Source organism: Amblyraja radiata, chromosome 2 (genome assembly GCF_010909765.2).
Source record: "Amblyraja radiata isolate CabotCenter1 chromosome 2, sAmbRad1.1.pri, whole genome shotgun sequence".
NCBI lineage: Eukaryota > Metazoa > Chordata > Chondrichthyes > Rajiformes > Rajidae > Amblyraja > Amblyraja radiata.
The window spans coordinates 94,962,892-95,026,451 of NC_045957.1; the positions used below are offsets into that span (position 1 = coordinate 94,962,892).

Sequence of the window (63,560 nt, forward strand, 5' to 3'; positions counted from 1 at the left end):
TTTCAGAAGGTAGTGGATATGCAGTATGTGCTGCTCAAGGAAGTAGCAGTGGCAGGTACAAAGACAACATTTAAAAGATACTTGAACAGGTACAAGGATAGGAAAGGTTTGGTGGGATATTGGTTAGGTGCAGGCAAGTGGGACTAAATCAGTTAGGCAACTTGGTTGGCATGGAAGAGTTGGGCCTATTTCTATGCTTTAGTCCTATGATTCTAAAAATCAAGACTTTCTGGATATTGTATTCAGAGGTTATTTTCACATTCAACCTTAATTTTAGAGATCAGATACCTGGGCCCCTATAAACTTTAATTCCACTCAAATATATAAAGTTCACATCATCCCTTATAACTAAGTTTTTTTTAAGAAAGGAGATTTTATTGTTGTGCACAAGCAAACAATCCTGTAGTTTTAAATCCCAATGCTCATCCAGTATCTAATCAGTATTTTCTTTGGCTATGGTCAAACAAACATGCTCAAGAACGATTTCACACCTTCTGAATAGCCCATTTAGTATGGAGGAAATGAGAAATGGTAATGTGCTTTTTTTTTAAAAATTGCATTTGAAAACATAAATCACAATAGTTTCTAATTAGCATATTGCAGAACTAAATTTTATTTTACATTGATCGTTCGCATCAATAGTACTACTCCATTAATTGAAAGATAACATAAATAGGTGCCCAGAATATAGAAACTGCTTCTTTAATACAATGGAAGTGAATACCGTACAGGTAGTTCCGCTATTATGTGTTCCCAAGAAATCTTGTTTTAGAGAAGGTTGCATGATAACAATTGGGCCAATGGAGAAAAGCAGGTTAAGGGCTAGAAAGTTTCAGATGCACAGTGTCCCCCAACCACACACGCAGGATGGTCAAAAATAAAGGGCCTATATTTATTTTTGTACCTGCACACTAAAAATACTAGAGGCTGCATGTTACATTGCTTAATAGAGTAACATTGCACAAGTTAATAGATGAGATTTTTGTTAATTTCAGTGTCTACCTGCAGTGAAACTGACAAACTGGATTCTTAAGAGACAATGGAGTTTGATTACTGCAGGGAGGTTTATTTTTTAAACAAGTCTGCCTTTTCCACTGTCAATTTCCAAAGTTACATTTAAGTGGTACTTTAGTTCCCGATCTAATGTGACCCATTAATAAAAAGGTGTTACCCAATTCAATCATATTAACTCGAGTTCACGTCGTGGGAACACGTGTCAGAGCAGAACTACCAGCAAATGGAAAGCAACTCATTTTCACCAAATATTTTAAGAACTGTATAATGAAAAATGATTCAATGGTTTATATTTTTTAAATAAGCAAATGCAGTCATGTATCTTTCTGAACACCATTTTGCTATGTTGAGAAATTATTTAAAGATTTTTCTAATTGACAAAACAGATTTAACCTCATTGATAAACAGAAAACACGAGCATTGAAAAATCGCTGAAGTCTGCTCAATCATACCATTTAAATTTCCTATTTGTTCTAAATAAATTTACAAAGCACTAAATTCTCCATTCACCATTAAATATGATCCATTTTATGGAATATTCTAAGAAAACATCTAGCTACTGTAAACTTGTATTCGACACGACATCCAAACTTCTATACAAAACTTTATTTCAAAACCTCCAAGGTGCCAATGAAAATAAGACTAAAATGAAACTGTTAAAATTATTTTCAATTACTTTATAGGACATTATTTGGTTATCACCATTTATCATAAAAATTAAATGTCTTCATATTAGCTAACTGTAATATCAACACGTCCAATTAACTGAGAAGGATTTTTCCATTTTAATCTGACCAAAATTGTCAAAGGTTTAAGACAAAAACAATTTATTTGTAACCATGATCGAATAGCTTTTTATGCAATCTCTTCAGAATTTGATGTGTAATTGCCTTACACAGATCTTCCAACTTAAATTTTCAGATATTAAATAAAACATATAATTTCCTACAAAGCCTGATCATACATGCTTAAGTTCATTAAACTATCAAAAGCATCAGAGCTAAATACGATTCCTAGGATATACACAGGTCAAGCGAAATATCACTGAAGATTTGCAGCTCTCCAGTCTGTCTCTAAAAAGAAAAGTCGGCCCGTCTACTTCTGCCGATATCCAACATTTATCTTTCTGCTTCCTTATTTGTGGTTTTTACAACTTGCTCATAGGGTGGGGGTGGCTGATTGCAGTATGCTGGCGGGGGTGGGTAGGCTGGGTTGAGAAGAGGAAAGTTTGGCTGGATTTGAAAAGTTGATGCAATGGGATTAACAACAGGTGCTCCAGGTTCTGTATAATATTGCATTCCACCCTGAGTATCTGTAAACAAATAGGAAAAGATAGTAACAATAAAGGCAACACTCACTAAAAAATATTCAATACAGCTTACACTTTAATATTGCCACCTGCAAGTGGTTATTGTACCATTAATCCAATATGAATGTAACAAATTTAAAAATCCTGTTTTACAAATCAAGATTGTTGTACAAATTAGTTTAGGCTGTAAACAAAAGGGTTGACGAGGGCAAAGCTAATAGACATTATATATATATATATATATATATGGACTTCAAGGCATTCAATAAGGTTCCTCATGGTAGGCTGCTCTGGGATGGTTAGATCACATGGGATCCAGGGAAATCTAGTCGACTGCATGGAGAATTGGCTTCTTAGAAGGATGAAGAGGTTGATAGTGGCAGTTTTTCGGACGGGGCCTGTGACGTGGTGTGCCTCAGGAATTGGTGCCGGGTTCACAGCGGTTTCTGGTTTATATCCACAATTTGGATGAGAATGTACAAGGCATGATTGGCAAGTTTGTCGATGACAATAAAGTGGGTGACAATAAAGATAGTGAAGACAGATATCAAAATTTACAGAAGATAAGACACAAAAAGCTGGATTAACTCAGCAGGACAGGCAGCATCTCTGGAGAGAAGGAATGGTGACGTTTTGGGTCAAGACCCTTCTTCAGACAAAATTTAAAACTGGATCTTGATCACGATCACCTGGACCAGTGGCTGAAGAATGACTAATGGAGTTCAATGGAGATAATTGCCAGGTGTTGCATTTGGGAAAGACAAATCAGGGCAGCAACTTTTTCCACACAGGTGGTGGGTATGTGGAATGGGCTGCCAGAGGTAGTTGAGACAGATACATATAATGGCAGGGAGGTTTGCCACTGCTACACAGGTGGTTTTAAACTGAATAAGGGGGGTGGGGTGTCGAATGGGATAGTGGAGGATGGAGTTAAAGGGAAAGGGTTTCTTAAATGTGTGAGCGTAGGGACAGAGGGGTGTAAAATGAGGGTAGAAGCAATAGGTAGCAAGGTGAAAAGTAAAAGTGGCAGGCAGACAAAACCAGGGCAAAAATCAAAAAGGGCCACTTTTCAACATAATTGTATAAGGGGCAAGAGTGTTGTAAAAACAAGCCTGAAGGCTTTGTGTCTCAATGCAAGGAGCATTCGTAATAAGGTGGATGAGTTGAATGTGCAGATAGCTATTAATGACTATGATATAGTTGGGATCACGGAGACATGGCTCCAGGGTGACCAAGGCTGGGAGCTGAACATCCAGGGATATTCAATATTCAGGGATAGAGAGAAAGGAAAAGGAGGTGGGGTAGCGTTGTTGATTAGAGAGGAGATTAACGCAATGGAAAGGAAGGACATTAGTTTGGAGGATGTGGAATCGGTATGGGTAGAGCTGCGAAACACTAAGGGGCAGAAAACGCTGGTGGGTGTTGTGTACAGGCCACCTAACAGTAGCAGTGAAGTTGGAGATGGTATCAAACAGGAAATTAGAAATGCGTGCGACAAAGGCAAAACAGTTATAATGGGTGACTTCAATCTACATATAGATTGGGTGAATCAAATTGGCAGGGGTTCTGAGGAAGAGGATTTCTTGGAATGTATGCGGGATAGTTATCTAAATCAACATGTAGAGGAACCAACGAGAGAGCAGGCTATTTTAGACTGGGTATTGAGTAATGAGGAAGGGTTAGTTAGCAGTCTTGTTGTAAGTGCCCCCTTGGGCAAGAGTGACCATAATATGGTTGAGTTCTTCATTAGGATGGAGAGTGACATTGTTAATTCAGAAACAATGGTTCTGAACTTAAAGAAAGGTAACTTTGAGGGTATGAGACGTGAATTGGCCAAGATTGACTGGCAATTAATTCTAAAAGGGTTGACGGTGGATATGCAATGGAAGACATTTAAAGACTGCATGGATGAACTACAAAAATTGTTCATCCCAGTTTGGCAAAAGAATAAATCAGGGAAGGTAGTGCATCCGTGGATAACAAGGGAAATCAGGGACAGTATCAAAGCGAAGGATGATGCGTACAAATTAGCCAGAAAAAGCAGCATACCGGAGGACTGGGAGAAATTCAGAGACCAGCAGAGGAGGACAAAGGGCTTAATTAGGAAAGGAAAAATAGATTATGAAAGAAAACTAGCAGGGAACATAAAAACTGACTGCAAAAGTTTTTATAGATATGTGAAAAGAAAGAGATTAGTTAAAACAAATGTAGGTCCCTTGCAGTCAGAAACAGGTGAGTTGATCATGGGGAACAAGGATATGGCGGACCAATTGAATAACTACTTTGGTTCCGTCTTCACTAAGGAAGACATAAATAATCTGCCGGAAATAGCAGGGGACCGCGGGTCATAGGAATTGGAGGAATTGAGTGAAATCCAGGTTAGCCGGGAAGTGGTGTTGGGTAAATTGAATGGATTAAAGGCCGATAAATCCCCAGGGCCAGATAGGCTGCATCCCAGAGTACTTAAGGAAGTAGCTCCAGAAATAGTGGATGCATTAGTAATAATCTTTCAAAACTCTTTAGATTCTGGAGTAGTTCCTGAGGATTGGCGGGTAGCAAACGTAACCCCACTTTTTAAGAAGGGAGGGAGAGAGAAAACGGGGAATTACAGACCAGTTAGTCTAACGTCGGTAGTGGGGAAACTGCTAGAGTCAGTTATTAAAGATGGGATAGCAGCACATTTGGAAAGTGGTGAAATCATTGGACAAAGTCAGCATGGATTTACAAAAGGTAAATCATGTCTGACGAATCTTATAGAATTTTTCGAGGATGTAACTAGTAGCGTGGATAGGGGAGAACCAGTGGATGTGGTGTATCTGGACTTCCAGAAGGCTTTCGACAAGGTCCCACATACGAGATTAGTATACAAACTTAAAGCACACGGCATTGGGGGTTCAGTATTGATGTGGATAGAGAACTGGCTGGCAAACAGGAAGCAAAGAGTAGGAGTAAACGGGTCCTTTTCACAATGGCAGGCAGTGACTAGTGGGGTACCGCAAGGCTCAGTGCTGGGACCCCATCTATTTACAATATATATTAATGATCTGGATGAGGGAATTGAAGGCAATATCTCCAAGTTTGCGGATGACACTAAGCTGGGGGGCAGTGTTAGCTGTGAGGAGGATGCTAGGAGACTGCAAGGTGACTTGGATAGGCTGGGTGAGTGGGCAAATGTTTGGCAGATGCAGTATAATGTGGATAAATGTGAGGTTATCCATTTTGGTGGCAAAAACAGGAAAGCAGACTATTATCTAAATGGTGGCCGACTAGGAAAAGGGGAGATGCAGCGAGACCTGGGTGCCATGGTACACCAGTCATTGAAAGTAGGCATGTAGGTGCAGCAGGCAGTGAAGAAAGCGAATGGTATGTTAGCTTTCATAGCAAAAGGATTTGAGTATAGGAGCAGGGAGGTTCTACTGCAGTTGTACAGGGTCTTGGTGAGACCACACCTGGAGTATTGCGTACAGTTTTGGTCTCCAAATCTGAGGAAGGACATTATTGCCATAGAGGGAGTGCAGAGAAGGTTCACCAGACTGATTCCTGGGATGTCAGGACTGTCTTATGAAGAAAGACTGGATAGACTTGGTTTATACTCTCTAGAATTTAGGAGATTGAGAGGGGATCTTATAGAAACTTATAAAATTCTTAAGGGGTTGGACAGGCTAGATGCAGGAAGTTGCTCCCGATGTTGAGGAAGTCCAGGACCAGGGGTCACAGCTTAAGGATAAGGGGGAAATCCTTTAAAACCGAGATGAGAAGAACTTTTTTCACACAGAGAGTGGTGAATCTCTGGAACTCTCTGCCACAGAGGGTAGTCGAGGCCAGTTCATTGGCTATATTTAAGAGGGAGTTAGATGTGGCCCTTGTGGCTAAGGGGATCAGAGGGTATGGAGAGAAGGCAGGTACGGGATACTGAGTTGGATGATCAGCCATGATCATATTGAATGGCGGTGCAGGCTCGAAGGGCCGAATGGCCTACTCCTGCACCTAATTTCTATGTTTCTATGTCTATAACAACATTTAAAATACATTTGGATATGTATATGGATCGGAAAGGTTAAAAGGGATATGGACCAAACGCAGGTAGGTGGGACTAGCATAGATGGGTCATCTTGGTCAACATGGACAAGTTGAGCAGAAGGGCCTGTTTCCATGCTCTATGACTAATTATTTAATGGGAAATATTTGGTGAACTCCAGAATGAAACAAACTATTATATTAATTCTCCAGAAAAGAAATGTCCTATTAGGTATCTGAGAAACTGCCCCTGAAGGCAATGCTTTCAAGGTTTAAATTTTTGGGAGGAAAATCCAGCTTTGCCTGCAAAAAAGTTTCAGGATTATATTTTTCATTGCATTTCACCAAAAAAAAATGTTTTTTTAAATAAAATAGTCAAAGCCTTTAAGCCTTGACAGCAAGAAATATTGGCAATTGTTTTGTATGAGTTATCTTGCCAAAGGTAGATTTGCATAAGGCAGGCAATCTTCAATTAATTTATAATCTAGGCTTCGAGTCAATTTATAATCTGATCCTTTGATATAGAACGCTTCCAGCAGGATACCCATCATTTCTCTGATTTAGTTTTGCTTTCGCGTGGCAGTTCAGCGCTGACCACCGTTGTGTCGAGAGAACCTGTAAACTGAGAAGTGATTTTCTGAAATAAAATTTGTTGGAAAACTCAGTTGTCGTTCTTGCGACCACCAAATTGGTGACCCCGACCTGTCTAGCCGTCGTTAGACAAGCAGATCATGCAGGAGGACTACGTTCTCGCAGAATCGGCCGGCATGCGGCAGGGCTCACCGGGCTTCAAATTGCCATCGTTTTGGCCCGATCAACCTCAGGTGTGGTTCGCCCACATTGAGACACAGTTTCACCTCCATCGTATCATAGCAGATGATACCATGTACTTCCATGTGATGGGAGCTCCGCCACAAGACTGTGCCTCGAGGCTGTTGCCTTACATCAGGGACCCGCCGACCATCGCCAAATACAAAGGGCTGAAGGTCCTGCTGCTCCACACTTTCGGTCTCAGTCGCAGAGACAGAGCGGCGAAGATATTACACATGGACAGTGTCGGCGATCGGCGACCACCCACCATCATGGTGAAGATGTTAGCCCTGATGGACGGGCACCGCCCATGTCTGCTCTTCGAACAGGCGTTCCTGAAGCAGATGCCTGACGAAATCCAACTGATGCTCGCCGGAGCTGATTTCAGCGACTCCAACAACTCCCGGAGAGAGCTGACGAATTGTGGGCCCACAGACGGAGGGATGTTTGTGCCTTCACCCGCTCCCGTCACGGCGCGGGTGCAACCGAGATGACATCGGGAGGAAGAAGCCCAGCCCAGCGCCGAAGAAGCATCGCCGCTTCCTATGGTCTACAGCCGACTTCGCTGGTGTTACTACCATCAATGCTACGGACCCGAAGCCCACAGATGCCGGAGCCCCTGCTCGTACCAGAGAAATGCCTCGGCCGATCGTCCATAGAGGCGAACGCGATCGGCCGAAACGAACGCCTATACGTCCGTGATCGCCATTCCGGCCACCGTTTCCTGGTGGACTCCGGTGCCATTGCCAGCATCCTGCCTCCGAGCGCCCGAGATACTCGCGTTGGTAAGGTAGGACCCGTCCACTCGGCTGTTAACGGAAGCTACATTCGCACTTACGGTACGCGGACCCTGGACTTAAATTTAGACTCCCGCCCATATAGGTGGAAGTTCACCGTTGCTGACATCGCCCAACCGTTCCGGGGGGCCGATTTCTTGCGCGCGTTGTCCTTGTTTGTCGATGTGCGAGGCGGAAGCATGGTCCCTGTGTTGGACCAGTGCCCTGCCAAGACGTGTAATCCGTCCACGCCCCTACAGCAACTCGACGAGGTAGCTGAGATCCAGCAACCTTTTGCAGCCCTGCTCGCCGACTTCCCAGGGTTGTTCATGCCCCGGTTCTACGGGGCCACGCTCCGTCATGGCGTGGTCCACCACATTCCCACCGAGGGCCCACCACTTTATGCCCGCGCGCGCCGCCTCCCGCCCGATAAACTGCGCATCGCATGAGACGAGTTCCAACTTATGGAGGACATGGGGAATGTCCGGCGGTCGGATATTCCTTGGGCTTCCCCGCTGCACATGGTGCCCAAAGCGTCCGGGGTTTGGAGACCTTGCGGTGATTACAGGCGTTTAAGCGTGGTAACCACAGCAGTCCCGAACATCCAGGATTTCTCGGCTCATCTGGAAGGCGCAACCTTTTTCTCGAAAGTCGACCTTTTTTGCGGGTACAATCAAATCCCGGTCCATCCCGACGATGTTCCGAAGACGGCCACCATCACCCCTTTTGGCCTTTTCGAATGGCTAAGAATGCCTTTTGGCCTAAAGAACGCGGCTCAGGCGTTCCAAAGGTTAATGGATCAGGTCGGTCGGGGTTTGCCGTTCATATTCATTTACCTCGATGATATTCTGGTGGCCAGCAGCTCGCAGCCAGAGCACGTCAGGCAGTTCCGCCTGCTTTTCGAATGGCTGCGCGAGCACAGGTTGGTGATCAACCCCGCGAAGAGCCAGTTCGGATTGCGTTCCATCTCCTTTTTGGATCACAGCATTACCTGCCACGGCGCGCAGCCGCTGCCCGAGAAGGTCGACGCTATCCGTCGTTTTCCGAGGCCTCTATATGTCAAGGGCCTACAGGAGTTTATCGGGATGGTTAATTTCTACCACCGATTTGTCCCGTCAGCAGCCGCCATCATGCGACCGCCAAAATGTTGTCTTTTGTGCTCTATTTGGCCATCAACACTGGTGGCCAGAAGTTAAACAGACCACAAAGCAGATGCATTTTCAGTTTAATAGAAAAATAACATTTTGGGAAAATTATGTTACCTTCAACATAAAACTACATTTCAGACAAGTAAAGGTATCTAAACAGCAAACAAGCTAGATCCTCCATTACAGTTTTTTTTTTAAACAAATGATATTTAAAATAAAAATGTCACGCTGTTGCATCACTGATCACAACAGATTCTTATACCATTCACCTTCGCATTTAAATAATGTGAACCTACTTTTTCTTGCAGCAAGTTCATAATAATTGTATGATGAAAGTGACTTCAAATGGGGAAGATGAGTAATCAACAGAACACTAGTGCACCAAACTCTGTGGGAATTAATCTGCATATCTTTTGATTTGACCTTAAATGTCAAATTGATATCACTCAGCCAGTTGCCCAAGATTTGAATAGAACACATAAAATAATGAAAGTGCATCAAATGAAAATGCACCCTCAGAAAAACAATTGACTGCAAATAACCAAACTTAAATATGAATCTTCAAGTTATCCACTTATAAAGTTAGCAAAGAGATACAGCAATCAAGGTGGTAAAAACTTTTTTTTTTTTAAATCAGGCTTTTCTGTATGGAAAATAGAGAACAAAATTAAGTAAGTCTTGCCACATCCATGCAGTGCTCCGGTGGGACCACAACTCTAACTGCAAAGCTCGGATCTCCTTACCGATAGATACACTTGATTTAAGCAAAATTTCAACAGACCCGATTCCTGGAATTTGGCAGTAATCTCCTGCAGCTCCGGGCCTCACTCACCCAGACCTGCAATGGACCACAACTGTACTTAATTCTATGCCTTATCCACACCCTCAACAAACGCTTCCTCGCCTACCTGGACTCTAGTAAGGATTACAAGCTTGCCCACCTCCAGGTCGGTGCCTCCACCAACACTCTTCGACTCGACCGTCTGCAGGCCCATGGCTCCACCGCTGGGCCGCGTCTGCCCGACCACCACATGGCCGAGACCCGTGACACCATCACCACCACGAGGAGCAGCACCAACATCCACTGCCTCTCTGACTCTCACCACCTTCCTGGCCGATTACAGGCCCGGACCACCGAAACTGCCGACTCAGTCTCCCTGGGGCCACCGCCACCAACCTTCACTGTTGCCCCAGGATCACCGATGCTGCTACCACCAACACGTATCTTTATCCCAGCCCCCTGCGGGCCTCCACCAGCGACTTCGCAGACCCACCGCCCACCAGCGGGCAGGAGCCGTCGCCTCATCATAGTTCCAGGCTCAGCAACAGGCCCATAGCTTCCATGCTGCAGACTCCAATACCACGTTGTCTGACCCTCCTAGGTCCTAATGCTCCCTCCCTCCTACAGTGAACCTCAGTAATGATGGGTCTTCCTTCCCATTTTCTTCTGTCGCCTCCGCGCCTTTTTCTATGGGGAAAGAGTCCTAACCACCCAGCGTTGACCCCTTCTCCACCGGTCCCACTCCTCTTGGACTCCCCCAAATGGCTTTCTACCCTCTCTAGGCCTTTTTATTTCTAACAGCCGGCATGACATCAACTGTCAACTTTTCCACTTCCCTTAACCTCTAAACATACAGCCCTCCGCTCACTCTGCAGCAACCCCAACATTATAATCAAACCTGCCGACAAGGGAGGTGCCGTGGTAGTCTGGCCGCTGGCCTCTACCGACCAGGCTGAGACCAGGCGACAACTTTCAGACACCTCCTCCTATTTATCCTTGGACCATGATCCCACAGATGAGCACCAGGCCTTATTCTCACACACCATTTCTGATTTCATCACTTCAGGCTGTCTGCCTTCCACAGCCTCTGACCGTATTCTTTCCCAGCCCCGCACAGCCCGGTTTTACCTTCTCCCCAAAATTCACAAACACAACTGCCCTGGCAGACCCATTGTTTCTGCCTGCTCCTGTCCCACAGAAATTATGTCCACGTACCTCAACTCCATCCTATCCCCCCTGGTTCAATCTCTCCCAACCCATGTCCAAGATACCTCACATGCCATTTGCTCTTTAGTGAATTCCACTTTTCGAGCCCCCACTCCCTCATGTTCACTATGGACTTTCAGTCACTCTACGCCTCCATCCCCCACCAGGAAGGCCTTAAAGCCCTGTTTTTTCCTCGACCGCACAACCATCCAATTTCCCTCTACCAACACTACACTCAGAAATGGAGTGTGAGAATAAGGCAGGTCCTCACCCTCAACAACTTCTCTTCGACTCCTCCCACTTCCTCCAAGGCGTAGCTATGGGCACCCACATGGGCTCCAGCTATGCCTGCCTCTTTGTAGGGTATGTTGAACAATCCCTGTTCCAGGACTACACTGGACCATAATGCGACCACGAGGTCACGTAATTTGCAAGCCAAGGACGCGTAAGTGGGACAGTCCCTTTAAAGTACAGATGTACTAACTCTGGAATGCTTAGCAGGCCAATAATGCCAAAATAAATCAGTACTCTGTAGGGCTGCGCTACGTGGAATACCTGTGAATTTCTTAGTGACTTCTTAGAAATCAGAAGGTTTAGGATAACACAAAATTCTATGCTTGATCATCACAACAGCAACAATACACCAAACTACTACTTAGGCTATAAATGCTTTGGGTCAATGAGATTATGAGATGCACAATAAACATACAAGAATGGAGATATAAGTTAGGAGCAATTGAGAAAGGGCAAGAAGGTACCAATGCATGGGGGAAGAGGGTAGAACATCTTGAGGAAACGTCCTGACCTGAAACATAGTCTATCCATTTCCCTCCATAGATGTCACCTGACCCACTGAGTGCCTCCGTCAGTTTTTGCTCCTGCGTACGTTTTCTCCACTCTCACATGCTCTGCTCGAGGCCAAAACAAGGATACAGATTCCTTGGTCTTGCCTTGCATCCAGATGCTTCTGCGCTTTAACCCTGCAAGCTCATCATTTAATTCCTTTCCCCCCCCCTACCAAAATGGAAAATTTCACATTGTTTCATTTACCAGGTCTATATCCAGTCACTCAAGTTATCTTTGTCCCTTCAAAGCCTTATATCCTCTTCACAGCTTATTTTCCTGCCCACAGTAAAATTACCATCCATTAACTTCTGTGTCTTCATGCATGTAATTTACATAACAGGCAAAAAAGTTAAGGATAATAAATAAATGTCTTCAAAGATGTTCAATAAACTCAAAAATGATTTATTTTAGAACAATCGTTTAGAACTATGTTAACTATAATATCTTTAATAATAGTTTCATTTTGCCTATAACATATATCAAACTAACTGGCCTGTAGCTTCCTGCTTGTCATCTTCTTTTCATGTCAACTTTGAACAAGCCAAATATAGTTGTAGTTTTGTATCACATCTGATGCCAATTTAGAGAACTGCTTGGCCCAAAAAGATTAACCAGATTTTAGATAATTACTTCATTGCTTTACACAAATCACTTCATTTTGGAAATTTGACAGCATTCAACAGAAATGTGCTCAATCATTCAGGGCACAATCTACTCCTAGAATTTACTTACTTGCTGTGGTCTGACATCCAGTTGTGTTAACAGGCTGCCTGGTGAAACCCACTGTAAAGGGAGGTTCATCAGTCATTTGCGGAGGATGCAATCGCCTTCGGATAAAGAAACCAGCTCCACAACAAAATAGGACCCCCATCATTAAAAGAAACCTGTGAAAGAGATAAACACCATAAGGAATCATATGCACATGCTTTTTCAATTTTTATTTGTTTTGTGTGATGTCAAGGCAGGGCCACCATGTGTTATTGCCCACCCCTCGAAAATCCAATAACGGAGGAACAGTAATACATATCCACGACGGTTTATGATAACAAAAAACACGAGGCCATTGTTCTCTTATGCCTACTTCTCTCACCCTCCACACTGAAGATTTCATAAAAATATATACCGTTGCAGGCCACTAGCTGGCTTATGTCAATGCCAACCTACAGTGAACTTTAGGTTAATCCCTTTCTCTGGCTCTTCCCAATGTTCGAGTACTTTGCAATATTTTGGCAAGGGCTTTTGTTCAGTTACAGACCACAACCCAAGTGATATTTTTCTCCAATTTTTCCTACTGCTTAGATTAAGGGATCAATTTGTTAAAGAAACATTTCTACCCTCACTCTCCCTGTTCACAGCACAATCAAAAAAAAGTCAAGTTACATCTCTCCTACATCTCCTTTCTTGCAAGGACGACTTCAATTTAATCTCCTTGCAACAAATTTTGCAGCCTGGATTGACGGGGGCTCAGATAGGATGGGGTGTGTGGGGTGATGTAGGCATAGTTAACAAAGGGGCAAACGGCAGCAGGACCCAATGCGGGCGGCGCCGACTTTAACATCGCAGAGTCCTGGGACCCTTTGCCGGGGGGTCGCCAGCGCGAATCTCCGCCCAGTGTGGCCTATGGACATCGGGAGCCACGGACTCCGGTGGAAGGTGGCCGACGAGTGGTTCCCGGCGAGAGGGCCTGAACATCGGGCCGCCCGTAGCGGCGACTACGGGGTGCTCGGGAGGCCCCGACCACGGGTGAACATTGGGGAACATCAGCGAGGAGGCTAACTGGACTTTGGTTTGTTCCCTCACAGTGAGGAACTTTGGTGCTGCTGTGGGGATGTTTGTGTTGTGGACTCTGTGTTTTGTGGGGGTTTAAAAATGTATGGCTGAAAGGGAAAAAGAATGTTGTTGTCTCTTCATTGAAGAGAATGACAATAAATTAAATCAAATCACACACGTACAAATACACATATATACACACACATATATATGCACACACATACACACACACACACATATATATGCACACACATACACACACACACATATACACATATATGCACACATACATACACATACGTACACACATACATATACACATATATACACATATATGCACACACATACATATACACACTGTATACACACACAAATACATACACACACACATACACACACATGCATATACACACACATATAAACATACATCTACACACATATATATATATATACACACATTCACACATACAGTGGCTTGCAAAAGTATTCATACCCCTTGAACTTTTCCACATTTTGTCACGTTACAACCACAAACGTAAATGTATTTTATTGGGATTTTATGTGATAGACCAACACAAAGTGGTGTATAATTGTGAAGTGGAAGGAAAATGATACATGGTTTTCAAATTTTTTTACAAATAAAAAACTGAAAAGTGTGGCGTGCAAAAGTATTCAGCCCCCTTTACTCTGATACCCCTAAATAAAATCCAGTGCAACCAATTGCCTTCAGAAGTCACCTAATTAGTAAATAGAGTCCACTTGTGTGTAATCTAATCTCAGTATAAATACAGCTGTTCTGTGAAGGCCTCAGAGGTTTGTTAGAGAACATTAGTGAACAAACAGCATCATGAAGCCCAAGGAACAGGTCAGGGATAAAGTTGTGAAGAAGTTTAAAGCAGGGTTAAGTTATAAAAAAATATCCCAAGCTTTGAACATCTCACGGAGCACTGTTCAATCCATCATCCGAAAATGGAAAGAGTATGGCACAACTGCAAACCTACCAAGACATGGCCGTCCACCTAAACTGACAGGCCGGGCAAGGAGAGCATTGATCAGAGAGCAGCCAAGAGGCCCATGGTAACTCTGGAGGAGCTGCAGAGATCCACAGCTCAGGTGGGAGAATCTGTCCACAGGACAACTATTAGTCGTGCACTTCACAAATCGGGCCTTTATGGAAGAGTGGCAAGAAGAAAGCCATTGTTGAAAAAAAAGCCATAAGAAGTCCCGTTTGCAGTTTGCCACAAGCCATGTGGGGGACACAGCAAACATGTGGAGGAAGGTGCTCTGGTCAGATGAGACCAAAATTTAAGTTTTTGGCCTAAATGCAAAATGCTATGTGTGGCGGAAAACTAACACTGCACATCACCCTGAACACACCATCCCCACTGTGAAACATGGTGGTGGCAGCATCATGCTGTGGGGATGCTTTTCTTCAGCAGGGACAGGGAAGCTGGTCAGAGTTGATGGGAAGATGGATGGAGCCAAATACAGGGCAATCTTGGAAGAAAACCTGTTAAGAGTCTGCAAAAGACATGAGACTGGGGCGGAGGTTCACCTTCCAGCAGGACAACGACCCTAAACATACAGCCAGAGCTACAGTGGAATGGTTTAGATCAAAGCATATTCATGTGTTAGAATGGCCCAGTCAAAGTCCAGACCTAAATCCAATTGAGAATCTCTGGCAAGACTTGAAAATTGCTGTTCACAGACGCTCTCCATCCAATCTGACTGAGCTTGAGCTATTTTGCAAAGAAGAATGGGCAAAAATTTCAGTCTCTAGATGTGCAAAGCTGGTAGAGACATACCCCAAAAGACTTGCAGCTGTAATTGCAGCGAAAGGTGGTTCTACAAAGTATTGACTCAGGGGGCCTGAATACTTTTGCACGCCACACTTTTCATTTTTTTTATTTGTAAAAAAATTTGAAAACCATGTATAAAATCCCAATAAAATACATTTACCTTTGTGGTTGTAACGTGACAAAATGTGGAAAAGTTCAGGGGTATGAAAACTTTTGCAAGCCACTGTATATACATATACATACCTATATATACACCCCCCTGAAACTTAAGGATATATATGCCAATATAGCTTGTTGAATATAACACATCTTATGCAGAAGCACCTGCTTTTATTGCATCCTAATACAAATCAGCAGCCACTCAGTAATTTGAATGTTGTAAATATAATTACTGCAGCAAAATGATAAGCAGGGATTTTTTGCAGTGTGGCCGTTTAATGCAGTAAAAATTCAGGTCATATGAAAAAATTAGAACTCCCACCACTTTCACACTTTAAATTGATTGCAGGATGCATTTATTTCCAAACAGTCATAAACCTTGTGTACTTGATGATGTGAGCAAGAGTTGTATGACATCTAGCGTTGGATTTGTGCACAGCTAGTCGGAAATATGTTTTTCATACAGCTTGATAATAATTCCTCAATGCAAAATGCAAATAATTTGCGAATACACAGAATTTATGGAACAATGCTTTGACTTTTCAATGACTAAGAATTAAAGTGAATACAAAATAGTGCGCAGTTTACCCTCATTTGGTCATTTCTCATTTTTTCACATGAACCATATTTTTGCTACAATAAACGATCACACTGCAAAAATGACCAGCTTATTAATTCACCAACAACTTGTCCTGGATTAAGAAAAGGCAGAGCAGTTGAATAAATAAAGAAATGGCAGAGGAGTTGAATAACTTTTTTACATCAGTCTTCACAGTGGAAGACATCAGCAACGTGCCTGAAATTCAAGAGAGTCAGGGGGTGGAAGTTAGTGGAGTGGCTATTACTAGGGAGAAGGGCTAAAGGTGGACTGCACTCTAGGTTTCTGAAAGAGGCGACTTGTGAGATTGTGGAGGCATTGACAGTGATATTTCATGAATCACTAGAGACAGGAGTGGTCCCGGATGATTGGACAATTGTCAATATTACCCCACTGCACAAGAAGGGACCAAGGGAGAGTAGTGGGAACTATAGGTCGGTTAGTCTGATTTTGGTGGTTGGTAAGATTTTTGAGTCCATTAAAAAGGATGAGGTTACGGAGTACTGAGAAGTTCACGATAAAATAGGACGAAGTCAGCATGGCTTTGTGAAGGAGACGTCTGGTTTGACAAATTTGTTGGAATTCTTTGGAGAAATAGCAGGACAGACAAAGGAGAGTCAATAGATGGTTTACAGATTTTCAGAAAGCCTTTGATAAGGTGTCCATGCAAGGCTCCAAGGAAGATGAGAGCCCACGGTTTCAAAGGGCAGATACTAGCAGGTTAGATGGATAGCAGAAGACAAAGAGTGGCTAAAGGGGCTTTTTCTGGTTGGCTGCCAGTGACTAGCAGTGTTACGCAGGTGTTCGGTGCTGGGGCCACTAATCTTCACGTTGTATATTAATGATTTGGACAAGGAGCTTGAAGGCTTTGTGGCCAAGTTTACAGATGATACGAAAATAGGTGGAAGGGCAGGTAGTGTAGAGAAAGCAAGGCCTCTGCAGAAGGACTTGGGACAGGTTGGGAGAGTGGGCCGAGAAGTGACAGATGGAATATAGTGTAGCAAAGTGTGGAATCATGCATTTTGGTAGTAGGAATAAAGGCGTAGACTATTTTCTAAATGGGGAGAGAATCCAGAAATTGGAGGTGTAAAAGGACTTGGGAGAGCTGGTGCTGGATTCTCAAAAAGTTAATCTGCAAGTCGAATCGGTAGTAAAGAAAGCAAACCCAATGCTTGCATTTATTTCAAGAGGGTTTGTATTTAAAAAAAAGGGATGTAATGCTGAGGCTCATTAAGGCACTGGTAAGGCCACATTTAGAATATTGTGAGCCATTTTGGGTATCATGTTGGAGGAAGGATGTGCTGGCTCTGGAGAGGGTCCAGAGGAGATTTACAAGAGTGATCCCAGGAATTAGTAGGTTAAACTGATGAGCGTTTGTCAGCACTGGGCCTGTACTCGCTGGAGTTTAGAACAATGAGGGAGACCTCATTGAAACATACAGAATAGTGAAAGGCTTGGATAGACTGGATGTGGAGAGGATGTTTCCACTGGTGGGAGAGTCTAGGACTAGAGGTCATTGCCTCATAATTAAAGGACGTTCTTTTAGGAAGGAGATGAGGTGGAATTTATTTAGTTCGAGGGTGGTGAATCTGTGGAATTACATAGATACATAGAAAATAGGTGGAGTAGGCCATTCGGCCCTTCGAGCCTGCACCGCCATTCAATATGATCATGGCTGATCATCCAACTCAGTATCCCGTACCTGCCTTCTCTCCATACCCCCTAATCCCTTTAGCCACAAGGGCCACATCTACCTCCCTCTTAAATATAGCCAATGAACTGGCCTCAACTACTTTCTGTGGCAGAGAGTTCCAGAGATTCACCACTCTCTGTGTGAAAAATGTTTTTCTCATCTCAGTCTTAAAGGATTTCCCCTCTATCCTTAAGCTGTGACCCCTTGTCCTGGACTTCCCCAACATCGGGAACAATCTTCCTGCATCTAGCCTGTCCAACCCCTTAAGAATTTTGTAAGTTTCTATAAGATCCCCCCTCAATCTCCTAAATTCTAGCGAGTACAAGCCGAGTCTATCCAGTCTTTCTTCATATGAAAGTCCTGACATCCCCGGAATTAGTCTGGTGAACCTTCTCTGCACTCCCTCTATGGCAATAATGTCCTTCCTCAGATTTGGAGACCAAAACTGTACGCAATACTCCAGGTGTGGTCTCACCAAGACCCTGTACAACTGCAGTAGAACCTCCCTGCTCCTATACTCAAATCCTTTTGCTATGAATGCTAACATACCATTCGCTTTCTTCACTGCCTGCTGCACCTGCATGCCTACTTTCAATGACTGGTGTACCATGACACCCAGGTCTCGTTGCATCTCCCCTTTTCCTAATCGGCCACCATTTAGATAATAGTCTGCTTTCCTGTTTTTGCTACCAAAGTGGATAACCTCACATTTATCCACATTATACTGCATCTGCCATACATTTGCCCACTCACCCAGCCTATCCAAGTCACCTTGCAGCCTACTAGCATCCTCCTCACAGCTAACACTGCCCCCCAGCTTAGTGTCATCCGCAAACTTGGAGATGTTGCATTCAAATCCCTCGTAAAATCATTAATATATATTGTAAATAGCTGGGGTCCCAGCACTGAGCCTTGCGGTACCCCACTGGTCACTGCCTGCCATTGTGAAAAGGACCCGTTTACTCCTACTCTTTGCTTCCTGTTTCTCTAGTTCTCTATCCACATCAGTCCTGAACCCCCAATACCGTGTATTTAGGTTTCTTTGCCACAGAAGCCAGAGGAAGCCAAGTCAGTGGATATTAAGGCAGAGATAGATAGATTCTTGATAGGTACGGGTGTCAGAGGTTATGGGGAGAAGGCAGGAGAATGGGGTGAGCAGGGATAGATCAGCCAGGATTGAATAGCAGAATGGACTTGATGAGCCGAATGGTCTAATTCTACACCTAACACAAGAACATATTAGCCATATCGAAGCAATGGCTAAGAAAGTACAATGACTACTTCCATAGAAGATTTAGGAAGTGAGGCATATCCCCAACAGGTCTCACCAATTCCGATAGATGCATCGTAGAAACATTTCATCGGCATGGTTTGGCAATAGTTCCAGCCAAGACCTCCAGAAATTGCAGAGAATTATGGAAACAGCCCAGACCATCACACAAACCAACCTCCCTTCCATTGATTCTATCTGCAGTTCATGCTGCCTCAGCAAGGCCACCAGCATAATCAAGAATGAGTCTCATCTAAGTCACTCCCTCTTCTCCCCTCTCCCATCAGACATGAGATACAGAAGTGTGAAAACATATACCTCCTGATTCTGAGAGTTTCTTCCCAGCTGTTATCAGGCTACTGAACCATTCTCCCAACAACTAGATAGCAATCCTGAGTTACCATCTACCTCATTGAAGACCCTCGGATCATCTTTAACCAGGCTTCACCTTGCACTAAACGTTATTCCCAGTATCATGTACCTGTACACCGTAGATGGCCTGATTGTAATCATGCATATTCTTTCTGCAGACTGGTTACTACGCAACACAAAACCTTTTCACTGTACCTTAGTACACGTGACAATAAACTAAACTCCTGAATTTTTAATTATCCCAAAACTTTATGTCCTCACATCTACGTTCTCACGAATCTAGATTTTATTTGCTCAAAACCTATGCACGACTTCACACTTATCCTAAGCCAGTAGTTCTTAACCTTTTTGGCGTACACGAACAAAATACTGTATGTGGTATGTACCTTTGTTAGATTCCTAAAAATGGGCTTAACAAATGGATATGTTATTTATGACCCCTTCATGTCCCGCCCCCCCCCCCCCCCCCCCCCCCGGTAAAGCCCCAAATGACCCCCCCCCCCATGGGGGTCTGAACCCCCATGTTAAGAACTACCTGTCCTAAGCTAACAGGTAGTCAGCCAGGGAGTACAATTCTAGGAGTACAGTTTTAATAATTCAGCAAAACATTAAATACCATGCATTATAGCCAACCCAAAAGTCTACTTGTAATGGAGTATCTTCCATCTACAAAGCTGAATTCCCAAGATTAAACAAAATTTAGATATGTTTATATTGTGCCAGAAAACTGATGACAAACAAGATTTGAAGATCTATAGTTTCCTCCCCTTACCCCCTCATCCCCACACCAAATCTACATCCATGTATAAAATGTCACATCGAAAACTTACCAAAAATACCATAATCGTTGAATAGAGAATGCTCGCATGCAGCATCTTGTACCACAACAATCTTCATATGCACGGCATCTATGAAAATGTTAGATAAACTAGTCAACACAATAGCACACGTTTTATGCAGATCAATTTTATTATTCTTTGGTCCCAACATAAAGTCCTTCAAGGATAAACAGAGCTAAACTCAATCTTGATTATTGTATTATTTGCTGCAAGTATCAATCCTTTTCCAATTGTTAGTGGACCTACATTAGAAAGCAGTGAGCTCAATCTTTTAGAGTATAGAAAGTTATTGCAAGTAAATAGTAACGAGTGCAGCACTGAAATGCTCAAAGTGCATACAGGTTCAATCTTTCAGTGAAAGACATTAAACAGAAACCCTGACAGTTACAATACAATTGCTTCACGATACTCTCCTTACCCAACATTTCACAAAAAGAGTTGCAAGTTACACTTCGAGCAAAACTTGGAAAAGGAAAGTCGTTTATTGTATCCCAACTGCCAAGTTTTTGCATTTTAATAGGGCACTCTCTCATTTTCATTCTTTTCATTTGCACTCTTTTTACCAAAAATGGGCAATATTGATAGCAGTGGTTTATCAGTTGCATGGTAGTGGTTTTCTAAATTATCAAAAAGCTATGGAGCCCAGATCAATCATCTAGTTGAATCGATGGATAAATGAGGTCATGTGTTCAACAAATCTCCGAAGTGTACCGATTAGAGATTATCAACATCAAAGAAGACAAGGGAGGATGGTTCCACATGTATGGGGGAATGCAAAGCTAAAGCCATAAATACAAGACAATCTCAGTAGATCCAATTTTTTTTTTTTTAAATACTCATCCCGAGAGCAACTTGAATGCAGAATTTTCTGCCTTGTTACATTGTTGAAGTGGCTAACATTTGTATTTAAGGGGCAATTATGCAAGAGCAAATATGGAGCATAAACAATAACAGGTCTAGAAAGAAGATGATTCCTACATTGATCCATGCAAACAGAGATGTGACAATTTAAAAACCACAGCGTATATATTGCCAATTACATTTTTCATATAGTAAGTCCTCAAATGTTTGCTCGATTTCTCCACCGACCGAGATTTATGACCACTGTATCCAAAGAGCATTATCAGCATAAAACAAAATTAAAAGCGTACATTAAGCTATTAAAAAAAAAATACTCACATAAAATAAGTGGGATATCCTGCATCCACATACCAGCAGTACTTCTTGGCTGCTGTACTCTGGAAAAAATGAAAACACTTAATTTGTACCAACAGATTACATTTTGCACAATCAGTAGACACAAAGTATTCACTTAAGCACAAGTCTAATATTAAGCACAAACCAAGTCTAATATTATGGCTTGCTCAGTACACAGGTTTCGAAGTGCACTAACATCAGTATATTTAAGCAAGATTTTCTTCAACTGTATAATGTTCTATAATGCAATCCAATATTTCCAGACTATTTTCTGAATCCATTTGTTTTCTTTGTACTTCAAATACATAGACAAAAATAAGCAATGTCTGAAAAGGGAATGAGTGGAAAAAAGATGGAGTGAGAGACTTACAAATGCATTTTCATCGATAAATATTCGCAACTGCTTCATCAGCATTAGGGTGGGAAATATCAGTATTGTTTTGCTTGAAATTAGCCCAAGCAGAATCAGAATAATTACAGAACAATTTATCATCTTTCTTGTTTTAAAACACCTACTAATCTGATGCAGATTTCAAACATGTCTAGAATTTATATTTCCACATTTTCAGATTTATCTTAATCTTTTTATTTTTACTTGATGTTGAACACAAAGAGCTAAAGATAAAGGCACAATATACTACAATACTGGGCTAAAAATTAATAGGCAAGGATCAAAAAGGAGTGTTCAAACTCCATCATGGGAAGTATGGGATTTAAATTCAAGTTATACCTAGAATTTTAAAAGATTAATTGTTAGTAATGACGACTACAAAAATAGAACTGATTTGGCCCATGGCTGAAGATCAGGTAAGTGGTGTAGGGGCAAATATTAAAACTCCTACAGTTGCAGAGGCAAATGCCGGAGGGTAAGGGATTAGCAAACTGTGGAATCGTGGAGAGAATGACTAGATGGCGCCTACCTGCAGCTACATTTTGCGAACGGCACAAAGATAAACAGTAAGATACAGCATTTATGAACTCACCTGCATCAGGAAATCCACTGAAATCAACGGCATAAGTAGCGAGCTGCTAACGCATTTAAATGCATTAGTGCTATTGAGAACTCCCAATGTTAGCGCCGGTAAAGGAATCCACGGTCAGAAGGGATTCCCCAGTCTCGCGGAGGAGCGCAGGCACAGCAAGAACCTTACCTGTGAACACCCAGGAGGGCTCCATGGAGTCCGGAATCGAAGCCATCAGGCAGGACTACAGGTCAGACAGAAGCGGAGGGGACTTTGGCCCCCTCTCCCTCCTATCCTACTGGCCAATGTACAGTCACTAGAAAATAATGGAGGACTTAAGGGCAACGCTGCTTTATCAAAGGGAGTTGAGGGAATGCTCTGTATTCTATTTCACAGAGACATGGCTCACCCCCTGCTCCCCAGACTCAGCGGTCCAGCCTGAAGGGTTCTCCATCCACCATATGGACCGTACGCAGGCATCTGGGAAAGGGAGAGGAGAGGGAGTCTGCCTCATGGTCAACTCTGCGTGGTGCTCAGACGTGGCAGTCCTGTCCAAATCCTGCTCTCCACACCTCGAACATCTGGCGGTGAAGTGCCGCCCCTTCTACCTTCCAAGGGAATTCACTTCCAGTATCCTGACCGCGGTCTACATCCCACCCCAGGCAGACGTCCGTCTGGCACTGGAGGAGCTGCACGCCGTGGTCAACAAACACCAGACGTCTTACCCCGAGGCATTTACCACCGTAGCCGGGGACTTCAATAAGGCAAATCTAAAGAAATCACTCCCTAACTTCCACAAACATGCCTCCTGCTGTACCAGAGGACCAAACACCCTTGACCACTGCTACACCACCATCAAGGATGCCTATCCCTCTATCCCTCGCCCTCACTTCGGAAAATCCGACCATACCGCGGTGCTGCTTCTTCCTGCTTACAGGCAGCAATTGAAGAGCGCACCCCCAGAGGTGAGGTCGGTTCAGAGCTGGTCGGGGAGGGGGGGGGGCAGAGGAACAACTCCAGGACTGTTTGGAGTCTGTAGACTGGGCAATGTTCAGGGACTCGGCGACGGACTTGAACGAATACGCAACAGTCATTACAGACTTCATAAAGAAATGTGTGGAGGACTGCATCCCTACAAAAACCTTTCCGAGTGTTTCCCAATCAGAAACCTTGGATGAACTTTGAGATCCGCACTCTTCTGAAGACCAGACACCGGGCATTCATGTCTGATGGTACAGTGGTTTACAAGAAGTCCAGATACGACCTTGGTAAGGCCATCAAAAAGGCCAAAAGGGACTTCTGCTCCAAACTGGATGAGACAGATGTTCGGCAGCTGTGGCGGGGCCTGAATGCAATCACCTCCTACAAGGCGAAATCAGGAGGTAGCTCGAATGTCGGCGAAACATCACTCCCTGACGAGCTCAATGCGTTTTACGCACGCTTTGATAGGGAGAATACTGATGTGCCTTCTCGAGCCCCCATTCGCTGTGATTGTATTTCAGTCTCAGTCACAGAGGCCGACGCCAGAAAATCCTTCAGTGGTGAACCCTAAAAAAGCACCTGGACCTGATGGTATACCCGGTCGTGTTCTAAAAACCTGTGCGGACCAACTGGCTGGAGTTTTTACGGATATTTTCAACCTCTCTCTTCTGAGGTCTGAGGTTTCCACCTGCTTTAAAAGGGCATCAATTATACTGGTGCCCAAGAAGAGCAAGGTGACGTGCCTCAACGACTATCGACCTGTGGCACTAACGTGATGAAGTGCTTTGAGAGGTTGATCATGGCGCAAATCAACACCTACAAAAACCTCGACCCACTGCAGTTTGCTTACCGCCACAACAGATCAACGATCTCGCTGGCACTCCACTCCGCTCTGGACCACTTGGACAACAAAAACTCAATTGTCAGGCTGTTATTCATTGACTACAGCTCGGCATTTAATACAATCATCCCATCCAAGCTGGTTACCAAGCTCTCAGATCTGGTCTCTGCGCATCCCTCTGCAATTGGATCCTCGACTTCCTCATTCACAGACCACAGACTGTTCGTATTGGTGGAATTGTGTCAGCCTCAATAACAATCAGCACGGGAGCACCTCAAGGCTGCGTGCTCAGCCCCCTGCTGTACTCACTCTATACTCATGACTCCGTAGCCGGTCATAGTGCGAACTACATCATCAAGTTCGCAGACGACACCACTGTTGTGGGACATATCACTGATGGGGACGAGTCAGAGTATAGAAGATAGATCAACCGACTGACCAAATGGTGCCAGCACAATAACCTGGCCCTCAACACCAGCAAAACCAAGGAACTGATTGTGGACTTTGGAAGGGGTAGGATGGGGACCCACAGTCCTGTTTATATCAACGGGTCGATGGTGGAGAGGGTCAAGAGCTTCAAATTCCTGGGCGTACATATTTCTGAAGATCTCTCCTGGTCCGAGAACACTGATGCAATCATAAAGAAAGCACATCAACGCCTTTACTTCCTGAGAAGATTACGGAGAGTCGGTATGTCAAAGAGGACTCTCTCTAACTTCTATAGGTGCACAGTAGAGAGCACGCTGACCGGTTGCATCGTGGCTTGGTTCGGCAACTTGAGCGCCCAGGAACAGAAAGGACTACAAAAAGTAGTAAACACTGCCCAGTCCATCATCGGCTCTGAGCTCCCTACCATCGAGGCGATCTATCGCAGTCGCTGCCTCAAAAAGGTTGGCAGCATCATCAACGACCCACACCATCCTGGCCACACACTCATCTCCCTGCTACCTTCAGGTAGAAGATACAGGAGCTTGAAGACTGCAACGCCCAGGTTCAGAAAAAAGCTACTTCCCCACAGCCATCAGGCTATTAAACTCAACTGAAACAAATCTCTGAACATCAATTGTTTATTTGCACTTTATCTGTTTATTTATTCATGTGTGTATAAATTTATATAATGGTATATGGACACACTGATCTGTTCTCTATTCATGCCTACTATATTCTTTTGTGCTGAAGCAAAGCAAGAATTTCATTGTCCTATCTGGGACACATGACAATAAACTCTCTTGACTCTTGACTTGAGAATGGTCCCTGCGGAAAACACAAAAGAGTGGGGAGTAGTAGTGGAGATTCACCAGGTATTCCATGGATGAGAGAGTAGTCCTTTCAAAAAAAGCTAGACCGTTTGAGTTAGTATTCCTTGGAGTTTGGAAGAGGGGTGATATATTCAAACATACAGGATCCAAAGGGAGTTTGACAGGGAAGACATTGAGATGTTTCCACAAGGGGAAAGTCCTGCACAAGAGGACATAACTACAAAATAACGGGCAAGTCAATTAAAACACAATATGTAGAAATTAGAAGCTCTCTTGGGTAGGCTAAGTTGGTCACATGTTCAAAGTCAAAGTCAATTTTATTCGTCACATGCACCTGAAGGATGCATGTGAAATGAATTTGCCAGCAGCGATACACTTAAAAACACACACTACACAATAAGATTTAACACAAACATCCACCACTGCATTCTTCACTGTGGTGCCTCGGGCCTCCTTTGTTCCCCCGTGATCAGGGCCATGAACCATTCGTACTCGCTGCTACAGACGGCCTGATGTACAGGCCTTCTCATCGGGATGATCCAAACTCCGACATCGGGATGGTCGAACACACTCCGTGGCTTGTAGTGCCCGAATCGGCACTTTCCTACCGGAGACCGTGGCTTCAGGATGTTTAAGGCCGCAGGCCGGCGGTCGGAGCTCTTCTCCAGCGATCCTCGGCAGGGGATCCCAGACTCCAGATGGTAAGTCAAAGTCACCAGGCTAGCGATCGAAGCACTCCTCTCTGGCGACCCCCGGCAAGGGTTCCCCCACTCCGCAATAGAAAAACTACACACTGCGCCCGCTGCTGTAACTCTGGTCCTGACTCCTGGAAAGGCCGCTCCAATCCAAGCTGTTAAGCCGTGAGGGAGGCGACATGGAAATAGTCACCTCTCCGTCGAGGAGGCGACCAAAAGCGGTCGTTCCCCCCCCAACACAAGACATACTGAGAGACACTAAAACAAACATTTGGACACATTAAAAAAATATTTTAAAAAATGCAAAATAACGAACACGCTGCTGGCAAGGCAGCCGACTCGCAGCGCCCCCGCCGGCCTCTCATGTTCATTACCAGTCTCTCAAAACAAGTTATTCACGGGAAGGTAGGTACAAGAAACTGCAGATGCTAGTTTACAAAAAGAGAAATTTCTGGAGTAACTCAGTGGGTCAAGCAGCATCTCTAGGGAACATATTTTTCTCCTCCCCTCCCACCCCCACCTCATACCACCACCAAGAATAAAAAATACATACAAAACAAAAAATGTAAAAACTTTGTATATTCTTATCGTCTATACATTGAATGGATAGCAACAGAGATCCAGCAGTCATTGGAGGACCAAGTGCATGTGTTCAACAAAACAATCGCCTGGATTACATTTTCTCCCCTTTCTTGATCTCTCTCTATCACAGGGGCAGACTATCCACTGATAACTATAAACCCACCGACTCTCACAACTATCTAGACTACACATCCTCCCACCCTGCCTCTTGCAAAGACATCCTCTCCTTCCAATTTCTTTGTCTCCACTATGTGTGCTGCTGAGATGAGGCTTTCTATTCTTGGACATCAGAGATGTCTTCTTTCTTCAGTAAATGTGATTTCCCTCCACTATAGTGTATTGGTCCTGTGCCCACTGCACCCCGATATGGCCTTCTTTGCATTGGCGAGACCAAGTCTGGACTAGGCAACTGGTCCACTAAGGCCTACTGGATCTCTAGTTGCTAACCATTTTGACTTCCCTTCCTATTCCCACACTAACCTTACTGCTCCGGACCACCCCCATTGCCAGAGTGAGGCTACGCTGAAAATGGACGTAAAGCACCTCATATCCTGCCTATAGGTAGGCGTATTCACCTATCATTCGCCAGGTTTCTCTTCCAGCTTTCCCCCCTCTATTACAATGAGCCTGAAGGTTCTCACAATCAGAAATGTCATCCATCCACATTTTCCAGAGTTGCTGCCTGATCCACCAAGTTATTCCAGCACTGTCTATTTTTGTTCATAGGAAGTAATTACTTAAGACTGGGATCAGCAAACTACGGCCCACGGGCCGAATGCGTCCAATAACTCAAAATCAACCAGCCCTCAGGCGTTTTTTTTTCCCTTTCCTTCAAGTATCTGCCCGCAGTCGTTTTTTGTGGGTTTTTTTGCTCAACGCGCCCCAGAACCATTCCGGCCAGCAGGCGTATTTTTTTTCCATTCCTAGCAATCCTGTTTGCTGATACAAAGATATCGGAACCAATGTAACACCACGAACAGGGCAAAAGGTGGACCTAGAACAGTGAGTGCGGCAAAACAGCAGTGAGCGCGGCAAAACAGCAGTGAGCGCGGCAAAACTTCGATTGGCAGTGGAGGAAAGCGACTCTCTCTCTCCAATGGCTGCAAAACGCAGGAAGGTGCATGCTGAGTGCTGTCTTCCAAGACACTTGGACAGAAAAGTACTTCTTTATACAACAGTTCGGCATGCCCATATGCCTTATCTGCCACGCACGTGTTAGTGTCAACAAGGAGTTCAACATCAGGCGGCATTATGAAAACAAAACTCCCGAAATTCAGTTAAATCAGTGGGCAAGCAAGGAAGCATGAAGTTCATAACCTTCAATGGAGCCTGGCAAATCAAAGTTCAAGAAACAAAATGTAGAATCAGAAAGGAACACGCATGCTAGCTATGTAGTTTCTAAGTTTATAGCAGTCCTTCACTGACAGAGATTTTGTGAAAGAATGTTTATTGGCAGTTGTGGACATTGTGGCCCGAGAAAAATATTTCATTTTCAAATGTCAGTCTCTCTGCAAGAACAGTTGCATGACGAATAGAAGAAATGTCAGCGGATGTGAAAAACTGTTTAAAGGACTATTGCAAAGATTTCCAGTTCTTTTCAATAGCGCTCGATGAGAGTACAGATACTAAAGTCACCGTTCAGCTTGCAGTGTCTGTACGTGGAGTAAATTCAGCTGCCTAATCCACCAGGAAGCATTGTGCTAAGTCTTCAAATTTGAAGTATGTGATTAATGTCGTGGTAAGAGCAGTAAACCTGATATTGTCTCGGGGACTGAACCATCGTCAGTTTCAACAACTTTTGTCAGAAGCAGAGGCCCAGTATGGAGAGCTGTTCTACCTTCTGCGACGATCGGTGGCTCAGTCGAGGTGCAATGTTAGAAAGAATATATGCTTTGAGGGACAGAGAGGGGTGAGTCCGTAATGGCCGTCTCGCAAGCAACTTGTCGTGGCCCTTCTCTGTTTTTGTTTTGGTGTTTCTTCGTATGTTTTATGTGGGGGAGGGGGCGGGGAATAGGGGGAAACTTTTCTTGTCGTGTTGCAATCAGTCCCAACGCCGGAGTTGCGATCATCCGGACGAGAGGGTCTGAACATTGAGCCATCGTCACAGTGAGGAATGTTCATTCCACTGTAGTGGCTATTAATGTTAATTTGCAATCTTGATTCCACTGTTGTCGATGCTTATGTTAAATTGTGTTAAATGGTCGTGTTAAATTAAATCGTTGTTTTTGCACAATAAACGCAAAGTTGATCTTAAGATTCTTGAGGGTTGTTTCAATACCAGTGTCTCAAGCTAACTCCAATGTTCAGTAGACATAATATTTCTTAAATACATAAATATGTCAAGCTTTATTAACTATGGCAATAGATGTGGCCCTCCATCTGCTCACAGACCTGGGACCCGGCCCCTAGGCAGAACCGGGTTGCCGACCCCTGACCTAAGAGGAAAAGATTAAGTACATCTTCAAAGCCTCTTTGGAGAAATGCAACATCCCCACTAGTTAATGACTGCTCAAAGTAAAAGGAAAATTCAGGATGGTAGTGAGAACTGAGAACATGAGCACAGTGCAAACTTAAAACACTATTAGTTATAGTTTACCAACCTTCTTCGTTCTCTTGATAGACACTGATTGTTGATGGGAGGCAGGAATAATGCATGTTATACAAGTTCTCAGTGACGATTACTAAAATGACTTCTTCACGCAAGGATTTGAACAGCAAGTTTTAGTTATTTCAACATACTGATACAGGAACCACAAGTAGTGAAAACAGTTGATTTGAAAAAATAGCAGTGTTTCAAATATCAGATCCATATTGGTAGTTCATCTAAGTTATATTAAAATTAAAAATGTCTAAACTCATAACGTGAGTAAACATCTTGCACAATCACTGGTAAAAATTCCAACAACATTACAATTCGACAGATACATGCTTATATAATTTTAAAATTAATTAATTCAAATAAAGCACTGAAAATATGCCAGGACTGAAATAATAAATATGCATAAGGCTTGGAGGATCAAATAACCATATAACAATTACAGCACGGAAACAGGCTATCTCGGCCCTACAAGTCCGTGCAGAACACTTATTTTCCCCTAGTCCCATCTACCTGCACTCAGACCATAACCCTCCATTCCTTTCCCATCCATATACCTATCCAATTTATTTTTAAATGATAAAATCGAACCTGCCTCCACCACTTCCACTGGAAGCTCATTCCACACAGCTACCACTCTGAGTAAAGAAGTTCCCCCTCATGTTACCCTTAAACTTCTCCCTTAATTCTCAAGTCATGTCCTCTTGTTTGAATCTTCCCTACTCTCAATGGGAAAAGCTTATCCACGTCAACTCTGTCTATCCCTCTCATCATTTTAAACACCTCTATCAAGTCCCCCCCTTAACCTTCTGTGCTCCAAAGAATAAAGACCTAACTTATTCAACCTTTCTCTGTAACTTAGTTGCTGAAACCCAGGCAACATTCTAGTAAATCTCCTCTGTACTCTCTCTATTTTGTTGACATCCTTCCTATAATTGGGCGACCAAAATTGTACACCATGCTCCAGAATTGGTCTCACCAATGCCTTGTACAATTTTAACATTACATCCCAACTTCTATACTCAATGCTCTGATTTATAAAGGCTAGCATACCAAAAGCTTTCTTTACCACCCTATCTACATGAGATTCCACCTTCAGGGAACTATGCACAGTTATTCCTAGATCCCTCTGTTCAACTGCATTCCTCAATTCGCTACCATCTACATCCTATTTTGATTTGTCCTGCCAAGATGTAGCACCTCACACTTATCAGCATTAAACTCCGTCTGCCATCTTTCAGCCCATTCTTCCAAATGGCCTAAATCTCTCTCTAGACTTTGGAAATCTACTTCATTATCCACAACACCACCTATCTTAGTATAATCTGCATACTTACTAATCCAATTTACCACACCATCATCCAGATCATTGATGTACATGACAAACAACAGTGGACCCAACACAGATCCCTGAGGCACCCCACTATTCACCGGCCTCCAACCTGACAAACAGCCATCCACCATTACTATCTGGCATCTCCCATTCAGCCACTGTTGAATCCATCTTGCTATTCCTGCATTAATACCCAACAATTGAACCTTCTTAACCAACCTTCCATGAGGAACCTTGTCAAAGGCCTTACTAAAGTCCATATAGACAACATCCACTGCTTTACCCTCATCAATTTCCCTAGTAACCTCTTCAAAAAATTCAAGAAGATTAGTCAAACATGACCTTCCAGGCACAAATCCATGTAGACTGTTCCTAATCAGACCCTGTTTATCCAGATGCTTATATATATAATCTCTAAGTATCCTTTCCATTAATTTGCCCACCACTGAAGTCAAACTAACAGGTCTATAATTGCTAGGTTTACTCTTAGAACCCTTTTTAAACAATGGAACAACATGCGCAGTACGCCAATCCTCCGGCACTATTCCCGTTTCTAATGACATTTGAAATATTTCTGTCATAGCCCCTGCTATTTCTACACTAACTTCCCTCAATGTCCGAGGGAATATCCTGTCAGGACCTGGAGACTTATCCACATTTATATTTTTCAAAAGTGTCAGTACTTCTTTTTCTTTGAATCTCATAGTTTCCATAGCTACTCTACTTGTTTTCCTTACCTCACATAATTCAATATCCTTCTCCTTGGTGAATACCGAAGAAAAGAAATTGTTCAATATCTCCCCCGTCTCTTTTGTCTCTGCAGATAGCTGTCCACTCTGTTTCTCTAATGGACCAATTTTATCTCTCGTTATCCTTGTGCTATTAATATATCTGTAGAAACCCTTTGGATTTACTTTCACCTTGCCAAAGCAACCTCATATCTTCTTTTAGGTTTTCTAATTTCTTTCTTAAGATTCTTTTTACTCCTCAAGCACCTCATCTACTCCATGCTGCCTATAATTATTGTAGATCTCTCTCTTTTTCCAAACCAAGTGTCCAATTTCCCTTGAAAACCATGGCTCTTTCCAATTTTTACTATTTCCTTTCAACCGAACAGGGACATAAACATTCTGTACTCTTAAAACTGCTGTGTTTACAATGATAAGAAAAGTAGCACCAACAAGCACCAAGCCATTCAGGGAAAAAAAGACAAACCTTTCAATCAAATCAGCTGAGTGAAAGCCATTTACTGAACAAAGCTGCTGTGTGGTTTTATTCTGGGTAGTGCAAAAATCCCCCAAATGGTTTCACATGTGCTTAAATATTGCAGTTGACACAGCTTAGTCCTGATTTGCATGTCAGCAAAGGTATTAGGCACTTGTTCCACTAGTTGCATACAATGAAAACAACTCTAGATATATGCTAATTCTTTACAAGCCCAAATTGCAATGTTGTCATCTCTAACTGCCCCCCTCTCCACTGCTCTCTCCTTTCTCCCACCCCCCCCCCCCTTGACCCCCTCCCTTGTGCCCCACCTGAACTCTCACCCATTTCTCCCCTACATTCCTTTCTCGTGCTTCACAATTTGCAACTCTTCAATCATTTTGCCCCACACCTGTTTTAATCCATGTATTTTGTTCCATCTGCCTATCAAAAAACTTTTGCCTGTCTTCACCGATTACCTGCTACGTCTTGTCCCGATTCGCTTCTTTCCCATATTCCGCTCCCCCACCCACAATCAGCCTGAAGGATCCCAAAACGTCATCTATCCTTGTTCTCCAGTGATGTTGCCTGACCCACTGAGTTACTTCAGCATTTTGTGTCTATCTTCAGTTTAAACCAGCATCTCCGGTTCCTTCCTACACAAATGAATTTGTAGGTTTGAAACAATATATTTAATAGTCATTACAATAATTGCATCAATGATTAGTACTATTTTGAAATCAGCATAAGTACTGTTTGCTCTTTCGATGAGCTTGCTAATTGGTGGTGTTGGAACAAGCATGCAAACAACTGGAATACTCTGCAGATTGGCAATGCCTTTGCTGACAGATGATAAAGTTGTAATCTAAAGTAGGTTCCACCAGAACCTTTAAAAAAACTATTAAAAAAAAGCAGGAGTGCAAAAGAGCAAAACCGTTATTAAAAATAAAAGAGCTTTTGGGAAACAAGAGGGAGTTTGTAAAGAGAAAAATTCTGATAGAAGTGAGGTCGACCGATTGACCAAATGGTGCCAGCACAATAACCTGGCTCTCAACACCAGCAAATGTGCCCAATTCTGCAAGAAAAGGTCCCGAGGAGGGTACAGATTTACTAGAATGGTATGAGGGGGGTATAAGATTTCAGTTACTTTTAATTTGAAGATATAGCATGGAAACAGGCCCTTCAACCCACCAAGTCCACACCAACCAATGATCCCCTGCACACTAGTTCTATCCTACAGAGTAGGGACGATTTACAGTAGCTAATTAACCTGCAAACCTGCACCTCTTTGGAATATGGGAGAATGTACAAACTCCATACAGACCGCACCCATAGACAGGATCAAACCCGGGTTGTGGTGCTGTAAGGCAGCAATTTTACTTCGGAGTCACGTGAGTGATTCCGTGAAGAACCCGCTCAGCACGCATGCGCGGCATTACGTCCAGCAGAGCAACAGCGGGAGTCAGGCGCTCCCGCTATGGAGGTGAAAGAAGCTGACGTCGGGTTTTCTTTCACAGGGAGCCTTCTGCTGTCCGGCAGAGAAGAAAGGCTCTAGAACAAACCTGTCTCCCGCTCGACTCCACGGAGGAGCGTTCCATCTGGGGGGGGCAGCAACAGAACAGACCTGTTCCCCGCTCGACTCCACGGAGGAGCGTTCCATCTGGGGGGCAGCATCAAGGCGGTAGGATCATTTACCCGGCGCTCCGCTATCCCGACACCGTGTCGAGCCCAGCCCGCTAGCGCCTAAGAAGCGGGCAGGAAGTACCGCCATGGAAGAAGTGTCCGACCGGTGGCTCCGACTTATCGGACGGGACGTCTTTCCACCCGCACGGGGGGAAAGACAGCCGCCTGAAAAGACCTGCCCTCCGCTCGACTCCACGGAGGAGCGTTTCATCTCGCGGGGGCAGCAACAAGGCGGTAGGACCGCTTACCGGGCGGTCCGCTATACCCCGACACCGCGCCGAGCCCGCTAGCGCCTGAGCAGCGGGCTGGAAGTACCGCCATGGAAGAGGTGTCCGGCCAGTGGCTCCGACTTATCGGACGGGACGTCTTTCCACCCGCACGGGAGGAAAGACAGCCGCCTGAAAAGACCTGCCCCCCGCTCGACTCCACGGAGGAGCGTTTCATCTCGCGGGGGCCGCAACAAGGCGGTAGGACCGCTTACTGGGCGGTCCGCTATACCCCGACACCGCGCCGAGCCCGCTAGCGCCTGAGCAGCGGGCTGGAAGTAAAGCCATGGAAGAGGCGTCCGGCCGGTGGCTCCGACTTATCGGACGGGGACGTCTCTCCACCCAGGTGGGGGAGAGACAGCCGCCTGAGCCGCATGGAGCGGCTCTTGGAGCAGGAGCTCCAGTGAGGTGCACCCCAGGAGGGGCGCTCTCGCAGAGGGGGGTCGGGCACTCCCTCCACAGTGCCTTGTGCACTGTCCATTGCTTCCTCCTTTCCAGAGGATAGCTTTGGTGACCAGGACTGGGCTGGTCAAGAACAGGGGCAATGGCTGAAGATCTCGGGAGTATGCAAGGGGTGCAGGAACAGGAAGAGCTGCTAGGTGTGGTGGACAGCTACGTGGAAACCCCACGTACAGGAGGCCGTTAAAAGCCTGACGTCAGCCATCACATCGTTTCTCCTCGTTCCATGGACAAATACGGAGATGACCACAACCTTCGTAAACAAGTCATAAGGCCTGCCATAAATCCTACATTGCGGGGTTGTGCATACCCCAGCCACTGAGCCAGACCCACTGCTCTTTGGCAAAAACCTCACAAAGCATATGAAGGACATGCAAGAGGTTTTACAAAACTTTCGGCTCATGAGGGCAGGGCCGGGACGAGCAAACCAAAAACAGTAATTCCTACGCAGCAGCACCCCATCGCGTCCATCAGTCAACGTCTACCATATCGGACTGATGAAAGCTCGGGGTCCGCATTCTATCCCCGAGTCTTCTTTAGACCAGGGCCCAGAGCGGACCCCATGGAAAATGTGCCACCCCACAACGTCACTGCCACGTCAGACGACGTGCAACACTCGTTGGACCGGCAGGAAACAGAAGAATACCCATAACCATGGAGGTAGGTGGGTCTGGCTCCTACCAGTATATAGAGTAATACTAACACATGGGAGTCTATCACGAGTGATCAGTATATACTCAATGGCATTAGTGAATACAAATACAGTTCATTCTAGAAAAATTGCCACCAGGTCAACATTCACCCCAGAGGGTATTTTTCCCCTCTCCGTTAAAGAAACAAGAGGGACAAGCTGAACTGGTGAGAATAATTACAAAGGGTATCATGGGAAAACCTGAACCCTTGCAATTCGTATCAAATATATTCACTAAACCCAAAAAAGATGGTGGATGTCGCATCATCATTGATTTAACTTCACTAAATATGTTTGTTAAGTATATACATTTCAAAATGGAACCGGTTGTTACTGCCAAACAACTAAATTCCAAAGAATACTTCATGGCAAGCATTTATCTTAAAGATGTTTACTATTTAGTACCATTCACAAGGATCATCGCAGATTTACCTGGATGGGGCAGCTATAGCAGTTTAAAGCGTTACCCAATGGGTTCACATCAGCCAAGAGTGTCACCAAGACACTAAAACCAGCTCTGGCAATATTCAGAAGACAAAAACATATTGTCATGGCATATCTTGATGATATCCTAAATGGTAGGCAAGACCATGAAATTGACTATGTTAGCTGTTTAGCTACCAAACATTTATTCGAAACCATGGGGTTGTCTTACATCCAGATAAATCTAAGTTGAAGCCGTCCACTATCATGGACTACTTGGGCTTCGCAATTAATTCAGTCTACGTGACTGTAACATTGCCAAGAGACAAAATAGTTGAATTGGCACAATCATGCAAAAATTTAATGGTCAACAAACTACCAACTACTCGACAAGTAACAGAGTAGTTGGGAAAATGGTAGCAGCATTTCCGGCTACATAATTCGGACCTTTGTACCAAAAACGACATACAGGTCATTATGATCATTTCATGAAGTTACCCACTGAAGTAATATCAGAACTACAGTGGTGGGCAAAAAACGTTTGACATAGTTTTCAGCCTATTATCATCACTAACCCTACGTCAGTTATCCAAACAGATGACAGTGCTCAAGGCTGGGGAGCAACTAACTCTATATCCAGCACAAGTAGTAGATGGACTAACCCAGAATCATCGTTACCACTTACACTTATAATTGCGGAGGAGGCGATGTCCTGAACGGCTGCCTGTCCTGCAGCTGTCCGTTTTTTCCCCTTCTTTTTTATTATTTTTAGTTCGTTAAGTGTACAGTCAGGGGGTCTAAATCTTTTATGTGTGGGGGGTAAGGGGGAAACTGCTTTTCTAAGTCCCTACCTGGTCGGAGGGGTTGCCTTCCTCCGAGCAGCGTCTTCGACCTGTCCTCGCGGCCTACCAGCGGGTCCTGGAGCGACGTTTCCCTGAGGGGACCTGGCCAGAACATCGGCGTTGGCGGCGGCGCAGAACGTCGGCGGCGGCGGCGCAGAACATCGGCTTTGGCGGCAGTGCAGCGCTGGAGCGCTATTGCGGAGCGGGCGATGCCTTTCCTGGGTCGCCGCGCTGGGACTCCAGTATGCTTGGTACCGCTGAGGAAAACATCGTGGAGCCGCGGTTCTGCGGAGCGGCCAGCTGCGACGTTGAACTTACATCTCGCCGAGATCACCAGTGTGCGGAGCTCCGTCTGGCGTGGTCTGTTGGCTTGGAAGCCGCAGGCTCCGGTGGGAAGGCGGCCGTTCCTGGCACCCCAAGCCGCTGGGGGTTCTCCCGACGCCGGAGTACCATCACCCGGCGAGAACATCGGGCGCCGTGGCGGCGACTGTGGAGGCCTCAATAGGCCCGACTATGGGTGGACAAGAGGATGGGGACTGGACTTTGTGCCTTCCCCCACAGTGGGAATCACTGTGGGGGGATGTTTTGGTGTTGAATTTCTTTATGAATACTGTGTTGTATTTTTATTAGTATGCTGCAAGGACATCAGAATTTCCCCTGAATAAGGGGATTAATAAAGTAATCAATCAATCAATCAATCATTAATTATCTAGAGATGTTGGGTGACTTTTATGGTTTAAAAGCATATGCATAAATATGCATCACTTGCATGTACGGTTATAAATAGATAATACTACGGTGGTGGCCTACATTAACCATATGGGCGGCATAAAATCGGTATCATGCGACAAGTTGGTCAACACAATTTGGCAATGGTGTGTCCAAAGACATATTTGGCTATCAGTAACTTACCTGCCAGGTAAGCTAAATACAGTGGCAGACACCAGGTCACGTAAATTTAATGACAACATCGAATAGATGTTAAAAAACCCCCAAAAATTTTTCACAAAAGTTATCAATCAATATGGCACGCCAGATATCGATTTATTTGCATCAAGGCTAAATCACCAGGTACCTATGTATGTCGCTTGGGAACCAGACCCTGAGGCAGCAGCGGTAGATGCGTTCGCGCTGGGTTGGGGAGATTCTTCTTCTATGCATTTCCTCCCTTCTGCCTCATCAGTCGGGGACTACGCACAGTACAAATGGACTCTGTTTCAGGTATTTTGATAGTACCCGACTGGCCTACACAGCCATGGTTCCCAATACTCCATGACATGGTTGTTGAAACTCCGATGGTATTCCCCAGTGACCCAGAGTTATTAACACCCAGTGTCAGGCACAAGCCACCCGTGCCATGAAAAAATCAAACTCCTGGGTTGCAGATTCTGCACAAACCACTTCTGGGACTGGGATTATCATAACAAATCGTCGACACCATGTCAGCATCCCTCCGAACATCCACTAAAAAACAGCACTTGTCCAGCATCAAAAAATGGGAGAAGTACTGCTTGGATACAGGGACCACCTACTCAACCGCTACAGTTACCAACGTACTGGAATTCCTGGCGAACCTTCACCACGATGAAGGACTCAGCTACAGAGCCATCAACACAGCTAGAATTGCCCTGCCTGTCTATTTAAAACCAGCTCCAGGACAACAGGCCATGGGGTCCCACCAGCTCCAGGACAACAGGCCATGGTGGTTAAACTAATGAAGGGTATTTACAACTCTAACCCCCTAGACCAAGGTACACCGATATATGGGATGTCAGTGTGGTCCTGACATACCTCAGGGGATGGCCACCAGCCGGATCCCTCAACCTGGAACCATCTATGCTCAAAACACTAATGTTGATGGCACTTGTATCTGCACAGAGGGTCCAGTCACTACACCTATTGCGACTGGACACCATGCTCACAGCTCCAGACCAGATCTCTGTCGTTATCCAGGGAATGATCAAACAGAGCAGACCAGGAACACCTAATCCAGTCGTGGAATTCCGGGTTTACCCGACAGAAACACGGTTATGTGCCATGACCCTACTATCCTACATAGACACAACCAAAATACTTGAGGGAGATGAAAAGCCTTGTGGGTCAGTCATAAAAAACCTTATGGTCGGGTGACGGGCCATTTCGAGATGGCTCAAGCAGGTGCTAAAAGCTGTTGGGATAAAAACTAACATGTACAAATTTCATTCCACCAGGGCAGCATCCACGCCGACGCCTAAAAGAATGGACGTGCCTATAAACCACATCCTGGCTACAGCAGGATGGTGGGGGGGTAGACCGTTCAGAAATTTTATAATAAGCCGGTGGCAAAACCTGTTTTATTTGCAGGAAAGATTTTACAGACTGCAAATATTTAATTTAAGCCCAGGGGAGCAATTTAATTTCTTTGTTGTTATTGTTAAAAAATACCATTGTGTTTTTCTACAAACAGATTCATTGGTTGGTACGATAACACACTTCCTCCCTCAAAGACTTCGGCAGTGATCTAGTAATAACTGTTACACGGTTTGAAATCACAGAGCTTTGAAATCTTCACGGAATCACTCACGTGACTCCGAAGTAAAATAGTAAGATTAAACGAGAACTTACCAGTTTGAAGTTTGATCTGTATTTTATGAGGAGTTACGATGAGGGATTACGTGCCCTCCGCTCCCACCCTCAATAATATGGGTCAAATTCATAAACTGATGTCTCTTTGTCTTTACTATGTTTACTTCAATAACTGTGTCTATCTGTGCTTCCACACCGCTGCTTTGAAGTATGCCGCGCATGCATGCTGAGCGGGTTCTTCACGTAATCCCTCATCGTAACTCCTCATAAAATACAGATCAAACTTCAAACTGGTAAGTTCTCGTTTAATCTTACTATTCTACCACTGTGCCTCTGTGCTGCCCAGCGAAGATCACCAGGCATTCAGAATGCACTACTGAAAGATTTAAATGCAAATTTAATTTAAAAAACAAAATCAATAAATATGCAAAGATAAAAACATTCACACAATTCTGGAGAAAATGGCAAGCTAGACTGAATGGGGCGTTTTAGAGAGAGAGAAAAAACAAAATGCTGAAGGAACACGTCAGGTCAGACAGCAACTGTGGACAGATAATGTTTCAGGTCAGGAACCTTCTGATTTATTGTAGTTGCGGGGAAAAAGCTGGAAAGGAGATCCAGCTTTCTACCCCCTTCTTCTATCAGTCTGAAGGAGGATCCCAACCCGAAACATTGTTTGTCCATTCCCTCCGCAGATGCTCCCTGACCTACCGAGTTCCTCCAACACTTTGTATTTTACTCAAGATTCTAGCACCTACATTTCTACAAGGAGTAACCAAGACTGACTAGGCTTAATAGCAGCCATGTACTATAATGATTTGGCACACGATAGTGGAGTTCGAGAGGCTTTTTAATCAACACAAACACGCAGGGGAAAGAATGGATATATATCACACGAGGAAGGGATTAGTTTCATCTGGCGTCATGTTCCGGCATAGACATCGTAGCCCATTTCTGTTCGGTTCCTGTGCTGACTGTTTTGAGTTCTATGACAATAGAAACATAGAAACATAGAAAATAGGTGCAGGAGTAGGCCATTCGGCCCTTCGAGCCTGCACCGCCATTCAATATGATCATGGCTGATCATCCAACTCAGTATCCTGTACCTGCCTTCTCTCCATACCCCCTGATCCCTTTAGCCACAAGGGCCACATCTAACTCCCTCTTAAATATAGCCAACGAACTGGCCTCAACTACCTTCTGTGGCAGAGAATTCCAGAGATTCACCACTCTCTGTGTGAAAAATGTTTTCCACATCTCGGTCCTAAAAGATTTCCCCCTTATCCTTAAACTGTGACCCCTTGTTCTGGACTTCCCCAACATCGGAAACAAACTTCCTGCATCTAGCCTGTCCAACCCCTTAAGAATTTTGTAAATTTCTATAAGATCCCCCCTCAATCTTCTAAATTCTAGCGAGTACAAACCGAGTCTATCCAGTCTTTCTTCATATGAAAGTCCTGACATCCCAGGAATCAGTCTGGTGAACCTTCTCTGTACTCCCTCTATGGCAAGAATGTCTTTCCTCAGAATTGGAGACCAAAACTGTACGCAATACTCCAGGTGTGGTCTCACCAAGACCCTGTACAACTGCAGTAGAACCTCCCTGCTCCTATACTCAAATCGTTTTGCTATGAATGCTAACATGCCATTCGCCTTCTTCACTGCCTGCTGCACCTGCATGCCTACTTTTAACGACTGGTGTACCATGACACCCAGGTCTCGTTGCATCTCCCCCTTATCGGCCACCATTCAGATAATAGTCTACTTTCCTGTTTTTGCCACCAAAGTGGATAACCTCACATTTATCCACATTATACTGCATCTGCCATGCATTTGCCCACTCACCCAGCCTATCCAAGTCACCTTGCAGCCTCCTAGCATCCTCCTCACAGCTAACACTGTCCCCCAGCTTCGTGTCATCCGCAAACTTGGAGATGTTGCATTCAATTCCCTCGTCCAAATCATTAATATATATCGTAAATAGCTGGGGTCCCAGCACTGAGCCTTGCGGTACCCCACTAGTCACTGCCTGCCATTGTGAAAAGGACCCGTTTACTCCTACTCTTTGCTTCCTGTCTGCCAGCCAGTTCTCTATCCACATCAATACTGAACCCCCAATACCGTGTGCTTTAAGTTTGTATACTAATCTCTTATGTGGGACCTTGTCGAAAGCCTCTCTTATGTGGGACCTCGTCGAAAGCCAATTGTTGCATCTAACCCGGTTGCTTTAGAAAATGCTGCAAGAAAAGGAGTGATTCAGATTTTCAGTATCTGCAGCTTTTTGACTTTAATAAGACAGAAATCTTGACCATTTACTTACGTCCTGAAACGGCGGATGTAAAAAGTGTGGCTGGACACACTTATGTTTTTACATAAAACCCTATTTCTACAAGAGCCTGCAGAGTATCTTCATTGAAGCTACAACTGCTGATGGTAGTAGCATAATGAATTCTGAAGTGTATAGACACATCATATTTGCTCAAGTTCAAACAAATGCCTCAACTGATTGGCCAGTGGTTCATTCTACAGTAAGACAATTATCCCAAACATACTAAAGCAACAAATGAGTTTTCAGAGCTAAAAAATGGTCAATTCTTGAGTTGCCGTCAATCATCCGATCTGAACCCAATTGAGCATGATATGCTGAAGAGAAAACTCAAGGGGACTAGCCCTCAAAACAAGCATAAACTAAAGATGGCTGCAATACAGGCCTGGCAGAGCATCATCAGAGAAGACACCCAGCAACTGGTGATGTCCATGAATCGCAGACTTCAAGCAGTCATTGCATGCAAAGGATATGCAACAAAATACTAAACATGATTACTTTCATTTACTGCTGTGGGGAACTATGTATAAACACTGCTGTAATTTCTACATGGTCAAACCAACATGTATGAAAATGGCCTTTAGACAATGCACTTTAACGACATGTGATTTTTGTTCCATTACAAATCTCAAATTGTGGAGTACAGAGGCAAATAAATAAATAATGGGTCTTTGTCCCACACATTATGGAGGGTACTGTATATTAGATATAGATTTTTTACTTTATTAACCCAAAGGGTTGTAAGTATATGGGATGAGCTCCCAGAAAAGGTAGTGGAGGCAGGTACTATTACAATGTTTAAAAAACATTTGGACAGATACATGGATAGGATAGGTTTGGAGGCATGTGAGACTAGTGTAGTTGGGGCATGTTGGTCGGTGTGGGCAAGTTTGGCTGTAGGGCTTTTTTCCACGCTGTATGACTGGATTTTACTAGCATTAATAATGAATTATTCATGTGCAACAATAACACTGCAATTTTCAATATAATGTTAACAGCATCATCGTTAAAGGTTTAGAGATTTCAAATGAAACGTAGCATACATTATAAAGGTGCACAGTCAGCTTCATCATCATATTGATCACAATAGTTGGAAATATCTCAAAATATAATTTGCTTTCGAGGTCAGTTAATGCAATTCTATAGGATTATTGATTTACTGTGCAGTGAATTTGTTCATAGATTTCAACATTAAATAGCTTAACTTCTCAGCTGTCTCAAAATGTAGTATCACATTAGTCTATAATGAAAAAAGCAGCAACAGATCATTTGGCTCCTTGAGCCTGCTCTGCCACTCCATTCAATCTTGACTGATCATCTTTCTTAATCCATGTTCCCTTTTCTCCTCATGCAGCAAGAGGCATTTTGGCATTTCAAAACCAATCTATATTTAGTGTAGAGAATAGCATATTCGTCACCATTCAGGTGTGAAACATTCTCATCTCAGTCTTTAATGCCTTTCGCTACAATTTGAGAACGTGATCCCTCATTTTATTCCTCCCTAATCAGGGGAAAAAATTCCCTGCAGCCTATCAAACCCTGTCAGTCTTTTGGTGGTTTCAAGAGATTTCCTCTTATTTATTTATCTGAACTCTTACCTACCAGAAACCTGGTTGACCCAATCTTTCCTTCTACAAAAGTTCAACCATCCCAGCAATTAGCCTTAAGACTTTTTTTTTGCACTCCCTCCAGCATAGGTATACAATTTCTTACACAAGGAATTCAAGACTATGCAATACCCCTGATGTGGTCTCACCAGGGTCTGTATAATTATAGCAAGACATTCTTGCTTTTCTACTCAAAGTCTCTTGCAATGAAGGCCAAATACCATTTGCCACCTTAATTGCTTGCTCTAGCTGCATGCTTGCTTTTAGCGAGTTATGTACAAGGACACCCAGATCCCTTTTTATATCAATGTTTCTCAATCTATCGCTATTACTCTGCCTTTATTTTCCTACTAAAGTGAACAAATTCACATTTGTCACAATATAATGCATCTGCCATATATTTGAATATACTTACCGAAATCACTCTAAAACCTCTTGGCATCACCCTTCAATTCACAAACCCACCTAGTTTCTTGCCATCAACAAATTGATAACAATTACATTTGTTTCCTTTATTCAAATTACTGAATTTATATTATGAATAGCTGAGGTACTAAACACTGATCACTGTGACACTCCATCAGTCTTCCACTCTGAAAATGATTTATTCCCTCTATTTTCTACTACATCCTCAAAGGATTCCAGTTGGTTTAACAAACTATTCTCTTTCCAGGAATTCTTACTCTCTAATCTCATTGCAAATTTCCAAGTGCCCTGTTATAAAGGATGCAATAAAAGACAAAGGCATATTATATACCATTGGCATCAAGCCAAGCTCACCATTGGACTCCAATTTCCTTCTCCCTTCTCTCTTTTAAATTGCCTACTGTAGTGGCCTGGTCGAGGTCAGGAAAAGACCGGACACCAGGCGGATTCTAAAGAAGCTTTTTAATGGTAGCAGTACGAGAACACACACACGACACCCTGATCTCCGCCCCTGGGGAGTCGTCAGGAAACCCCGTATCTCCGCCCCTGGGGAGTCGTCAGGAAACCCCGTATCTCCGCCCCTGGGGAGTCGTCAGGAAACCCCGTGGCAGACCAATGCCCCTGTCCCTCAATCGGCGAGGGGGATGATCCAAGGAGTGGCCTACCCCACAGGGACCGCCACAGGACCCCCCCCAAGTACCCGAGGTACGAAACGGACAGGAGGGCGTACACGGCGGCCAGCCCGGGTGCACACAACGCTCGGCCCTGGAACAGGCGCCTGGTCAACAAGTGCGGGGGACGAAGTAGCCAGAGGAGGAGGTACCCTAGACAGGGGCCGCCCTCGCTTTCGGGGCAGCGCTACCAGCGCCGGCCGATCGATATCGATATGTGCTGGCTTCAACCGCGCAACTGAAACAGTCTCACGCCGACCCCCAATGTCCAGGACGAAAGTCGACGAGCCATGTTCCAAGACCCGGAAGGGACCTTCGTACGGCCGCTGTAGAGGTGTCCGATGTGCATCCCTGCGCAGAAAAACAAACCGGCAGTTCTCCAGAGCAGAGGGAACGTGCGGACGGAAGGACCCATGACGAGACGTGGGCACCGGCGCCAGCTTGCCCACCGTCTGCCGAAGACGTTGCAGAGCGTCCGAAGGCTGCTCCACCTGGCCACGTGCCGGCGGGATGAACTCCCCGGGCACCGTTAACGGAGACCCATACACCAACTCGGCGGAGGAGGAGGCCAAGTCCTCCTTGGGTGCGGTGCGTATCCCCAGCAAAACCCACGGTAGAGCGTCTACCCAGTCTGGGTCAGTGAGCCGCGCCCTCAGGGCACCCTTAAGCTGCCGGTGAAACCGCTCCACTAGGCCGTTCGACTGCGGGTGGTACGCCGTCGTGTGGTGCAGACGAACACCCAGGAGGCGTGCCATGGCCGACCACAGCTCTGACGTGAACTGAGGCCCCCGGTCGGACGTTATGTCCAGTGGAACACCGAACCGGGCGATCCAGTGCGCCAGCAATGCTCGAGCACAGGTGGTTGTTGTGGAATTCTGTAGCGGAATGGCTTCAGGCCACCGCGTGAAGCGGTCCACAACGGTGAATAGGTACGTCATGCCCTGGGACGACGGCAGCGGCCCCACGATGTCCACATGAATGTGGTCGAAACGTTTATGAGGAATGGGGAACTCCTGCAATGGCGCGTGCACATGTCGTTGCACCTTGGCAGTCTGGCACGGGATGCAAGTGCGCGCCCAATGTCCAACCTCCTTCCGCAGCCCGTGCCACATGAAGCGGGAGGCTACCAGGGCTACTGTCGCCCTGATGGAGGGATGTGCAAGTCCATGGAGCACGTCAAACACCCTGCGCCGCCAGGCGATGGGAACGATGGGTCGCGGAACTCCAGAGGAGACATCGCACAGCAGCGTGGTACCCCCAGGGCCACAGACAACGTCCTCCAACTGCAGGCCCGAAACCGCCGTACGGTAGGCGACCATCTCCTCGTCGGCAAGCTGAGCGGCTGCCAGGGCGGAATAGTTGATCCCCTCACCGACCTGGAGAACCGTGTGGACTGCAGGTCTTGATAAGGCATCGGCCACCCTGTTAAATTTGCCCTCAATGAACCGGATGGAGGTAGTGTACTCGGACACATACACCAACTGCCTCTGCTGCCGGGCAGACCACGGGTCTGATACCTTGGCGAACGCGAAGGTCAGTGGCTTGTGGTCCGTGAATGCAGTGAATGGTCTCCCCTCCAGAAAATACCGGAAATGACGTACGGCGAGATACAGGGCAAGGAGCTCACGGTCGAAGGCGCTGTAACGACGCTGAGGACCACTGAGATGCCTGCTGAAGAAGGCAAGTGGCCGCCAGGAACCCTCAACGAGCTGCTCCAACACTGCCCCAACCGCAACCTCAGAAGCATCCACCGTCAAGGCGGTCGTGGCGTCCTCTCGTGGGTGGACGAGCATTGTGGCATCAGCCAGTGCCTCCTTAGCCCTCTCAAATGCCGCTGTTGCTTCCACGGACCAATCAACCTCCCTGCGATGACCAGCAATCAGGTGGAAAAGCGGACGCATGACTGCAGCCGCTGACGGCAGGAAGCGGTGATAGAAAGTGACCATCCCCACGAATTCCTGCAGGCCCCTAACTGTGGTCGGACGGGGGAACCTGCGGATAGCGTCCACCCTGGTCGGCAGAGGCACCACCCCTTGTGCAGTCACGCGGTGGCCGAGGAAGTCGATAGCCGTCACCCCGAAACGGCACTTGGACGCGTTGATAGCCAAACCGAAATTGCTGAGGCGCTGACACAGTTGACGGAAGTGGGTGCAGTGCTCCTGCCGCGAGCGACTGGCCACGAGTATGTCGTCCAGGTACACAAAGACAAAGTCCAATCCGCGGCACACGCAGTCCATAAGACGCTGAAAGGCCTGCGCGGCATTCTTCAACCCAAACGGCATCCGCACAAACTCGAACAGACCAAATGGTGTGATAATTGCCGTCTTCGGGATATCGTCGGGGCGGACCGGAATCTGATTGTACCCCCGCACGAGGTCCACCTTGGAAAATATGGATGCTCCAGCAAGATGGGCATTGAAGTCCTGAATGTGCGGGACCGGATACCTGTCGGGGACGGTCGCATCGTTCAGGCGACGGTAATCCCCACACGGGCGCCAGCCCCCGTTCTTCTTAGGGACCATGTGGAGCGGTGAGGCCCATGGGCTACCGGAGGGACGCACGATGCCCATCGCCTCCATCTGGCGGAACTCCTCTCGAGCTAGACGGAGCTTGTCTGGGGCGAGACGACGTGCTCGGGCGTGCACAGGCGGGCCAGTAGTGGGGATATGGTGCTCCACCCCGTGTTTCGGGGTGGAGGAGCGGAAGTGGGGTTCGAGAATGCCAGGAAAATCTGCCAGGATGCGCGCGAAAGTCGCATCCACGGATGACAGGGGGCCATCAGGGCGTACTACCGGATCGCCTGTACGGAGGAAGACCGGCTCCAGCGTGACAGAGTGCAACAGGCGCCGCCGCTTGACATCCACGAGCAGTGAATGGGCTTGAAGGAAGTCGGCGCCCAGCAGCGGCTGGGAAACGTCTGCAATGACGAACCTCCACGAAAACGAGTTGCGGCCAAAGTTGAGCGGGATGGTGCGAAACCCGTAGGTGCGAATAGCACTCCCGTTCGCCGCGGTGAGGAGGGGGCCTTGTTTGCCCGCACGGATGTCGGCAATGGAGGGAGGCAGAACACTCACTTCCGCACCAGTGTCGACGAGGAAACGTCCCCCACTGCGGCGGTCCCAAGCGAAAACGCGATGAATCGTGCCGGCCGCCGAAGGAATCTCTGACGACCGGCCCTTCAGTTTCCCGAGAACGAACAGGGTGGTCGACAAAGCCGGGCTGCAGCTCCCCAGCGGCGATGGTAATAACACCAACCAACCTTGCTGGCGTCTGGTTGAACTGCAGGCGAATTAGGCTGGTTTGAACGCCAGCGACCTCTGCTGGCATTGGTTCGAACTGCAGGCTGGCCGTGCTGGAAGGACGTGCCTGCTGTGGAATGCGCAATGGCCGCCGGATTTTGCCGCGGGGGCCGACCGGGAGCAGCGGAGACGCGGTGGATAGCGGTCCCGACCTGCTCTGAGTCTCCAAACGCCTCGGGAAGGACGTCCACTGCTTCCAGGTTGTGATGGTGAGAATTCCACAGCTCGTCGGCTTGTTCACCCAGCGCCTGCATGTCGGTAAACGGATCCCTGGCGAGCTGCATGCGAATGTCGGGAGGCAGCTGCTGCAGGTAAGCATATTTAAATAAAAAACACGGCTCATGGTCCCCCATTAGGGTGAGCATGTCTTCCAGGAGGGCAGACGGCTTGCGGTCGCCCAGGCCGTCCATTCTGAAAATGCGAGCTGCCCGCTCGGCGTCACCCAGGCCAAACCTCCTGATGATAAATGCTTTAAGGCCATCATATTTGTTCGCTACCGGGGGGGCCCTGAGGAAAGGCTTAACTCGCCTCGCAGTTAGTTGGTCAAACGAGCCAACCACATAATAATATTTAGTCTCATCCTGCGTGATACCTCTCACGGCAAACTGTGCCTCTGCCAGCTGGAACCAGGTTTCGGGTTCTTCGGTCCATAGAGTTGGGAGCTTCAACGCAACGGCGTTATTCTCCATCACGATGCGTGATGAACGACGCGGGGTCACCAGTGTAGTGGCCTGGTCGAGGTCAGGAAAAGACCGGACACCAGGCGGATTCTAAAGAAGCTTTTTAATGGTAGCAGTACGAGAACACACACACGACACCCTGATCTCCGCCCCTGGGGAGTCGTCAGGAAACCCCGTATCTCCGCCCCTGGGGAGTCGTCAGGAAACCCCGTATCTCCGCCCCTGGGGAGTCGTCAGGAAACCCCGTGGCAGACCAATGCCCCTGTCCCTCAATCGGCGAGGGGGATGATCCAAGGAGTGGCCTACCCCACAGGGACCGCCACACTACCTTCATTCCATAATCTGAAGATTGAAAGATACAACCATGTTTTAGTGGCTGCCTGTTAATAAACTGAGATATAGATTAACAGCTTTCAGTAGCATTCATTTCATCAGCCCTTTTTTCCATTACACCTGGTTCCTGGCACGAGAAGATATTTTTATCCTCTTTCAAATAGGTATGTTGCAAAGCCTACCTGAAGCGTCGCTGAAAATCTGTCGCTGCGGGTGTGCGCGATTTTGGCGCCGTTTAGAGGGGGGCGGGTTTAAAACGCGATTTTCTCTAGGCTGTTCAAATCGAAGATGTTCAGCCTAGTTAATTATTAACGAAAAATCGCTGGAAGACCCCGTCGCAAAAGCTATTATTAGTTTTAAAGGCCTCGTATAATAGTTATAGTAGTTTAAAAATCAATCTCTAAACCCGCGACCACCGGCAGCTGTCAGGGTCGCATAGAGCAAATAATAGAAGGTATGCTGCTTATTTTTACATTAAAAAGGCTTCTTAAGATCCCTTTATACAAAGTTTAATATTGCGAGTAGCTCATTTTGGGCCCATTATATCCCGCAGTATTTTTCTGGGCATTTGAGGGCACAAATCTAGCGCAATGTGAACGTTCTAAACCAGCGCGTTCACAGGATCCCACTAGAAAGCTGATTTAAAATGGACTTTAATTTACAGCAATTGAACACTAAATTCCTTCCATTTGGCCTATAAATTAATGTAAATGAGATTTTAAAATCATGTTTTATTGTGAATTATTTATGAATATTATTTGGACACTTAGGCTATTTAAAAATGTTAATCATTTATTAAGAAATGGATAGATGTTTAGATCTAGTAATTGAAGTTTGAAATTAGCTACACTTGGGTAACTAACTAATTATATGCTTTAATTTCAGGTCATCCAAGTAAGATTATTTTATATTTGTTTCAGAATGGTTCAATCTACGATAACTGAAAATTTCATTCAGTTCTCTTAATTTTTAAGAAGGTTATGGGCTTTTGACTGCACACGATCACAGCTTTTTTGTTATGTCCATAGAAAATCAATAGGGAACAAGATGCTAATTTCCGAGTATGAAAATGGCCATAACTTTTTAAATACTTGAGATATGAAAGTGAATTAAGTTTCAAATTAAACTTCTTTTTATGCTTTATCTGATGGGATAAATTACAGACTTGATTTTTTTAATCTCATAATGTTGTAACATTGCTATTTCAAAGTAATTGTTATCCTCTTTTCAAAGTAACATAAGCAAATTTGCAGATGACACAAAGCTGGGTGGCAGTGTGAACTGTGAGGAGGATGCTATGAGAATGCAGGGTGACTTGGACAGGTTGGGGGAGTGGGCAGATGCATGGAAGATGAAGTTTAATGCGGATAAATGTGAGGTTATCCACTTTGGTAGCAAAAACAGGAAGGCAGATTACTATCTAAATGGCGTCAAGTTGGGAAAAGGGGTAGTACAACGGGATCTGGGGGTCCTTGTTCATCAGTCTATGAAAGTAAACATGCTGGTACAGCAGACAGTGAAGAAAGCGAATGCAAAATCAAAGAAAGTCAAAGTATCCTTTATTAATAATAATAATAATAATAAATTTTATTTATGGGCGCCTTTCAAGTCTCAAGGACACCTTACAAAAATTTAGCAGGTAGAGGAAAAACATGTAAGGGGAATGAAATAAATAGTAGAGACATGACTAGTACACAAAGTAAAGACAGAATACAATTCAAAACAAAATATGAGGCAATTAATGCACAGATGAAAAGGGAGGGGGACGTGGGGCTAAGGATAGGCAGAGGTGAAGAGATGGGTCTTGAGGCGGGACTGGAAGATGTTGAGGGACACGGAATTGCAGATCAGTTGGGGGAGGGAGTTCCAGAGCCTGGGAGCTGCCCTGGAGAAGGCTGTCCCCAAAACTGCGGAGGTTGGACTTGTGGATGGAGAGGAGACCGGCTGATGTGGATCTGAGGGACCGTGAGGGTTGGTAGGGAGAGAGGAGGTCAGTGAGATATGGGGGGGCCAGATGGTGGAGGGCTTTGTAGGTGAGGATCAGGATTTTGTAGGTGATCCGGTGGGAGATGGGAAGCTAGTGAAGTTGTTTGAGGACTGGAGTGATGTGATGCCAGGATTTGGTGTGGGTGATCAGTCGGGCGGCTGCGTTCTGGACCAGTTGGAGTCGGTTGATGTAGGTGGAGCTGATGCCAAGGAGAGGTGAGTTGCAATAGTCCAGTCGGGAGGAGATGAAGGCATGGATGAGTCTTTCAGCAGCGGGAGGTGTGAGAGAGGGTCTGAGTTTGGCGATGTTGCGGAGTTGAAAGAAGGAGGTTTTAATGACATGGCGGATGTGAGGCTCAAGGGAGAGGGTGGAATCAAAGATCACGCTAAGGTTGCGGGCCTTGGGAGATGGGGAGACAGTGGTGCCGTCGATGGTGAGAGTGGGGTTATTGATTTTGCTGATTGTGGCTTTGGAGCCAATGAGGAGGAATTCTGTCTTATCGCTGTTGAGTTTGAGGAAGTTATGTTGCATCCAGGTTTTTATAGCTGACAAACAGGAGTTGATATGGGAGAGGGGGGGATTTGGTGCTGAGGTAGATCTGGGTGTCATCGGCATAACAGTGGAAGTCCAGGTTGAAGTGGCGGAGTATCTGACCAAGGGGGAGGATGTAGATGATGAAGAGGAGGGGGCCGAGTACGGAGCCTTGGGGAACGCCTTGAGTGACTGTGGCTGTAGCAGAGGTGTGGTTGTGGAGGGAGATGAAGTGGGATCTGTTGGAAAAGTAGGAACGGAGCCAGCTGAGTGCAGAGCCTTCAATGCCGAGGTCCTTGAGTCTGGTGAGCAGGATGTTATGGTTCACTGTATCGAAGGCTGCGCTCAGGTCGAGGAGGATGAGGATGTTGAGGGAACCAGTGTCAGCAGAGGTGAGGAGGTCGTTGAGGACTTTGAGGAGAGCAGTTTCTGTGCTATGGAGGGGGCGAAAGCCAGATTGAAGGGGTTCAAGTAGGTTAGACGCAAGGAGGTGGGAATGAAGTTGCGACGCAACGATACGCTCCAGGGTTTTTGAAAGAAAGGGGAGGTTTGAGATTGGGCGGTAGTTAATGAGAGAGGAGGGATCAAGACCAGGTTTCTTTAAGATTGGTGTGACAGCAGCAGTTTTAAAAGCGGAGGGGACAATTCCTTGGGACAATGAGGGGTTGAAGAGATGAGTGAGGTTGGGGCAGAGAACGGGGAGGCAGGACTTCAGCAGGGGAGTGGGGAGAGGGTCGAGGGAGCAGGTAGTGGGTTTGGAAGAGCTGATGAGTTTGGAGATTTCAATAGGGGTGACCAGGTCAAACTGGGAGAGGAAGCAGTGTGGAGGAGGGGTAAGGAGGTCAGTGGAGATGTTGAAAGGAGGGGTCTTGGTAGGTGGTGGAGTAGATGCTGGGGAGTCGGGTACAGGGGATAAAGATTGATAGATGGTGCTGATTTTATCAGCGAAAAAGTGGAGGAATGAGTTGCAGAGATCCGGTCTGAATGAAATTTCGTTGCCTTGCAGTCATACATATAATAAAAAACAAACACACAATAAACACAAATTTAACATCCACCACAGTGAGTTCACCAAGCGCCTCCTCACTGCGATGGAAGGCAAAAGTCTTAAAGTCTTTGTCTCTTCCCTCCTTGTTCTCCCTCTGCGCTGAGGCGATCCAGGCCTCCGATGTTGTCGTCCACTGGACCCACGGCCGAGCCTCCGAAGTCGGGCCACCGCCGCCGGAACGCCGCCACAGCCTCGAAGCCGCGCCGCCGCCACGTTGGAACGCCGCCACAGCTCTGAAGTCGGGTCCGCGGCCGCCGGAACACTGGAATGCCGCCACAGCTCTGGAGTCGGGTCCGCCGCCGGAACGCCGCCACAGCCCCGAGGCCTCCAGCTCCGCCATTAGGCCTCAGCGCAGACGGAGACGGGGGACACGACAAGAAAAAGTTGCATCCCCCCCGAAGGGAGAGACTAAAACCATGTTTCTCCCCCCCCCCCCCCCACACACACACACATACACAACCTAATAAACTAAATTTAACTAAAGCAGACAAAAGAAAACAAAAACAAAAAAGAAAAAACAGACGGACTGCAGGCGAGCCGCAGCTGCCAGGCAGCGCTGCCACTGCAGGGCTCTCACTTAACTTTTTATCCCTGTTGCCAGCCGGGAAACCTGGGCAGCTTTTTAGGTTGCCAAATGACAGTTTAGGTGGTCATTTAAGACGGTTTGCAAGACGCGTGCGATAATGTGCTCGGCCGAAGTGCGTAGTTACCAGTCAGAATTATGCTCAATGAAGCATTCACATATTATTTCTGCTTCAAATAAAGTCACAAACTAAACATATTCACCAATCAAGACATGATATATACCACAATGACATGCACCAAAATTATAATACAGTATCTCAACTCTTTTTACACATTGCAATTAATGCAATTTCTATTACATAGAAACATAGAAAATAGGTGCAGGAGGATGCCATTCAGCCCTTCGAGCCAGCTCCGCCATTCATTGCGATCATGGCTGATTGTCCCCAATCAATAACCCGTGCCTGCCTTCTCCCCATATCCCTTGAATCCACTAGCTCTATCTAACTCTCTCTTAAATCCATCCAGTGATTTGGCCTCCACTGCTCTCTGTGGCAGGGAATTGCACAAATTCACAACTCTCTGGGTGAAAAAGTTTTTTCTCACCTCAGTCTTAAATGGCCTCCCCTTTATTCTAAGACTGTGGCTCCTGGTTCTGGACTCACCCAACATTGGGAACATTTTTCCTGCATCTAGCTTGTCCAGTCCTTTTATAATTTTATATGTTTCTATAAGATCCCCCTCATCCTTCTAAACTCCAGTGAATATAAGCCCAGTCTTTTCAATCTTTTCTGATATGACAGTCCCGCCATCCCAGGGATCAATGTTGGGAACCTACGCTGCACTGCCTCAATCACAAGTATGTCCCCTTCCTCAAATTAGGGAGACCAAAACGGTATTAGTTCTTTCCACTTCCAAACAAAAATGTGGTTGGATTATTCAGCGTATGAACAATCTGTGTCAATAAATCCTGGACCATGGTAACATATATGCTTAACCATGCACACTACAGATTGATGCAAGCATGTTTTCTGTGAATGACTGAAAATTACCATGACATGGTCATAGCATGGGTCGTTATTGCTATTGGCACAGAAACATTCAAACTTCCCACATAATTTATCCATAACTAAATATACAGGTTGCCTGGAAATTTCCAAAGGCATTTTATGATAATAGCTGTTAAAACCGACTATACCCATCTGACAGGTTAAACATTACACTAACTGACAAGAGATGGCCAAAGGACATAACTGCAGCAAATGTTCTTTTGGTAATATGTTTAAATGTCAAAATGCCATATTACCGGACATTCAGATTAGATGTACGTGTTGTGAACAGCAATGAAGATACCCAGTTTGTACGCACCGGATTTTTAAAAAAATTGATAAACGCTGTTTCCATCATTCCCACTTCAGAATTAACGTTAAAATTTCAACTGAAATATCTCCTGCCCAATTTTGTGATGTATATGACCGACTATAGAAAACACTGGATAAATCCAACATACAGTTGTGAATGTTGCTCATTAAATAACTACAGTACTGATACACCATATCGGCATTGATTTGCCGTTAAAATGAATTCTGTAATAACGTGTCAACGGTAGCAGTGACAATCGAACACTGCGGTTTTAATGTTTCACGTTAATCCATCTTGATGGACTAAAACAAATAATAACATTGGGAATTAAAACACGTTTGATTGCATTCCGTTATCAAACATAGTCAATGTTCGCTCTGAAGACATTTCCAGCACAATAGAGTCAGTGAGGGGGGGTGGTGAGAATCAGTGCTGGGTGGGTTGGGGGGGGTGAGAAGTTGAGAAGGCAATCGGTGCGGAATGGATGGATTGAGGCAGGTGAATTAGTACGTGTTGGTTGGAGTGTGTAAAATTGTGAGGGGAGAGCACGGGGGATGTCAGTGGTGTTGAATGGGGGGGATCAGTACGGGATGGGTGGGGGGGGGATCTGTACAGGATGAATGGGGGGGGGGGGGATCAGTACAGGATGAATGGGGGTAGACAAAATGCTGGAGAAACTCAGCTGGTGAGGCAGCATCGATGGAGCAAAGAAAATAGGCAAAGTTTCGGGTCGAGACCCTTCTTCAGACTTCCCCCCCATTCTTCTTGGGGGGGATCAGTACAGGAGGGATGGGGCGGTCAGCGCAGGATGAATTGGGGGGGGGGGTGGATCAGTACAGGATGAATGGGGGGGGGGGGGGGGGGGTCAGTACAGGGTGGATCGAAGGGTCAGTACAGGATGAATGGGGGGGGGTCAGTATAGGATGAATAAGGGGATCAGTACAGGATGAATGGGTGGAATCGGTGCAGGATAAATGGAGGGTGGGTCAGAACAGGGTGAATGGGGGGGGGGGGGTCAGTACAGGATGGATGGGGGATCAGTACAGGATGGATGGGGGATCAGTACAGGATGGATGGGAAGGGGGTGAGTACAGGATGAATTGGAGCTGCAACTGGATGGATGGAGGGTGGCAGCAGAATCAATGCGAGGTGGATAGGGAGATCAGTGCAGGATGAATAGATGGGAGGCGGGGGAGGGATAGATGGGGAGGGGAGCACAGGTGATGTCAGTGAGGACTGAATAGAGGCAGGAATGGGGATCAGTGCAGGATGGAGAGGAGGGGTCCCAGGATAAGGGGGGGTGAAGGCAGGCGTACGAGAGAGAGAGAGAGGGGAGGCGAGGTGTGGGGGAAGGAAGGTCAGCGCTCCTCGGACAACATCGCCCCGCTGTCTTGGCAGTCCCTGTCCACCGGTTGGGATCTCCTCGCCACCGCCTCCCCTCCTCTGCCAGCCAACAGCAAGGTGCGGTGCCGAGCGGTGCAGCCCAAAGATCCTATAGGGTGATTTCACTAAAGGGCACTGGAGCGTAGATCCGCACCCACGTGACCGAAAATTTTAACTGGAGTACATGCGTCACTTCCGGTACATGTTAGTGAATGGGAAAACACGCACTTTCACACCCGTTAAAAACATCGAAAACGGCTCGTTTTTGAGCTGCAATTAACTGTACCAGTCGGGGTGACCGTGAGGAACAGCTACCTAAATTTACAGTCCAAAAAAAAGATAGAAACTAAGGTAAATTCAAGAGGGAGCTGAAGGTGTCAAAACAGCGGAAGTTGTTAGCGGACATTTGCCGTGGAGATTTAAAGATCGAAAATATCTGGAATTATCGCGTTTGCTCGCTGCATTTCATCAAAAGTAAGGCATTATTGACTTTTTATCTTTATTCATTTGTTATATGAAAAGTATTAAAAGTTAAAAATCCGTCAGTAAAATTGCAAAATCGCCCATGGTTCTCAGGTGGGTTTTAACATGCAAAATGAAAATGCTTCTGAAGCTCCATTTACCATTTAAATAATCGTAAACTATCAATGCGTTTTGAAATAAATTTTACTGAGATGCAAGCTAAGGAATGGGATAATTGTCAGCTGAGAAAAAAAATCGTGGGGAGTTGAGGAGGGAGAGTGGGGGGGGAGAGGAGGGGGTAGGGAGAGTTGCTCAAACGTCTACACTCCCTCTCACACCCGCCCCTCTCTACCCTCCCTGCCCCCGTCTCTACACCCCTCCCTCCCTACCCTCCCCCCCCACTCTGCCTCCCCCTCTCTAACCCCATCTCTGCCCCTCTCCCTCTACCCCATCACCTCCCTCTCTACCCATCACCTCCCTCTCCACCCCCGTCCCCTCCCTCTCTACCCCCCACCCTCTCCACCCCCTCCCCTCTCCACCCCCTACCTCTCTATCCCCCTCCCTCTACACTCCTCACCCTCTACCCCCTCCCCCTCACTCTACCCCCCTCCCTCTCCACCCCTCCCCCTCTCCCTCTGTAGCCACACCTGCGCAGTTGAATGCTATGCGTGTGGATAGGGCGGGGGATGGGGGAAAAGGAGCGAATGAAAGTGTTACTTAAAATTAAAGAAATCAACGTTCAAATCCTGGGTTGGAAGCTGCCCAAGAGAAATAAAAGGTACAGTTCCTCCAATTTGCGTTTGGCATCACACTGACAATGGAGCAGGCCCGGGACAAAAAGGTCAGCTTTGGCAGGGGAGTTAATTCATTGACCTGCTCCATTATAATACATTTGACATCAACATTTGTAAAGGTCCCAGAACCTGACTGCTGATAGTCAAAGCTCCCAGGTTTAATATATTTATGAACAGTCTGCAGACTTCAATTTGAATTTGTGTCATGATTACATAATAATCAATGGTGAATCAATTTGAAGAGAACCATAGACCAGGTTCCAGAATGTGAATGGAAGCAAGCAGATGGGGAACTGATCTCTTATACTACAAACCTTGCAGCACCATCCACCTTTGACGCTGAGGATTCCAAGTGCCCCATGGTCACTTTGTGCCAAAGCCACTAATTTACTGCAACATTTCACCATCGGATATTTTCCAAATTAGAATTGTCAGATTTACTCCACAAGTCAATGCTCCTGATCAGTAAACTATGTGCTTGATAGTGCAGGAACCAGAGAGAGGTGTCCAAATCCCTCTATGGCATATGTGGGATTTAAATCTAACTAACTAAATAAATCTGAAGTGTCTTGATCCAAAATGTCACTTATCCACGTCTTCCAGAGATGCTGTCTGACCTACTGAGTTACAACATCTTGCGTCTTTTTTGGTAAACCACCATCTGTAGTTCCTTGTGTCGCTCTCTCTTAATTAAATATTAATTAACATTAATTATATTAATATAATATCAAGGGGGGGTGGTTAGTGCAAGTGTGTGACGCCGCAAAACGCCCCCCACCCCACCCACAACTGTGCGTTGAGGGGACGGGACCCAATAGGTCCCACTTGGTCTGGTATATTACTCTGTTTGTTTGTATATGTGCATGCATACGTGTGCATGATATCCCAAAACCCCGCCAAAACGGTACACGATAGCGCTACAATTTTAGGCCCACCTCACTCACTGTTGTCCTGGGATGTAAACGAAATAAGTTTCATTCAGATTGATAGTATAGTTTACAAGTTATTGACAATAAACTTTACAAAAATCATTTTTCAAACCACTTTGCCAGTTGCCCTGCCGGTCAGCCGCATTCGACGTTACGTCACAATGGGATCCCGAATCTCATTTACATTTTTTTTTTTTAAATCGTGCTTTTCACAAAAACTCCGTTTTAATCAAATTGTTCCATTTTCATTAACGGTCAACAGTGTGTTTAGGTTACTTTAAAGAAAAAACGCGATTATCATTGATAATTTCATTTAACAAAAATCATCACGATTTTCATTGTGGAGGGGGTGGGATAGGGAGGAGGTTTCTTTCTTTTTAAATCCAGATTTTCATTGTGAGGGGTGGGATAAGGGGGGGGGGGTTCATTTAATAAAACATGACGATTTTCATTGTGGGGGGGTTGGATAGGGGGGAGGCGAGGCGTGGGGGAGCAGGGGGATAGACGGCGAGGAGTAGGGAGGGGAAAGTGGGGGAGGTGAGGAGGGAGAGAGGATAGAGGGAGAGGAGCAGGAGTGGGGGATAGAGGGAGAGGAGGGCAGTGGGGGAGGGGAGGGGGTAGGAAGGGGAGAGGGGTTATGAAGGGAGGGAGTGTCTGAGGATAGGGGAAAGGAGAGGGAGGGAGAGGTGCGGCAGGGAGTGGGAAGGGGAGGAGGAAAGGGGAAAGAAGAGGGGAAGGGAGTGCTGGGGATGAGGGGGAATAGAGGAGGTTAGGGGTAGGAAGGATGGTGAGGTAATGGAGGAGGGGAGGGGGAAGAGGGAGGAGGTGTATTTTACAGGTTATTACCATTTTGAACTAAAAATATTGCAGTCGCGCTCCCACTTGCTGGCCGCGACTGCGCGGTTGGGGAGGGTTAGCCGTGACGCGTCACAACGGGGATATCCGGTGTCACAACGGGAACCAGTCAGCCACGCCTGTGCAGTTGGTGGCTTTGGGTCAATGGTGGAATATTCACTCGGGGAACAGACCCAATGGGTCCACACCTGGTCTAGTGTCCTTTAAAATATTCCTTCCCTCATCTTAAAGCTATGCTCTCCAGCCTTTGACATTTACACTCTGGAAAAAAAGATTCTGGCTATCTACTGTATCTATATCTTTCATAATTTTACATTCTTCTATCTGGTTTTCTTTAGCCATGGACACCCCTTAGAGCTAATACTCTCTAATCCAGTTGACATCCTCGGTGAACCACTTCAAACCCTCTTCAAAGACTCCCTACCATTCCTGTAATGTGAAATCTGAACTGCATATAATACTCCAATTGTGGCCCAATTCAAATTTTATACAAAGTTTTATTCCTCCTATCCTTGCAGTTTGCATCATTTAGATTTAACACCCCAGGTTGTGGCAATGCAAGAACTTAATCTTGTTGAAAAAAAAAAATTTCACAAAGCAAAGTCATAACTTTTTATTCCTTTTTAATCCAATTGGATCAGGTCCAAATAACAATAGGAATAAGCACTTAAAAGCACTGGAAATCTGAATGGATAATCAACACCCATTGTCACATGGCAACCAACGGCTATACTGTATGGAAATCAAGATTTAACAATTCATAACATGCATTAAAAAATTATGGAGAACTCTTGCCATACGCGACATTGAACAGTTACAATTGCAATGAAGTGATATGAAAAATTTCAACAAACAAAATCAGCAATGTAGCAAGACCACAATAGTAGGCCAAAGACAGTCAGAGTAATATATCATGGAAACCCTAGAAGGGTTTCGGCCCGAAACGTTGCCCATTTCCTTCGCTCCATAGATGCTGCTGTACCCGCTGAGTTTCCTGTTCCTTCTATTTTCCAGCATCTGCAGTTCCTTCTTAAATAATATATCATGGTAGCAGGCCAGTCTGCTCAACTCATCCAAGATACTCATGTATGCTTGCCCTATTTTCTCAAGTTAGGCTTGTATCCCTCTAAACTTTCATTCCACATATGCACCATCCTCTCTGTGAAGACATTGTCCCTCAGGTCCCTTCTAAATCTTTATCCCCTCATCCTAAATCTCTACCCCTAGTTTTTGTTGTTCCAGTTCCTGGAAAAAGAAAAATGTGCATATGCATTATGTATGCCCCACAATGTTATACAGTTCTATAAGATCACCTTTCAGTCTCCTACACTTCAAGGAATAGTCCTAGCCTGCCAACCTCTCTATAACTAAGGTCCATGAGTCCTGGGAATATTCTTGTAAACTTTCTTTGCACTCGTTCCAGCTTGATGACATATTTCCTAATACTCCAGGTGCAGTTTCAACAATGTCTTGTACAATTGCAACATAAAATCCCACCCTCTGTACTCAGTGCTTTGACTGATGAAGGCAAGCGTACCAAATGTCTACATCACCACGCTGCTGAATTGTGATGCCACTTTCATGTGCAGATTTGTTTTCGAATGGGAGTACTCTGAGGCTCATAGATCTGAGCATGGCGTGACTGATATATAATAATCAAAGTCTGGACTTCCTAAAATATGAACTTTTTTTGATCACAAAGTAAATCACACCAAGCCCAAATACCTTATCCAATATCTACATTTCCCAGTAGTTATTGGATGGAGATCAGATAGCAAACCATAACCATTTGCCATCACCCTAATTAAGTTAACAGAGTTTTAAAAGTTCCTATTCATTGGCTTAGCTAAGACAGTACTTATGCCATATGTGGAATTAAAACAATCACATTACTCAATAAAAAATGCTAAAGGTTGGGGGGGTTGAAAGCACGAACAAGAAATTGCATTGATTATGCAATTTTAATACTTTAATGCTTCCCTAATTTACTGCACAATAGTGAACGAGCGAGAGGTCAAATGGTATATTGTTAATTCATTCCAAATAAACGGTTGGATATATCTTTCCCAGTCTAGTGCAACAGTGACTCATTTGTTAAATCTTATGCTTCATTAACATTCATTTTATATTAAGTTTAGAAAATTTAAAAAAATTCTATTCAAGTAAAATTTGAGATCTTCTCAAAATTCTCTTTTGAGAAGATCTCCTTGCACTCCACTGCGCCCACAGCGCCGGTCAGCAACCCTATAGCGACGGTGGACAATGTCTACGCCCAGGTACTGGCTGAGTTCCCGGACATTGTCACCCCCAAGTTCGGCTCGGCCAGCCTGAGGCACGGTGTCATGCACCATATTCTGACATCGGGTCCACCTCTCCACGCTCGCCCCCATAGGCTCGCTCCTGACAAGCTCCTCGACACTCCAACAGCCCATGGGCCTCCCCACTGCACATGCTGTCAAAGGTGTCCGGCGGTTGGAGTCCGTGTGGGGACTACCGCCGCCTTAACGAGGCCACAACCGCTGACCGTTACCCTATTCCCCCTATACAGGTTTTCTCAGCACATCTGGCCAAGGCTAGGTTCTTCTCTAAGATCAACCTAGTCCGGGGATTTCACCAGATCTCCGTTCGACCGGAGGATATCCCCAAGACGGCAATTATCACCCCGTTCGGGTTGTTCGAGTTCCTGTGGATGCCCTTCGGCCTCAAGAATTCGCAGTGCCACACCGGCGGTTCGATCACATACACGTGGACATCGTGGGGCCGCTGCCTCCGTCCCAAGGGGTTTCACACCTGCTTACGGTGGTCGACCATTTTACGTGTTGTCCGGAGGCCATCCCGCTCACGGACACTTCAACGCAGTCATGTGCTCGTGCCCTCGTAGCAGCCTGGATTGCCTGCTTTGGGATTCCACTGCACATCACATCCGACCGGGGCGCCCAGTTTACATCTGAACTGTGATCCGCCATGGCCCGCCTGTTGGGGACGCAGCTCCACCACACAGCATACCATCCCCAATCAAATGGGTTGGTGGAGTGGTTCCACCGCTGTCTGAAGGCCGCCCTGAAGGCTCGTCTCACAGGCCCTGGGTGGATGGACGAGTTGCCGTGGGTCCTGTTGGGCATTCGGATGGTCCCCAAGGAGGATGGCAACGTCCTCTACGGAGTTGGTATATGGTGCTCCGCTCACCGTCCCCAGGGAGTTTGTCCCTGCTGCTGATGGGTCCCAGGAACCCCCATCATCGGTGCTGATCCACTTGAGGGAGCGGGTCGGCGCCCTATCTTCCATCCCAACGTCACGTCATGGAGTGGCCCCTTCCCATGTGCCACTGCCACTGATGGGCTGCCCGTACGTTTTTCTTCGCCGTGACTCCCACAAGTCACCCTTGCAGCGCCCATATGAAGGTCCCTTTCGCGTGCTGCAGCATGGGCATTCGATTTGGACATGGGAGGCCGGCGTGAAACGGTGTCTGTGGCTCGTCTGAAACCGACCGGCCCACTTGGACCTGAGCGAGCCAGTCCATGTGGCTCAACCTTCCCGTTGCGGGCTTCCGCCATCCCGGGCTCCCGGAGATTCTTCCTAACCGAGCAAGGGGTGAGGGGAGGGGGAGCTCTCCTAAAGTCTACAATCAATTCCACTGTCTTAAGAGCATTGAGCTCCAAGTTGTTGCGAAGGCACCAGGACGCCAGCTGTGACACTTCCTGTCTGTAGGCAGATTCCTCCCCATCCTGGATCAGATTCCTCCTCATCCTGGATCCAGCAAACTTGAGAAGCTTGACAGAGGAGTCAGTGGAGGTGCAGTTATGCTGAGGGTTTGCGGGTCCGAGCTTTCCCAGCCTCACATGCTGCTTCCTGTCTATCAGGAAGCTGGTGATCCATCGACAGAAGGGTTCAGGCACAGTCAACTCAGAAATGTTGGAGTGTAGTAGCTCTGGCACAATGGTGTTGAATGCAGAGCTAAAATCAACAAAGAAAATCTTCGCATAGGTCCCCTGGCGGTCTAGGTGCTGGAGGATGAAGTGCAGGCCCAGGTTGACTGCATCATCCTCAGATCTATTGGCCCGATATGCAAACTGCAGAGGGTCCAAGTTCATGATATTTTTCAGCTTGGTCAGCACAAGCCTTTCAAGGGTCTTCATCGTCTCAGAGGTCAGTGTGACAGGCCTGTAGTCATTAAGACCAGTAATCCTTGCCTTTTTGGGTACAGGAACAATAGTGGAGATTTTGAAGCAGGCAGGGACAATACAGGTTTGCAGGGACTGATTGAAAATGTCTGTGTAGACCGGTGCCAGTTGTTCGGCACAGAGTTTGAGAGTAGAGGGGGAAACATTGAAGATTTCTGGCTTTTCTGTCTTCTGAATGTATGTATAAACACAGCTGTAATTTCTACATGGTGAAACCAAAATGTATAAAAATACTCTTTAATAAAATCTGACAATGTGCACTTTAACCACGTGTGATTTATTCTATTACAAATCTCAAATTGTAGAGTACAGAGGCAAATAAATAAGTGAAGAGTCTTTATCCCAAACATTATGGAGGGCACACTGTATATCAGTGCAACAGACCAACTATTTACACCAAATTTATTTAGATTGGAATATCAGATGGTGATGAATATAGCCAAATAATTATTTTTTTGGTTATTTCAGAATCCATTAGCATGCTTTGATTAAGCAAATATTGATCCTTAGCTGTACTTAAAATATGTCACCCATTCAGTCCTAACCATTTTTTTTAAAAAGGCTGGTTCAAATAAATTGAAAATACTGTACTCTAATGCAGTGTTTTTTGATCATTTGAAACTTAATTTGCTTCCAGTTTATGTATGAGGATGTATTGACAGTTTGAAAGGTGAAAGTCAAGTTACCAAATGCCAAGAGATCTTATTTTTAATTGAACCATTGTAGCTTCAGGCCAAATTTAATTAGGCAGGATGCAATAAAAAGACTGCCAAATTCCCAGGTGCCATTTCATTGCTGCCAAACTGTTTTATGAGTGATAACAATGTAATAATTAAATGAATAAATAATTGAAAATCTCCCTTGATCAAAATGACAAGTACATAATGTCCCTCACATACACCAGGGCTACAAAAGGTTCTCTGTAACCAATAGTCACTGGGATCACCATTGATGATCAAATATCAACACCAGGCATATTTTTCCTATTGAATGTCTACATCCTTATGTCGCATTACTATTTTCCTGACTGCTTACAGTAGTTGAGTTTCACATTCTCAAAAACAACTTTGGATCCATTTCATGTACCTTCAAGTCATGCAATTAATATGCATAAAAAAGAACTGCAGTCCTAACATCAATTGACATAATAAAACATTGCACACTTCCCTTTAATCT

General features: G+C 45.6%; 1 protein-coding gene across 1 annotated transcript; it reads right to left on the minus strand.

Annotated features, from left to right (window-relative positions):
* Positions 1-1,292: 1,292 nt before the first annotated feature.
* On the minus strand, positions 1,293-43,739 carry vopp1 (VOPP1 WW domain binding protein). Its single transcript, XM_033050548.1, has 5 exons — positions 43,699-43,739; positions 21,587-21,645; positions 20,399-20,476; positions 12,640-12,791; positions 1,293-2,326 (listed from the first exon to the last, which is right to left on the minus strand). Exons 1-5 carry the CDS (start codon positions 43,699-43,701, stop codon positions 2,133-2,135), a joined length of 486 nt encoding a protein of 161 aa, XP_032906439.1. The 5' UTR covers positions 43,702-43,739; the 3' UTR covers positions 1,293-2,132.
* Positions 43,740-63,560: the final 19,821 nt, after the last annotated feature.

Bases quoted from the DNA above. Each gene is read 5' to 3' on its own strand.
- vopp1 (XM_033050548.1), bottom strand. The intron at 12,792-20,398 runs GTAAGTTTTCGA...TCTCTTTCACAG, and splicing joins CAACGATTATGGTATTTTTG to GTTTCTTTTAATGATGGGGG. The intron at 2,327-12,639 runs GTAAGTAAATTC...ATTTGTTTACAG, and splicing joins TGGATGTCAGACCACAGCAA to ATACTCAGGGTGGAATGCAA.